At 46.0% G+C, this 71,038-nt stretch overlaps 5 protein-coding genes, 2 non-coding genes and 1 pseudogene across 7 annotated transcripts; 6 read left to right on the top strand and 2 right to left on the bottom strand.

Annotated features, from left to right (window-relative positions):
• The first annotated feature begins 23,060 nt into the window (after positions 1-23,060).
• LOC125528176 (F-box protein At5g07610) lies at positions 23,061-24,619 on the top strand. The gene has a single exon (XM_048692684.2). It carries the CDS (start codon positions 23,169-23,171, stop codon positions 24,363-24,365), a length of 1,197 nt encoding a protein of 398 aa, XP_048548641.1. The 5' UTR covers positions 23,061-23,168; the 3' UTR covers positions 24,366-24,619.
• Positions 24,620-26,399: 1,780 nt separating this feature from the next.
• TRNAD-GUC (transfer RNA aspartic acid (anticodon GUC)) lies at positions 26,400-26,471 on the bottom strand. Its single transcript has one exon. It is a non-coding gene; the product is annotated as a tRNA-Asp (tRNA).
• Positions 26,472-27,349: 878 nt separating this feature from the next.
• Positions 27,350-28,372, top strand: LOC147992509 (uncharacterized). The gene has a single exon (XM_087539043.1). The coding sequence runs from the start codon at positions 27,350-27,352 to the stop codon at positions 28,370-28,372; it is 1,023 nt and encodes a 340-aa protein (XP_087395169.1).
• A 2,096-nt stretch (positions 28,373-30,468) lies between these two features.
• Positions 30,469-31,922, top strand: LOC147992508 (31 kDa ribonucleoprotein, chloroplastic-like). Its single transcript, XM_087540698.1, has 3 exons — positions 30,469-30,513; positions 30,994-31,308; positions 31,758-31,922. Exons 1-3 carry the CDS (start codon positions 30,469-30,471, stop codon positions 31,920-31,922), a joined length of 525 nt encoding a protein of 174 aa, XP_087396824.1.
• A 10,290-nt stretch (positions 31,923-42,212) lies between these two features.
• TRNAD-GUC (transfer RNA aspartic acid (anticodon GUC)) lies at positions 42,213-42,284 on the bottom strand. Its single transcript has one exon. It is a non-coding gene; the product is annotated as a tRNA-Asp (tRNA).
• Positions 42,285-42,392: 108 nt separating this feature from the next.
• On the top strand, positions 42,393-46,197 carry LOC147992506 (FBD-associated F-box protein At1g61320-like). The gene is made up of 5 exons (XM_087530718.1): positions 42,393-42,536; positions 42,623-42,795; positions 43,100-43,939; positions 44,070-44,255; positions 44,370-46,197. Exons 2-5 carry the CDS (start codon positions 42,760-42,762, stop codon positions 44,778-44,780), a joined length of 1,473 nt encoding a protein of 490 aa, XP_087386844.1. The 5' UTR covers positions 42,393-42,536; positions 42,623-42,759; the 3' UTR covers positions 44,781-46,197.
• Positions 46,198-46,952: 755 nt separating this feature from the next.
• LOC147992505 (F-box protein At1g80960-like) lies at positions 46,953-50,083 on the top strand. Its single transcript, XM_087539042.1, has 4 exons — positions 46,953-47,061; positions 47,298-47,401; positions 47,721-47,841; positions 49,274-50,083. The coding sequence occupies exons 1-4, from the start codon at positions 46,953-46,955 to the stop codon at positions 50,035-50,037; spliced, it is 1,098 nt and encodes a 365-aa protein (XP_087395168.1). The 3' UTR covers positions 50,038-50,083.
• A 4,744-nt stretch (positions 50,084-54,827) lies between these two features.
• Positions 54,828-54,966, top strand: LOC125533329 (small nucleolar RNA Z247; annotated as a pseudogene).
• Positions 54,967-71,038: the final 16,072 nt, after the last annotated feature.

The following is a 71,038-nucleotide window of genomic DNA, read 5'->3' as shown; positions in this document are numbered from 1 at the left end:
AGAGATGGCCAGTCGTCGGCTTCTGCCCCCATGCCACTAGTGCTGGGGTGTTCGGTGATAAACCTGTGCGCTCTTTTTCCCATGTTTGGGTCCTTCGAGGGAGGCGCTCAGCACGACGAACTAGGCAATCGGACTATAATGCTTGAACACTCTCACTTAGCCATAGAACTTTATAATTTTAAATTTCAGCGAAGCCCCTAGTTCGGAAGACCGAGTTCGGGGCGCTATCCACGCCTTGGCTGGGGTTATCCAGCTCCTCGCTCGAAGCGACATAAGTCTTTAGGGACCCAAAAAACCTCTCGAACAGCGACCGGTCTCTCGCCTCATCATGACAGTCAGTTTTAGCTTTCTCCACTGAGGTGCTTAACCCAGCTCAACCGGGGCACAATCGCAGTGGTTCTCCTAGTGCTACCTTAGCCGATATAGCGGAACGTAAGGCACCAAAACATAGGAGCCGGGCAAACCCAACTATTGACCCAAATCATGATTCGGAGCCGATGCATATAGTGCTATAAGTTTGGGGTGCCGCACTTGTGAAAGTGTACGGACTTCTCTCGCCATATTAAAGGGTACTGAAGCCCCTGGCGTACTTGTCGTACCATAGTGTACGGGTGCAACATGTCATTAATGAACATATATAAAAGAGAGTAATGCAAAAAAATAGACAAAAAGCTAAGCATTGTTTATAGAGAGGCTATTTATCAAAGCCAAACGATACAAATAGTGCGGTAAGCAAAAGATATTGGACTATTCAGTATGTCCTGACCAGGGGCAGGCCGCGGAATTGTATTTAAAACAGGTATAGCGCTCGTAACAGAGACCACCTGGGATTCCATAATGCGTCATGGCTTGTCTGCCTCCCTGGATCTTGCATCGTTTGTGCGGCAGTCGAATTGCCGAACAGGTCGTCCGAAGTATGGAGTCCTGAAAGTAAGAAAAAATTAAAAAAAATAATCCGGCAGCCCCTAGTACGTTTTAAGCCATATTTTGGGCGTGTCGTTATTGTGCCCCTTCCCCTGTGCCCATGGTATTTCAAGGGCGTAGTTATGTACGCGAGGTACTGGTTTCGCTATGTCGCGAGAGCGGGGGTTGGGGCCGCATTGCTACACTTGCTCAGAGTGTGTCAGGCGGTCCTGTTGTGGGTTACTCCGGGCGCGCTTGGCAGTGTCTGGCTTTTTAATGGCCGGACTGGAGAATTGCCTGAGAAGGCTACTTTGTACCTCCGCTGCGAGAGCCGCCGTATGCTCCTCCGTACGGAGGGAGCGTTCGGTGTTTCCGTTGACCGTAATTACTCCTCGAGGGCCTGGCATCTTGAGTTTGAGATATGCGTAGTGCGGCACCGCATTGAACTTCGCGAATGTGGTTCGTCCGAGCAGGGCGTGATAGCCACTGCGAAACGGGACTATATCGAAGATTAACTCTTCGTTTCGGAAATTGTCCGGGGATCCGAAGACCATGTCAAGTGTTACTGAGCCTGTACAGTTGGCTTCTACACCTGGTATAACGCCTTTAAAGGTCATTCTTGTGGGTTTAATCCTTGAGGGATCTATGCCCATTTTCCGCACTGTGTCCTGATAAAGCAGGTTCAGGCTACTGCCGCCGTCCATGAGGACTCTTGTGAGATGAAATCCGTCGATGATTGGGTCGAGAACCAATGCGGCGAAGCCGCCATGACGGATGCTAGTGGGATGGTCCCTTCGATGAAAAGTGATCGGGCAGGAGGACCATGGGTTGAACTTTGGGGCGACTGGCTCCATCGCGTATACGTCCCGTAGCGCACGCTTCCGCTCCCGCTTGGGAATGTGGGTTGCGTATATCATGTTCACCATCCGCACTTGTGGGGGAAAGCCCTTCTGTCCATTGTTATTCGGCGGCTTGGGCTCCTCGTCGTCGCTGTGCAGCCCCTTGTCTCTGTTTTCGTCCCTTAACTTGCCTGCCTGCTTGAACACCCAACAATCCCTGTTAGTGTGATTGGCTGGCCTTTCGGGGGTGCCATGTATCTGGCACAAGCGATCGAGTATTCGGTCCAAACTGGACGGGCCCTAAGTATTCTTTTTGAATGGCTTTTTCCGCTGACCGGATTTATAGCCTTTGAATCCGGCATTGACTGCCGTGTCTTCATTGCTGTCGCTGTTAACGCGGCATTTTTGCTTATTCCGACGTGTCCTGCCACTTTTGCCCTTGGTATCCGAATTACCAGGGTTCTTTGATAAGTTGTTACTGCGAGCTAGCCAGCTGTCTTCTCCCGTGCACGTGTCGTGAGGGCTGCCATGGATTTCGGTTTTTCCTGTCCCAGGTGCCGGGAAAGCCACTCGTTGCGAATGTTATGCTTGAAGGCTGCTAGGGCCTCTGCGTCCGGACAGTCGACTATCTAGTTTTTCTTTGTTAGGAACCGTGTCCAGAATTGTCTGGCCGATTCCTCTGGCTGCTAATTATGTGGCTTAAGTCGTCAGCATCCGGCGGTCGCACATAAGTGCCCTGGAAGTTGTCGAGGAATGCGGCTTCCAGGTCCTCCCAAGAACCGATTGAGTATGCTGGCAAGCTGTTAAGCCAATGCCGGGCCGGTCCTTTAAGTTTGAGCGGGAGGTATTTGATGGCGTGTAGATCGTCGCCGCGTGCCATGTGGATGTGAAGGAGATAATCCTCAATCCATACCGCCGGGTCTGTTGTGCCATCGTATGATTCGATGTTTACGGGTTTGAAACCCTCTGGGATTTTATGATCCATTACTTCGTTCGTGAAGCATAGCGGGTGTGCGGCGCCTCTGTACTGGGCTATATCGCGACGCAGCTCGGAAGAGCTATGTCTGTTGTGTTCGGCCCGGCCGGATTTGTTGTATCCGGAGTGAAGATCATTGTCACATGCCGTAGGGCGCCTGCGCGATCCGTAGATCGACCTTGTTTGTCTTGCCTTATCCTTCAATATGTCTCGCAGTTCGGGCGCATTTTCCCGTGCCTTAGTTGAGCGGCGTCGGGGCATGGCTTGGGTGGAGGGCCGACAGGCCTCTCTGTCGCGACCGCGAGGTGGCCGGTCTGCCATGTCATGTTCTGGTGATGTAGGTGCTTCCTCCTCTGATCGGGGTAGCGGCCTGCGCTTCGGGTAACTCTTGGAGGAGCGTTCGAGTTCATACTCTTCGGCCGCAAGGTCTTCAGTCCATCTGTCAGCTAGCAATTCTTGGGCAGCTCTAAGCTGTTGCTGCTTTTTCTTGAGGCTGCTTGCCGTAGCTAAAAGCCTGCGTTTAAAACGCTCTTGTTCGGCGGGGTCTGATGGTATGATGAATTCATCGTCATCGAGGCTAGCCTCGTCTTCGGAGGGAGGCGTATAGTTATCATCCTCGACCTCTCGGTCTACCACTCTTTCATGAGGGCTTGTTTCTCCATCTTCCTGTGCCGAATTTTGCTGAGGTGGGTGTTCTTCGACGCTATCCGGGGTAGTATTGTCTCCCGTGCCGGAATCATCATTTTTGCTTTGGCGGGATTTAGAGCGGCGCCGCTAACGTCGGCGCTTTTGCTGTTTCTTGGGGGCGTCATCCCCCACTGTTCCATCGCCATCTCCATCTTTTGGAGTATCCACCATATATATGTCATATGACGAGGTGGCCTTCCAGCGCCCTACAGGTGCTGGTTCTTTTTCGTCTCCTGCATCGTCGTCCATGCCGTCGATGTCTTCGGAATCGAAGTCAAGCGTATCGGTTAAGTCGTCGACAGTGGCTACGAAGTGGGTGGTGGGTGGGTTTTGAATTTCTTCGTCGTCCATATCCCAACCTTGCTGACCGTAGTCCGGCCAGGGCTCTCCTGATAAAGAGAGAGACTTTAGAGAATTCAGGATGTCGCCAAAGGGCGAGTGCTGGAAGATGTCTGCGGCGATGAACTCCATGATCGGCGCCCAATCGGATTCGATCGGCAGGGGCGCGGGGGCTCGGAGCTCGGAGAGGAATCCGGCTCCTCGGAGTCACGGGCCGTGCGGAGTGCGGGGCTGGAGTTCGGCTCAATCGCCTCTGAGATCGCAGCCCCTGAGGCAGCGTCCAACCGCTGATCCTCGATCGGTGCAGTAGGCTCCGGATCAATGGTCGGAACCGATGCGTGTGCGGCCTCCCAGGCGCTGTTCGGTGGCAGAGCTATATCATGCCCATCGAGACAGTGCGGCGCGCTTGGCTGTGGCTCGAATCCGTCGAAGATCAAGTCCCCGCGGATTTCAGCCGTGTAGTTTAGGCTTCCAAACCTGACCTGATGGCCAGGGGCGTAGCTTTCGATCTGCTCAAGGTGGCCAAGCGAATTGGCCCGCAGTGCGAAGCCGCCGAAGATGAAGATCTATCCGGGGAGAAAAGTCTCACCCTGGACTGCATCGTTGTTGATGATCGAAGGAGTCATCGGGCCTAAAAGCGACGACACAGAGGAACTCTCAATGAAAGCACCAATGTCGGTGTCAAAACCGGCGGATCTCGGGTAGGGGGTCCCGAACTGTGCGTCTAGGCCGGATGGTAACAGGAGACAGGGGACACTTTGTTTTACCCAGGTTCGGGCCCTCTCGATGGAGGTAATACCCTACTCCTGCTTGATTAATATTGATGATATGGGTAGTACAAGAGTAGATCTACCACGAGATCAAGGAGGCTAAACCCTAGAAGCTAGCCTATGGTATGATTGTTGTGTATGGAGTTGATTGCCTACGGACTACAACCCTCCGATTTATATAGACACCGGACAGGGTTAGGGTTACACAGAGTCGGTTACAATGGTAGGAGATCTTGAATATCCGCATCGCCAAGCTTGCCTTCCACGCCAAGGAAAGTCCCATCTGGACACGGGATGAAGTCTTCAATCTTGTATCTTCATAGTCCAGGAGTCCGGCTGAAGGTATAGTCCGGCTACCCGAACACCCCCTAATCCAGGACTCCCTCAACGGGGTAAGCCATATTTACACACGCAATACACTTAGGTTGACTTGACAAGCCTAGCATGCACAGACATGGCCTCGGAACACAGAGGACCGAAAGGTCGAGCATGAGTCATATAGAAGATACGATCAACATGAAGATGTTCACCGATGTTGACTAGTACGTCTCACGTGATGATCGGACACGGCCTAGTTAACTCGGATCATGTTATACTTAGATGACTGGAGGGATGTCTATCTGAGTGGGAGTTCATTGAATAATTTGATTAGATGAACTTAATTATCATGAACTTAGTCTAAAATCTTTACAATATGTCTTGTAGATCAAATGGCCCATGTTGTCCTCAACTTCAACGCGTTCCTAGAGAAAACCAAGCTGAAAGACGATGGGAGCAACTATACGGACTGGGTCCGGAACCTGAGGATCATCCTCATAGCTGCCAAGAAAGATTATGTCCTAGAAGCACCGCTAGGTGACGCACCCGTCCCACAGAACCAAGACGTTATGAACGCTTGGCAGACACATGCTGATGATTACTCCCTCGTTCAGTGCGGCATGCTTTACAGCTTAGAGTCGGGGCTCCAAAAGCGTTTTGAGAGACACGGAGCATATGAGATGTTCGAAGAGCTGAAAATGGTTTTTCAAGCTCATGCCCGGGTCGAGAGATATGAAGTCTCCGACAAGTTCTTCAGCTGTAAGATGGAGGAAAATAGTTCTGTCAGTGAGCACATACTTAAAATGTCTGGGTTGCATAACCGCTTGACTCAGCTGGGAGTTAATCTCCCGGATGACGCGGTCATTGACAGAATCCTTCAGTCGCTTCCACCAAGCTACAAGAGATTTGTGATGAACTTCAATATGCAGGGGATGGAAAAGACCATTCCTGAAGTATTTTCAATGCTGAAATCAGCTGAGGTAGAAGTCAAAAAGGAACATCAAGTGTTGATGGTGAATAAAACCACTAAGTTAAAGAAAGGCAAGGGTAAGAAGAACTTCAAGAAGGACGGTAAGGGAGTTGCCGCGCCCGGCAAGCAAGCTGCCGGGAAGAAGCCAAAGAATGAACCCAAGCCCGAGACTGAGTGTTTTTATTGCAAGGGAAGTGGTCACTGGAAGCGGAACTGCCCCAAATACTTAGCAGACAAGAAGGCCGGCATCACGAAAGGTATATGTGATATACATGTAATTGATGTGTACCTTACCAGTACTCGTAGTAGATCCTGGGTATTTGATACCGGTGCGGTTGCTCACATTTGTAACTCAAAGCAGGAGCTGCGGAATAAACGGAGACTGGCGAAGGACGAGGTGACGATGCACGTCGGGAATGGTTCCAAGGTCGATGTGATCGCCGTCGGCACGCTACCTCTACATTTACCTACGGGATTAGTTTTAAACCTCAATAATTGTTATTTAGTGCCAGCTTTGAGCATGAACATTGTATCAGGATCTCGTTTTATACGAGATGGCTACTCATTTAAATCCGAGAATAATGGTTGTTCTATTTATATGAGAGATATGTTTTATGGTCATGCTCCGATGGTGAATGGTTTATTCTTAATGAATCTCGAGTGTAATGCTACACATATTCATAGTGTGAATACCAAAAGATGTAAGGTTGATAATGATAGTCCCACATACTTTTGGCACTGCCGCCTTGGTCACATAGGTGTCAAACGCATGAAGAAGCTCCATGCAGATGGACTTTTAGAGTCTCTTGATTACGAATCATTTGACACGTGCGAACCATACCTCATGGGTAAAATGACCAAGACTCCGTTCTCAGGAATAATGGAGCGAGCAACCAACTTATTGGAAATCATACATACTGATGTGTGTGGTCCAATGAGTGTTGAGGCTCGCGGTGGCTATCGTTATGTTCTCACCCTCACTGATGACTTGAGTAGATATGGGTATGTCTACTTAATAAAACACAAGTCTGAGACCTTTGAAAAGTTCAAGGAATTTCAGAGTGAGGTTGAGAATCAACGTGACAGGAAAATCAAGTTCTTGCGATCAGATCGTGGGGGAGAATACTTGAGTCACGAATTTGGCACACACTTAAGAAAATGTGGAATAGTTTCACAACTAACGCCACCTGGAACACCTCAGCGTAATGGTGTGTCCGAACGTCGTAATCGCACTCTATTAGATATGGTGCGATCTATGATGTCTCTTACCGATTTACCGCTATCATTTTGGGGATATGCTTTAGAGACTGCTGCATTCACTTTAAATAGGGCTCTGTCGAAATCCGTTGAGACGACACCGTATGAATTATGGTTTGGGAAGAAACCTAAGCTCTCGTTTCTAAAAGTTTGGGGATGTGATGCTTATGTCAAGAAACTTCAACCTGAAAAGCTCGAACCCAAATCGGAAAATGCGTCTTCATAGGATACCCTAAAGAAACTGTTGGGTATACCTTCTACCTCAAATCCGAAGGCAAGATCTTTGTTGCCAAGAATGGATCCTTTCTAGAGAAAGAGTTTCTCTCGAAAGAAATAAGTGGGAGGATGGTAGAACTTGATGAAGTATTACCTATTGAACCGGTAAGTGGCGCAGCTCAAGAAAATGTTCCTGAGGTGCCTGCACCGACTAGAGAGGAAGTTGATGATGATGATCATGAAACTTCAGATCAACTTGCTACTGAACTTCATAGGTCCACAAGGACACGTTCTGCACCAGAGTGGTACGGCAACCCTGTCCTGGAAATCATGTTGTTAGACAACGGTGAACCTTCGAACTATGAAGAAGCGATGGCGGGCCTGGATTCCGACAAATGGCTGGAAGCCATGAAATCCGAGATAGGATCCATGTATGAAAACGAAGTATGGAGTTTGACTGACTTGCCCATTGATCGGTGAGCCATAGAACATAAATGGATCTTTAAGAAGAAGACAGACGCGGATGGTAATGTGACCATCTATAAAGCTCGGCTTGTCGCTAAGGGTTATCGACAAGTTCAAGGGGTTGACTACGATGAGACTTTCTCACCCGTAGTGAAGCTGAAGTATGTCCGAATCATGTTAGCAATTGCCGCATTCTATGATTATGAGATATGGCAAATGGATGTCAAAATGGCATTCCTTAATGGTTTCCTTAAGGAAGAATTGTATATGATGCAGCCGAAAGGTTTTGTTGATCCTAAGAATGCTGACAAGGTGTGCAAGCTCCAACGCTCGATTTATGGGTTGGTGCAAGCATCTCGGAGTTGGAAAATTCATTTTGATGAGCTGATCAAAGCGTTTGGGTATATGCAGACTTATGGAGAAGCCTGCATTTACAAGAAAGTGAGTGGGAGCTCTGTAGCATTTCTCATATTGTATGTGGATGACATACTGTTGATGGGAAATGATATAGAATTCTTGGAAAGCATAAAGGCCTACTTGAACAAGTGTTTTTCAATGAAGGACCTTGGAGAAGCTGCTTATATATTAGGTATCAAGATCTATAGAGATAGATCGAGACGCCTCATTGGTCTTTCACAAAGTACGTACCTTGACAAGATATTGAAGAAGTTCAAAATGGATCAGTCAAAGAAGGGGTTCTTGCCTGTATTGCAAGGTACGAGATTGAGCACGGCTCAATGCCCGACCACGGCAGAAGATAGAGAAAAGATGAGTGTCGTCCCCTATGCCTCGGCCATAGGGTCTATCATGTATGCTATGCTGTGTACCAGACCTGATGTAAACCTTGCCGTAAGTTTGGTAGGAAGGTACCAAAGTAATCCCGGCATGGAACACTAGACATCAGTCAAGAATATCCTGAAGTACCTGAAAAGGACTAAGGAAATGTTTCTCGTTTATGGAGGTGATGAAGAGCTCGTCGTAAAGGGTGACGTCGATGCTAGCTTCGACACAGATCTGGATCACTCTAAGTCACAAACCGGATACGTGTATATTTTGAATGGTGGGGCAGTAAGCTGGTGCAGTTGCAAGCAAAGCGTTGTGGCGGGATCTACATGTGAAGCGGAGTACATGGCAGCCTCGGAGGCAGCACAAGAAGCAGTCTGGGTGAAGGAGTTCATTACCGACCTAGGAGTCATGCCCAATGCGTCGGGCCCCATGACTCTCTTCTATGACAACACTGGAGCTATTGCCCTAGCCAAGGAGCCCAGGTTTCACAGGAAGACCAGGCATATCAAGCGTCGCTTCAACTCCATTCGTGATAGTGTTCAAAATGGAGACATAGAGATTTGTAAAGTACATACGGACCTGAATGTAGCAGATCCGTTGACTAAACCTCTCCCTAGAGCAAAACATGATCAACACCAAAACTGCATGGGTGTTCGATTCATCACAATGTAACTAGAATATTGACTCTAGTGCAAGTGGGAGACTGTTGGAAATATGCCCTAGAGGCAATAATAAAATGGTTATTATTATATTTCTTTGTTCATGATAATTGTCTATTGTTCATGCTATAATTGTGTTATCCGGAAATCGTAATACATGTGTGAATACATAGACCACAACACGTCCCTAGTGAGCCTCTAGTTGACTAGCTCGTTGATCAAAAGATAGTCATAGGTTTCCTGACTATCGACATTGGATGTCATTGATAACGGAAATCACATCATTAGGAGAATGATGTGATGGACAAGACCCAATCCTAAGCATAGCTCAAAGATCGTGTAGTTCATTTGCTGTAGCTTTTCTGAATGTCAAGTATCATTTCCTTAGACCATGATATTGTGCAACTCTCGGATACCGTAGGAGTGCCTTGGGTGTGCCAAACGTCACAACGTAACTGGGTGACTATAAAGGTACATTACAGGTATCTCCGGAAGTATCTGTTGGGTTGGCACAAATCGAGACTGGGATTTGTCACTCCGTATGACGGAGAGGTATCTCTGGGCCCACTTGGTAATGCATCATCATAATGAGCTCAATGTGATCAAGTGGTTGTTCACGGGATCATGCATTACGGTACGAGTAAAGTGACTTGCCAGTAACGAGGCTGAACAAGGTATTGGGATACCGACGATCGAGTCTCGGGCAAGTAACGTACCGATTGACAAAGGGAATTGTATACGGATTGATTGAATCCTCGACATCGTGGTTCATCCAATGAGATCATCGTGGAGCATGTCTGAGCCAACATGGGTATCCAGATCCTGCTGTTGGTTATTGACCGGAGAGTCGTCTCGGTCATGTCTGCATGTCTCCCGAACCCGTAGGGTCTACACACTTAAGGTTTGATGACGCTAGGGTTGTTAGGAAGACTTGTATGTGATTACCGAATGTTGTTCGGAGTCCCAGATGAGATCCCGGACGTCACGAGGAGTTCCGGAATGGTCCGGAGGTAAAGATTTATATATGGGAAGTTGTCATATGGTCGCCGGAAAGTTTCGGGGGCATATCGGTATTGTACCGGGGCCACCGGAGGGGTTCCGGGGGTCCACCGGGAGGGTCCACCTCTTCCGTAGGGCCTTATGGGCTGTATGGAGAAGGGAACCAGCCCAAGTGGGCTGGGGCGCCACACCCCCCTAGGGCCCATGCGCCTAGGGTTGGGGGAAACCCTAAGGGGGGCGCCCCCTTGCTTGGGGGGGCAAGCCCCCCTCCCCTTGGCCGCCGCCCCCCCTCTAGATCTCATCTAGAGGGGGCCGGCCCCCTTCCCCTTTCCCCTATAAATAGAGGGGTGAGGGGAGGGCTGCAAGGAACATCCAAGGCGCAGCCCCTCCCCTCCCCAACACCTCTCCTCCTCCATAAGAGCTTGGCGAAGCCCTGCCGGAGTACTGCAGCTTCATCACCACCACGCCGTCGTGCTGCTGTTGGAGCCCTCTTCCTCAACCTCTCCCTCCTCCTTGCTGGATCAAGGCGCCGGAGACGTCCTCGCTCCGTACATGTGTTGAACGCGGAGGTGCCGTCCGTTCGGCACTAGGATCTTCGGTGATTTGGATCACGTCGAGTACGACTCCATCAACCCCGTTCTCTTGAACGCTTTCGCTCGTGATCTACAAGGGTATGTAGATGCACTCCTCTCTCCCTCGTTGCTAGATGACTCCATAGATTGATCTTGGTGATGCGTAGAAAAATTTTAAACTTCTGCTACGTTCCCCAACACCCTTGGCCGCCGCCCCCAAGGCCCCTATATAAAGAGGGGAAAGGGAGGGCAACCGTACCCTTGCTCTTGGCGCCTCCCTCTCCCTCCATAACACCTTTCCTCCCCGCTTGCGCTTGGCGAAGCCCTGCCGGGATCCTGCTGCATCCAACACCACGCCGTCGTGCTGCTGGATCTTCATCAACCTCTCCTTCCCCCTTGCTGGATCAAGAAGAAGGAGACGTCTTCCCAACCGTACGTGTGTTGAACGCGTAGGTGATGTCCGTTCGGCACTTGGTCATCGGTGATTTGGATCACGACGAGTACGACTCCATCAACCCCGTTCTCTTGAACGCTTCCGCGCGCTATCTACAAGGGTATGTAGATGCACTCCTCTCTCCCTCGTTGCTAGATGACTCCATAGATTGATATTGGTGATGCGTAGAAAATTTTAAAATTCTGCTACGTTCCCCAACAGTGGCATCATGAGCTAGGTCTATGCGTAGTTTCTATGCACGAGTAGAACACAAAGCAGTTGTGGGCGCGGATATTGTCAATTTGCTTGCCGTTACTAGTCTTATCTTGATTCGGCGGCATCGTGGGATGAAGCGGCCCGGACCGACCTTACATGTACGCTTACGTGAGACTGGTTCCACCGATTGACATGCACTAGTTGCATAAGGTGGCTGGCGGGTGTCTGTCTCTCCCACTTTAGTCGGATCGGATTCGATGAAAAGGGTCCTTATGAAGGGTAAATAGAAATTGGCATATCACGTTGTGGTTTTGGCGTAGGTAAGAAACGTTCTTGCTAGAAACCTATAGCAGCCACGTAAAAACTTGCAACAACAATTAGAGGACGTCTAACTTGTTTTTGCAGCATGTGCCGTGTGATGTGATATGGCCAAAAGGATGTGATGAATGATATATGTGATGTATGAGATTGATCATGTTATTGTAATAGGAATCACGACTTGCATGTCGATGAGTATGACAACCGGCAGGAGCCATAGGAGTTGTCTTTATTTATTTATGACCTGCGTGTCAACATAAACGTCATGTAATTACTTTACTTTATTGCTAAAGCGTTAGCCATAGTAGTAGAATTAATAGATGACGAGACAACTTCAAGAAGACACGATGATGAAGATCATGATGATGGAGATCATGGTGTCATGCCGGTGACAACGATGATCATGGAGCCCCGAAGATGGAGATCAAAAGGAGCAAATGATATTGGCCATATCATGTCACTATTTGATTGCATGTGATGTTTATCATGTTTTACATCTTATTTGCTTAGAACGACGGTACCTTAAATAAGATGATCCCTCGTAATAATTTTAAGAAAGTGTTCCCCCTAACTGTGCACCGTTACGAAGGTTCGTTGTTTCGAAGCACCATGTGATGATCGGGTGTGATAGATTCTAACGTTCGAATACAACGGGTGTAAGCCAGATTTACACACGCAATACACTTAGGTTGACTTGACGAGCCTAGCATGTACAGACATGGCCTCGGAACACAGAAGACCGAAAGGTCGAGCATGAGTCGTATAGAAGATACGATCAACATGAAGATGTTCACCGATGTTGACTAGTCCGTCTCACGTGATGATCGGACACGACCTAGTTAACTCGGATCATGTTTCACTTAGATGACTGGAGGGATGTCTATCTGAGTGGGAGTTCATTGAATAATTTGATTAGATGAACTTAATTATCATGAACTTAGTCTAAAATCTTTACAATATGTCTTGTAGATCAAATGGCCCACGTTGTCCACAACTTCAACGCGTTCCTAGAGAAAACCTAGCTGAAAGACGATGGCAGCAACCATACGGACTGGGTCCAGAACCTGAGGATCATCCTCATAGCTGCCAAGAAAGATTATGTCCTAGAAGCACCGCTAGGTGACGCACCTGTCCCAGAGAACCAAGACGTTATGAACGCTTGGCAGTCACGTGCTGATGATTACTCCCTCGTTCAGTGCGGCATGCTTTACAGCTTAGAACCGGGGCTCCAAAAGCGTTTTGAGAGACACGGAGCATATGAGATGTTCGAAGAGCTAAAAATGGTTTTTCAAGCTCATGCCCGGGTCGAGAGATATGAAGTCTCCGACAAGTTCTTCAGTTGTAAGATGGAGGAAAATAGTTCTGTCAGTGAGCACATACTCAAAATGTTTGGGTTGCATAACCGCTTGACTCAGCTGGGAGTTAATCTCCCGGATGACGCGGTCATTGACAGAATCCTTCAGTCGCTTCCACCGAGCTACAAGAGATTTGTGATGAACTTCAATATGCAGGGGATGGAAAAGACCATTCCTGAGGTAAATTCAATACTGAAATCAACGGAGGTGGAAATCAAAAAGGAACATCAAGTGTTGATGGTGAATAAAACCACTAAGTTCAAGAAAGGCAAGGGTAAAAAGAACTTCAAGAAGGACGGCAAGGGAGTTGCCGCGCCCGGTAAGCAAGCTGCCGGGAAGAAGCCAAAGAATGGACCCAAGCCCGAGACTTAGTGTTTTTATTGCAAGGGAAGTGGTCACTGGAAGCGGAACTGCCCCAAATACTTAGCAGACAAGAAGGCCGACAACACTAAATGTATATGTGATATACATGTAATTGATGTGTACCTTACCAGTACTCGTAGTAGCTCCTGGGTATTTGATACCGGTGTGGTTGCTCACATTTGTAACTCAAAGCAGGAGCTACGGGATAAACGGAGACTGGCGAAGGACGAGGTGACGATGCGCGTCGGGAATGGTTCCAAGGTCGATGTGATCGTCGTCGGCACGCTGCCTCTACATTTACCTATGGGATTAGTTTTAAATCTCAATAATTGTTATTTAGTGCCAGCTTTGAGCATTAACATTGTATCAGGATCTCGTTTAATTCGAGACGGCTACTCATTTAAATCCGAGAATAATGGTTGTTCTATTTATATGAGAGATATGTTTTATGGTCATGCTCCGTTGGTGAATGGTTTATTCTTAATGAATCTCGAGCGTAATGTTACACATATTCATAGTGTGAATACCAAAAGATGTAAGGTTGATAATGATAGTCCCACATACTTGTGGCACTGCCGCCTTGGTCACATAGGTGTCAAACGCATGAAGAAGCTCCATGCAGATGGACTTTTAGAGTCTCTTGATTACGAATCATTTGACACGTGCGAACCATGCCTCATGGGTAAAATGACCAAGACTCCGTTCTCAGGAACAATGGAGCGAGCAACCAACTTATTGGAAATCATACATACTGATGTGTGTGGTCCAATGAGTGTTGAGGCTCGCGGTGGCTATCGTTATGTTCTCACCCTCATTGATGACTTGAGTAGATATGGGTATGTCTACTTAATGAAACACAAGTCTGAGACCTTTGAAAAGTTCAAGGAATTTCAGAGTGAGGTTGAGAATCAACGTAACAGAAAAATCAACTTCTTGCGATCAGATCATGGGGGAGAATACTTGAGTCACGAATTTGGCACACACTTAAGAAAATGTGGAATAGTTTCACAACTCACGCCACCTGGAACACCTCAGCGTAATGGTGTGTCCAAACGTCGTAGTCGCACTCTATTAGATATGGTGCGATCTATGATGTCTCTTACCGATTTACCACTGTCATTTTGGGGCTATGCTTTAGAGACTGCCGCATTCACTTTAAATAGGGCTCCGTCGAAATCCGTTGAGATGACACCGTATGAATTATGGTTTGGGAAGAAACCTAAGCTGTCGTTTCTAAAAGTTTGGGGATGCGATGCTTATGTCAAGAAACTTCAACCTGAAAAGCTCGAACCCAAATCGGAAAAATGTGTCTTCATAGGATACCCTAAAGAAAATATTGGGTATACCTTCTACCTCAGATCCGAAGGCAAGTTCTTTGTTGCCAAGAATGGGTCCTTTCTAGAGAAAGAGTTTCTCTCAAAAGAAATAAGTGGGAGGAAAGTAGAACTTGATGAAGTATTTCCTCTTGAACCGGTAAGTGGCGCATCTCAAGAAAATGTTCCTGAGGTGCCTGCACCGACTAGAGAGGAAGTTGATGATGATGATCATGAAACTTCAGATCAAGTTGCTACTGAACTTCATAGGTCCACGAGGACACGTTCCGCACCAGAGTGGTACGGCAACCCTGTCTTGGAAATCATGTTGTTAGACAACGGTGAACCTTCGAACTATGAAGAAGCGATGGCGGGCCCGGATTCCGACAAATGGCTGGAAGCCATGAAATCCGAGATAGGATCCATGTATGAAAACAAAGTATGGACTTTGACTGACTTGCCCGATGATCGGCGAGCCATAGAAAATAAATGGATCTTTAAGAAGAAGACAGACGCGGATGGTAATGTGACCATCTATAAAGCTCGGCTTGTCGCTAAGGGTTATCGACAAGTTCAAGGGGTTGACTACGATGATACTTTCTCACCCGTAGCGAAGCTGAAGTCCGTCCGAATCATGTTAGCAATTGCCGCATTCTATGATTATGAGATATGTCAAATGGACGTCAAAACGGCATTCCTTAATGGTTTCCTGAAGGAAGAATTGTATATGATGCAACCGGAAGGTTTTGTCGATCCTAAGAATGCTGACAAGGTGTGCAAGCTCCAACGCTCGATTTATGGGCTGGTGCAAGCATCTCGGAGTTGGAACATTCATTTTGATGAGATGATCAAAGCGTTTGGTTTTACGCAGACTTATGGAGAAGCCTGCATTTACAAGAAAGTGAGTGGGACCTATGTAGCATTTCTTATATTGTATGTGGATGACATACTGTTGATGGGAAATGATATAGAATTCTTGGAAAGCATAAAGGCCTACTTGAACAAGTGTTTTTTTAATGAAGGATCTTGGAGAAGATGCTTATATATTAGGCATCAAGATCTATAGAGATAGATCGAGATGCCTCATTGGTCTTTCACAGAGTACGTACCTTGACAAGATATTGAAGAAGTTCAAAATGGATCAGTCAAAGAAGGGGTTCTTGCCTGTATTGCAAGGTATGGGATTGAGCACGGCTCAATGCCCGACCACGGCAGAAGATAGAGAAAAGATGAGTGTCGTCCCCCATGCCTCGGCCATTGGGTCTATCATGTATGCTATGCTGTGTACCAGACCTGATGTAAACCTTGCCGTAAGTTTGGTAGGATGGTACCAAAATAATCCCGGCATGGAACACTGGACAGCGGTCAAGAATATCCTGAAGTACCTGAAGAGGACTAAGGATATGTTTCTCGTTTATGGAGGTGACGAAGAGCTCGTCGTAAAGGGTTATGTCGATGCTAGCTTCGACACAGATCTGGATCACTCTAAGTCACAAACCGGATACGTGTATATTTTGAATGGTGGGGCAGTAAGCTGGTGCAGTTGCAAGCAAAGCGTTGTGGCGGGATCTACATGTGAAGCGGAGTACATGGCAGCCTCGGAGGCAGCACAAGAAGCAGTCTGGGTGAAGGAGTTCATTACCGACCTAGGAGTCATACCCAATGCGTCGGGCCCGATGACTCTATTCTATGACAACACTGGAGCTATTGCCCTTGCCAAGGAGCCCAGGTTTCACAGGAAGACCAAGCATATCAAGCGTCGCTTCAACTCCATTCGTGAAAGTGTTCAAAATGGAGACATAGAGATTTGTAAAGTACATACGGACCTGAATGTGGCAGATCCGTTGACTAAACCTCTCCCTAGAGCAAAACATGATCAACACCAGAACTGCATGGGTGTTTGATTCATCACAATGTAACTAGAATATTGACTCTAGTGCAAGTGGGAGACTGTTGGAAATATGCCCTAGAGGCAATAATAAAATGGTTATTATTATATTTCTTTGTTCATGATAATTGTCTATTGTTCATGCTAAAATTGTGTTATCCGGAAATCGTAATACATGTGTGAATACATAGACCATAACACGTCCCTAGTGAGCCTCTAGTTGACTAGCTCGTTGATCAAAAGATAGTCATGGTTTCCTGACTATGGACATTGGATGTCATTGATAACGGGATCACATCATTAGGAGAATGATGTGATGGACAAGACCCAATCCTAAGCATAGCTCAAAGATCGTGTAGTTCGTTTGCTGTAGCTTTTCCGAATGTCAAGTATCATTTCCTTAGACCATGAGATTGTGCAACTCCCGGATACCGTAGGAGTGCCTTGGGTGCGCCAAACGTCACAACGTAACTGGGTGACTATAAAGGTACACTACAGGTATCTCCGAAAGTGTCTGTTGGGTTGGCACGAATCGAGACTAGGATTTGTCACTCCGTGTGACGGAGAGGTATCTCTGGGCCCACTCGGTAATGCATCATCATAATGAGCTCAATGTGACCAAGTGGTTGATCACAGGATCATGCATTACGGCGCGAGTAAAGTGACTTGTCGGTAACGAGATTGAATGAGGTATTGGGATACCGACGATCGAGTCTCGGGCAAGTAACGTACCGATTGACAAAGGGAATTGTATACAGATTGATTGAATCCTCGACATCGTGGTTCATCCGATGAGATCATCGTGGAGTATGTGGGAGCCAACATGGGTATCCAGATCCCGCTGTTGGTTATTGACCGGAGAGGCGTCTTGGTCATGTCTGCATGTCTCCCGAACCCGTAGGGTCTACACACTTAAGGTTCGGTGACGCTAGGGTTGTAGAGATATTAGTATGCACTAACCCGAAAGTTGTTCGGAGTCCCGGATGAGATCCCGGACGTCACGAGGAGTTCCGGAATGGTCCGGAGGTAAAGATTTATATATAGGAAGTCCAGTTTCGGCCATCAGGAAGGTTTCGGGGGTCGCCGGTATTGTACCGGGACCACCGGAAGGGTCCCGGGGGTCCACCGGGTGGGGCCACCTATCCCGGAGGGCCCCATGGGCTGAAGTGGGAGGGAACCAGTCCCTGGTGGGCTGGTGCGCCCCCCCTTGGGCCTCCCCTGCGCCTAGGGTTGGGAAACCCTAGGGGTGGGGGCGCCCCCCACTTGGCTTGGGGGGAAGCCGCCCTTTGGCCGCCGCCCCCTTGGAGATTGCATCTCCTAGGGCCGGCGCCCCCCCAAGGCCCCTATATAAAGAGGGGGGAGGGAGGGCAGCCGTACCCTTGCTCTTGGCGCCTCCCTCTCCCTCTGTAACACCTCTCCTCCCCGCTTGCGCTTGGCGAAGCCCTGCCGGGATCCTGCTGCATCCAACACCACGTCGTCGTGCTGCTGGATCTTCATCAACCTCTCCTTCCCCCTTGCTGGATCAAGAAGAAGGAGACGTCTTCCCAACCGTACATGTGTTGAACACGGAGGTGTTGTCCGTTCGGCACTTGGTCATCGGTGATTTGGATCACGACGAGTACGACTCCATCAACCCCGTTCTCTTGAACGCTTCCGCGCACGATCTACAAGGGTATGTAGATGCACTCCTCTCTCCCTCGTTGCTAGATGACTCCATAGATTGATCTTGGTGATGCGTAGAAAATTTTAAAATTCTGCTACGTTCCCCAACAGGAGGCGGCGGCGGCGCTCGATCTCATCGCGCCGCGCATGGCTGCTCGCCGACACCGGCGGGATGGGGACCCGGTCCGCGGAGAGGTGCCAGTTGTTGGGGAGGTGCACGTCGCTCCACGGGACCGGCGTCCTCGTCTCCCAATACCGCCAGCACACGTCCACGGCCAAGGCGATGGTGAAGGGGCTAGGCGCGGGGGCTCGACTGGAGGAGCACGGCGGTGATGCGACCTCCTCCTTCTTGACGGAGCCGCGGCGGCATCCCGAGGAGGAGCCGGCCTCGCGGTCGTGCTTCCCCTTGCAGCCGTAGTTCCAAAGCCCCATGGCTGCGGCCGGCCGGCGAGGTCGAGGACGGGGAGCGGCTAGGGTTTCGAGGGTGTCGGTTTTCGAGAGGGCAGAGAGGGGCCGGAGTGGGAAGTGTGGACGACGACCGGTCCATGGCTTCCCATTTAAGAAGGACGTCGACCGTTCGCTGGGCGGATGACAGGTGGGGCCACCCGCCCGTGCGCATTGATGTTGGCGGGTGGGAGATAGGTGGCCGCCTGCCACGCGGCCCCGACGCGGATGTTCGAAGCGTCCGTTCGCTGTTCGCCACGACCCAAACCGGGCGCATGCTTGCGCTCAAAATGGACCGGCTCGGACACAAAACGGATCAGATGGGTTCGGGCCGTCGCGCTTTTGGCCGCCTCGTTTGTCGCTTTTATCCCAAATAAACAGGCCGGACAAAATAGGGTCGCGCGATGGAGTTGGCCTTAGTCACGAGTTTGAAGATTGGGGAGTTGATGTTAAAACCGTTGTCTGGTTGTGGTCTGGCCCAAATGGGGTTGTACAACTGATGAGATATAGTTTGGTCGTGGCCTGTTGTTGTTCTTTTTTTGGGGAAATCATGTTTCGTTGTTGCAAACTCTTTCGTTGGCAAGCCACGCCTGACGTTCCCTATTTAAGGCGTCAGGCGCTGGTTCAGTTCATTCTGCAAACCGGCACACACCTCTCTTAGCTTTGGGCTGGCCTATTTATGTTTTTTCCTTATATTTATACGTACAGGAAATGTCCCCTGTGTTTTAAATGTTTTCTTTTTTTATTTTCCCGTTTCTATTTTTTTATTAAATGCGTGAACTTTTTTCAACTCAATGATTTATTTTAAAAATTGATAAAATTTTCAGATTTGTTTCCAAAATCAATGATTTTTTAAATTTTGGTGAACTTAAAAAAACAATGAACTATTTTTCAAATTCGATGAACTTTTCTCCATTCGATGAACTTTTTTCTCAAATTTGATTATCTTTTTTCAGATTTGATGATTCTTTTTCAAATTTGATGAACTTTTTCCAACTTTGATGGACTTTTTTTAATTCAACGACCTTTTTCCTAAATCAATGAACTTTTTATAAAATTTCAATAAACTTTTTTTCAAATTCAATGAACTTTTTTTAAGTTTGTGGACCTTTTTGAAGTTTGTGAACTTCTTTTTCAAATCCATGGACATTATTTTATTCATGCATTTCTTCCTTTTTATTTTTTATTTTTTCTGAAAGTCAACGGTTGACTAACTGGTCAACCGGGACTTGTGAACGCGATCGAGCGACGAGGAAACCATGCGAGCGCTGGCCTCCTTCTTGGGCCGGCCACGAGCAAGGCGCATGGGCGCCATGATGCTCTACTGGTGCCTGATGCGTGGTATAGGAGCTCCCGCCACGCACAACCTTGTTTGTTTCTCCCTCTGGGCAAGTGGGCTGGTTCTTTGTGCCTTTTTGTCTAAAATTTTGGGTTTGTGCATAGAAATGAAAGGTAAAAACAAAGCATAGCTTGTGGGCTCATATGGTAGGAACGGCACGAAAAAAATGCTTCCTTGCAAAACTAGATCCACACATACATTGAGTTTTTTAGCGAGCTCATATAAGCTGGGGAGAATAGTAATATCATTAAAAATGGGATTTTTTTAAAAAACATGTTCTTTTTATGACAAGCATTGACAATTGTTGTCAATGCTTGTAAAGTTTCATCGTGAAATAAAATTTGTAGAAGCCATGGCAAAAAAAAATGATGGTCCAAAAATGTCATTTCCAAAAGCATTTTGGAGTAAAGATTTTTGTTGCCACGACTTCAACAAATGTCATTCCACATTGAAATTTTACAAGCACTCAAATACATTGTCAATGTCTGTCACAAAAAAATTGTTTTGATTTCTTTTTTCAGAATTTACTGTTGGCTCATTTGAGCTTGGGACCAAAAGAGTACTTTTGTCCACACTTGATAGTATAAACTTTCTTATACTACCACCACTGGCCGAGTCTAATGATGGTTGGATCCATAAACACATGAATAGCTTTGCAAAAATATGAACGGTTTGCATGCTCGTGTCTTTAAAAGGGGTGTAGCTTTTTTCATTCAGGTTTTAAAAGCTTTTTTCAATTTTATTCATTTTGCAAGTGAAAATAAAAAAAATTGAAGTCTTCAAACACATGTTGAAAAGAATTATGAAACAAAATAAAAAATAGAAAAGTGAACTCCAGTTGCACACTTTGTTATCATGTTCCGTTGTGCGTGGGGTGTGTCATGTGCAATTGCACACTGGTTGTTGTACATGCGGTTGTCCGTGCAATACAATTGCATGCGAAGGGACTAGTGTACACCCGATAGATTTTTTTCTTCGAAATCCAACCAAAATATGATTGTGCGTGCATGTTGGTGTCTACGAAATAAAATAGAAAGATAAATACAAAAGGACAACCAAGTTGCTAGCAGTTGCAAGCCTGTTTAAAATTTTGTAGTTGCAACCCTCCTTAAAGCTTGTAGTTGCGACCCCATTTAAAAACTTGCATTTGTGACCCAATTCAAAAAATTGGAGTTGACCCCTCCTCCTGAAAACTTGCAGCCATGTACCCGTTTGAGAACTTGTAGTTGCGCCTCCCTTGAAAACTTGCAGTCGCGACCTCGTTCAAAAAATTTGTGGTGTGACCTCATTTAAGAATTTACAGTTACAACCTGTTGGATTTTTCTATGTTTAAGTCAATTTTCCAGACCGGTGGTTCATTGTTCTTCTCTGCTTCCTCTGATTGGCAGCCGCTCCTCTTGTAGTGGCTTATCTCCCTTCCCCTCCTTTAGCTACAACGACAAGCCTCACTGGCTCTAGATGGGCTATCCTCAGGCAGTGTCTAGAGGGAATCAAATACTAAAAGCCCTCACCCGCACTTGTTAAGCTTCTGACTCGTCTTCGTCTGAGATGACGGGAGAGCCATGACGTCTCCAACTCGGCCTCGGAGCTCCACCTCTGCCTCCTTCCTTCTCTCAAAGTATTGACTTGCACCATTCTAAAATTCACGCGACTTAGAAATAGCTCGTGCAGATAAAGTAGTTCATAAACTGCATAGTCAATACTTAAGAAATACTCCCTCCATTCCCAAATATTTGTCTTTCTACAGATTTCAATAAATGACTACATACGGAGCAAAATGAGTGAATCTACACTCTAAAATATGTCTACATGCATCCGTATGTTGTGTTCATTTAAAATACCTAGAAAGACAAATATTTGGGAACAGAGGGAGTAATACACTATCTTTTGTTGATGAGAAGAGGGCAGGGCAAGCAAAACGATATCACTATTCGTTTTGAGCTCATTTGTACTACTACTTCGGAGTGTAAGGAGAACTATCTCAAAAACAAATTACCCCCAAAAATAGACTAGAGTCGTAATCTAATAACATATATTTTTTTATAATCAAGGGTTTTAGTACATTAATAGTTATATAATTGATCATGTGACTAGCTGGATGGGGCTGCGTGGGGATGTCAAACTCTGGCTCTTCAATGCTGGAGGAATCCGACGAGCCGCCAAGGGCAGGGGATGGGGAGGGCAGAGAAACTATGATGAACCTTGGATCTGATTGTGAAGCAGAACGGGTTTTATGCAATACGATCTTAAAGTGGCCAAGGTGCCATATTACCTCTTATCCGATCCATTTATTACCCATCCGAGATGTTCTTGGTAGATAGTTGACAAATTTTTATTAATGACAATTTGTACACGATGAGTGCACCACCTTGTAAAAAAACATTTTAAAAATACCTAATCGTTAAAAATCTGACATTTTTTCACGGATTTTGAGTGAATGCCCTCATTCATGTCAGATCCCGCACACGAATCCTAAAGTGTTCGCTCCAAACGCACTTTCTCCAAGCTAATCTCTTTGGCTCGAATACAACCTGGATCGAGCGAGAATGGGGAAGAAACACGCGCAAAGAGAGAGGACCAGCTGGCTAGAGGAATAAACGTTATCTCGATACTTTTCGTTGCCTGAGGGCCACGAAGAGCGGTCTTCGTCAAGTGTTAATTCTTCGGTGCAATAAATTGTTTAATCTAGTTTTGAAAACTGTAACAAAAAATTGATAATTCAAAAAAATTAGTTTCAATAATTTTTTAGCAATTCATTTAATAAAAAATCGGAAGTTTTTTTTGAAAAAATATCTCAAGGACGGGGGTGTTGTTTTGAAGAAATACCTTTTTTTTCATAAGTTGGGCACAGGAGTCCCACCGTACAGAGCCTAAGCCCAAAGGCCTCATTGTTATGAATCCCGTCCCAGGCTCCAGAGCCTAAAGGCCCAGAAGCCCACAGGGGGTGGAGCACAAACAATAAGCGGATTGCGGTGGGGAAGCCCGCTACGAACCACCTACGCCCCCAACTTCCGCACAAGGTTCCAGATCGCCTCCGTCCCCCGTCCGCCGCCGCCGCCGCCGCCACCGCCGCCGTCCGGGATGGCAAAGAGGTCCAGGAAGAAGGAGCAGCCGGAGGCCCCGGCAGCGAGCCTCCCCGAGGACCTCCTCGTCGAGGTCCTGGCGCGGGTGCCCTACAGATCCCTCTGCCGCTTCAGGTGCGTGTCGCGGCCGTGGCGCGCCCTCTGCTCCGACCCCGCGCTCCGCAAGAGGTCGCCGCAGGCCCTGTCCGGCTTCTTCTGCTACACCCGCGACGACGAGAGCGACGAGCTACGCTTCCTCAACATCTCCGGGAGAGGCCGGCCCCTCGTCGACCCCGGCCTCCCCTTCCTCCGCGCCGTCTGGGACGGAGGCGTCCGGGCCGTGGACTGCTGCGGCGGCCTCCTCCTCTGCCAGTGCTGGACGAAATCATCTATGCTCGACGCCCTCTACGACCCCGACGCCGACCCCGACATCGCCTCCGATTCCGAAGCCGAGGCCGACGCTGTCGAAGATGTGGCAAAGTATGTTGTGTGCAATCCGGCTACCGAGGAGTGGACCGTGTTGCCTGCCATCGAGGATCTGCGCCCGAGGAACGTCATCCGTCTGGGTTTCGACCCGGCTGCTCCCTCCCGCTTCGCCGTGTTTGTGCTCTTGCAGGATGTGGATGATCACGACGCCGGAGTGCAGATCTTCTCATCAGAGACCGGAACATGGACGTTTAGGCAGAGCGATTGGGGCGAGGGCAATGTTACTGTGGATTATTACAATGGTTCACCTTCCACCTTCTTCGGCGGCACCCTGCATTTGACTACCCGAGATTCTTCAGTTATCACAGTGGACACAGAGGGGAAGACATGGCACAAGATTCGGATGCCGCTCAGTGTTGAGGACACGTCCGATATTGGCTTCATCGGGCACTCTCAGGAGCGCTTGTATGCTTTGCATATGAATTATTCTGATGATGAGTGTCAGCTCACGGTCTGGGTACTTGAGGATTATGCTACTGGGCAGTGGACACTGAAGCATACAGCTGACATGTCGGAGACGGTAGGCGATGATGAGGTGTGTACTTTTGTCGCTGTTGATTCAGAAGGCAATCTGATTTTCCAAATTAATGGACGGGATGAACAGCTTGTGTCATACGATATGGAAAAGAGGAAATTTCATGTTATCTTCAGTTTTGAGAGTTACTTTACTCTCCGGTGCGATCCTTACATTCCCACTTACAAGGAATGGTTACCCAAAGCAGCTCCATGATTACAGAGTTCACATGCTAAATATGGGTCAGATCTTCTATGCAGCATGGTATTTTGTATTTTGATGTTCTGGTCCATGCCATTGTGGCTTTGAGCAATGTTATTTTAACTATTCTAGTAATACCTAGTCAGTAGTCACTTTGATCTATTTGCTTTCATGTACTAGTTATGCTGTGGTCACTTGTTAGTCTCTCGTGGGTTGAATGTGTGAATATGAGAACAAGTTATCTATGCTTGGGACTATCTGCCTTTTCACCTTTTCCTTCTACTCCCTCTGTTCCTAAATATAAGTCTTTTTAGTGATTTCTATATGGACTACATACGAATGTATATAGACGTATTTTAGAGTGTAAATTCACCCATTTTGCTCCGTATGTAGTCCATATTAGGATCTCTTAAAAGACTTATATTTAGGAACGAAGGGAGTATTTATTTGCTGCAACTATATGCATGTTCCCCACAACCATGGTCATATGTATTTGTAAACTGGGCGCATTGCTCCCCCATTTACCTGTCCAAATGGTTACCTTTTCTGCAGTAATACATACTTAAGCAACGGACTCCACCTTGTGTTAGTCGACACAATTCATTTTCTTTTATTTCTTTTGATCTGTTGAGGCATAGTTAAGATGGTTAAGCAATACCATACAAGTTCATCAGCAATCATCCTGATTCATGCACCCTATTGCATTCTTTATTGTTGCTTTGGTTTACCAGTCCTTGGCCAATCTTATATTAGTGGTTAGACTGCTTATCGTGATTGTCTCCAACTGAATCCATTTCTCAAGAATCTTCCCCTTGTTGTTGTCCAGATTGCAGCTCAGAGTTTTTTCTTGTCCACTACCCAGCATTCTGAATTGTGTACTACAATCTTCTAGTTCTTGAATATGCAAATTAGTTTTTATAATGTAATTCATATTCAATGGTTCTAGACTTCCAGCCTATCTTTTTATATGGAACCTGTAAAGCTAAACAAGAATAGTGATTATCTCCAACTTAGACCACCTATTTGTGACAATTAACAAATTTGCAATTATTTTCCAGCCGATTTTTTATATGGAACTTGTAAAGCTAAATGAGAATAGTGGTTAATTCCAGTTTAGACCACCTATTTGTGACAGTTAACAAATTTGCAATTATTTGTAGAAATTTTACCGCTGTACACTACGTTTTGGGCCTATAATACTTGCTGATATTAGGAGGTCATTCGTTAGTGTGATCTAGTCCTTCCCTGAAAATTTCCAGTGATGACTTCCCCCACAATTTCAGCACGCTGATCCAGTTTGCCTCTTGAAACTTTCAGAATTCTGTGAGCCTGGCCACAAAATCCAAGCTGATATCAACGCCTACCAGAAATTTCTAACACTAGTTACTATAGGAGTATGATTTATCATCTCTTCCATGCGGATTACTCACCCCTCCGTCAACAGTTTTAAATGAATGTTGGTGGTGTAAATTGAGCAGATGAATGTCTCCAAACTGACTATGCCCTGGTCCTTCCTCCCAAGATGCAGGACAGTAAGAACATCATCTTGGTATCTTATAACTGACAGCAAGAACATTATGCTGCTTGAGGTAATATATAAGGCTAGATGAGAAGACCAACACCAAAAGATAAGTTGGATCAACCGTCAGAACATGAAGTACAAGTACTTGAGTTGCAGTTTAAGTAGGAGCCAGCATCATCATGATATATCGAAAAACTGTAAAGCACTGGAACATGGAAAAGGCACAAATAATTCAGTTACAGCAAGTTCACCTAGGCATCGGTACATGATTACAGCAAGAAAGCACAAATGGTCTGTGACATGTTATAACTGAATAGCATGATGCTTATGTTCAGTCAGGGAACATGCAGAGATATAATTTGATAGGATTTTGGGCGCTAATTACCATGGTTTGGGCGAAGATGCTGGTCGGTATTTTCTCGTCAGCTGTATTTGCTATGCATCTGTGTGAGTTCTGACGGATTCCTGAATACTTAGGCGAACGAAAAAATATACAAAGTGCAAAAAATGAGAAGAAAAAAATGAAACGCCGTTGCCGGGGATCGAACCCGGGTCACCCGCGTGACAGGCGGGAATACTTACCACTATACTACAACGACCTTTGATCCTAATTTAATTGGCACAGTTTGAATTATGTCAATCACCAAACTCACTGCCGTGTTGGAGGTCGAAGGAAAGCGAACCATCCGGCGAAAACATATAGCATAATTGGTTAAATGCCAAATATTGGCTAGTGCTTGGTTGACTACGTGTTTACTTATCAACCTCATAAGAAGTTGTCAACTTTTTGACAACTTTTGATATTGCCAATTTTTGACAACTTTTGATATTGCCATGCATGATGCAATCTGTGTGACAGGCGGGAATACTTACCACTATATTACAACGACTTTGTTGCTAATTATATTGGCAAAGTTCATCTGATAACAATATGTTTTGAGAGCTCAAAGTTTATAAATTCACGGCCGAGAAAGTGTTGAAGGTGCCCTAACTAGATCATCGACATCATCTAGTGGCGACAAGGTGTTGTTGACAGTGTGAAGGGAAGAATAAGATGAAAACAGGCTTCCATGCATGTTGGGTCGAGTGTGTTCCTCGGTTCTAAATTATAATTTGGGACGGAGGTAGTACATTTTTGAAAGATATGACACCTAATTTGAAATTGAGATAAGGGGATATGCTAGAAATTCCCTATCTAGGTACACAAGGAACGGCTCCTGGCAGTACGTACAAGTTCATGCAGAGTACCACTACATGTTCTACGTGTGAACTGACGAACACGCTAGGTAGCCAGTTTCCTGCGGCGGCAATACGAGTCCGTATTCGTGTCCTTGACCGTATTCGTGCAGAATACTAGCTTACTCGTGTTAGCAATAATAGTATATATAGCCACGTGATGTATCCATAGCGTGGGAAGAGAAAACAAAAGCACAGCTCGACGATTTGGACGCGCACGTGATCCTCAATATATCGATCGATGGCGAGAGGTCGTCGACGCTCCAGGCACCGTCGCGGCGTCAGTAGCGATCAAACCATCGAGTCCTCGTCGTCTACTTGCGCCTCTCTTGATGCGTGCGTCTGCCGTGGCCAAAACCATCAGTCTCCCGTGCACACAACGGCGCCGGCACCCTGGCCTGACCTGCCGGCAGACGCGCTCCGCGAAATCTCCGGCCGCCTGCCCGACGTCGCCGACCACGTCCGCTTCCACGCCGTCTGCAAGGCATGGCGCGACACAGCGCCCGACGCGACCCCGACGGCGAAGCAGCCCTCCTTTCTACCATGGCTCCTCGCGCCCAACATCAAGGACCTCAAGTTCAGATGCGTTTTCTCCAGGAAAACCTACCGCGCTGCGCCGCCATCCAGCCACCGGGACTTGGTGGCTAGCGTCGACGGCGCCGCCGTCTGGTATTTGGTCGACGATGGCCCGTGCCCTACTCTCCGTGACATCCTCACCGGAGCCGTCGTCAAGCATCTCCCCCCTTTCCCCAAGGAAATCAAAGAATGCATCAGCAAGGGGACCCGTAATTATACACTTGGGCATGGCCTCCACAGCATCGTCTACGGTGACGGCACCGCACTTCTCTACGGCCTGTACGAAACCGACGAGGACGACGACGACCTTATTGCCAACTTCTGGGCAGCCCTCCTGCCTCCCGGAGAAGCCACGTGGACGGTCGTGGAGAGGACGCTTGAATGCCCGGACATTACCAACTTCTACGTCACGTATCACCGTGGAAACATATTGGTCACCGGCGGGCCTGACCTGTGGCACGCCGTGACACCGGACGATTACCAAGGCGTTCGAGATGTGGTGCTGCCGAGCCCCTGGATGCCAGGGGAGCGCCTAGACTACTTAGACATGTACAACTACCTTCTCGAGTCCCATGGCGAGCTTCTCTGGGCGTCGGTTCACGTCCGCAAAGATTACATGGATTATTGGCGGCGCCGCGGTGAGGCCCTTGTCTCTTGCCTGCTTGGCGCTCTCTCGGTGGAGCACTAGAGGGGGAGGCGCCGGAGAAAATGCGATGGGTGAGGAAGGATGGCAAGAGCCTAGCTAACCGCGTCCTATTCATGGGGTGGCCCAACAGCTTTGCCGTGGATGCCTCGCGGCTAGGCGGTGATGCCGTGTCCGCCGGATGCGCATATTTTGTCTACAACATAGAGAACGGCATGCCGGGTCGGTCGTGTTATGTGCTTAGGTACAATCTCCTCAACGGCAAGACCAAATTCGTGGAGCAGTTGCCTGATGGATGGGACGATGATATGTGCATGTGGCTCTTCCCCCAGCCCGCTGTTGCTCCAAACCAGGTATACGCAATCATATTTATCATTATAATATTGGTTAGATAAATGAGATAAATGTAATAACCCTATGTTCCGCTATAAATTTGATTTTGCTGGATCAGGAAATCAGTGAAAGGTGTGAGAGTTCAAAATGGTGGAAGAGGAAAAACCAACAGAGGACTACAACTCCAAAAAGCACTATTCACATGGAGAAGCCTGGGCAACAACAATACAAGTCTTATTTCATGGTGATCGGAAACAACCTGCCTCGCAGGGTGAATAACTCCCAGCTGCGCCGGTTCTTCGGCCAGCACGGTAAGGTGTCCCAAGCTAAGGTGAGATGTAAGAAGAAGACCAATATCTCAAAGGGATTCGGGCATGTGACCATGGAAATGGTCGAGGAACATGCTGATGCTCTTGCTACAATTGACAGACTGGTAAGTGCATACATATTATGGCTTAACTAGATGATACCCCACATATTACTTTGAGACTCAGTTGCAGTATACTTTCATGATATTTGATTATTTTGAATATGAATATTTGTATGAATAATATGAGAACTAAAACTAAAAACATATATGATTTACTATATTTAGTTATTGATGAGGTGGGCCTTTTTCACATGCATGTTTGCATGAGGGACGATCTAGGTCTTTTGCATCCATGTGTAACTTGATGATGATGTGATGGGCCTTTTCCCATGCATGTTTGCATGATGAGGGTAGGTCTTGTGCATGCATATTTACATGATGAGGTGCCATGTGTGCATGTTCAGAGAAATATGTTAGTGGGCTAGCTATTTAGATATAGAAGATTAGGGGTGTTTTCAATTATCAAATTATGCATGATCATCTTTGGTTGGTTTGTAGATGTGTAACAATCAATGGATGCCTTCTTTCTCTTGTTTCAGGTTTTGGGTGGATGCATCCTTGAAGTGAGCATCGTGAAGGTGATGTGGAAGCCAGAACAACATGTGAATTTTGTCGGATCGGGAGAGTATAGTCTTGACCATTATATATATACTGGCTTGGGGCTATTACTTTTTGCTTTTGTAGTGTTGTGGAAGATTATTTAATTATGTGAATTGTACTCCTGAAACAGTATCACAGATGACTCGGTCAAAACTAGAGCCGCATTTTATGCCTTCATCTAAGATATCCCATATCCCCCACCCCATCTTTCCTTAGATCTTTAGGAAGTTGTAAGAGTTATCTCACCAAAGACTCTGCTTTGTAGATGAAAGGAAACATTTTCCATTGCTTTTTGAGCCATCTACGATGATGGTTTATGTATTATTAGCGAAGAATATGTAATAAGTTTTCGGGTAGGTGGTTGAATGGAAGCATTTTTTTAATTTGTTCAGTCTTTTACTATAAAATAATGTATGGAAATTCTTACAACAATGGGTGGATGAATTGCACTACTGCTTTTGGTTTGGCTCAACTTTTACTTTGTGTTCAGGAACATCCTTTGTGTATTTGTAAAAGGTAATTCCTGATTTTTACATTTGGCAGTGTATTGCAAAGTTTGAATGCTTGCTTAAATTAGATTTATATATTACAAAACTGGCTTAATTTTGAATTGTGTGCAATATTTTGTTGCAAAATGAAAACATTGATGCACATTCTTCCCTCTTCTCAAGATATTTTGTCCATGACCTCTCTCTCACTCTCTGCACAAACACCCTCGAGCTCCTTACTAGGACCGTACCAAGCGCTTTCGATGGGATTGGACCTGTGCGAATTTTGTTCAAGGTAATGCTGCTGGTCAAAGAAATTTCACCAAGGCATCAGAACCTAATAAAAAGATATGTGCATGTGGATCTTCCCCCAGCCCGTCGTTGCTCCAAACCAGGTATATGTGATTATATTTGGACCTCTTTTTTTGTGAATTGCAATTACATTTAGACCTAACTCCACAAAAGTTATATCTCGTACCGAACATGACTATTTCACATTCTACTTAGGTATTGTCATTTCACAGTTGTGCGATCAAATCTTCTCTTCCATCTGTGATTCGACCAACAACCTTAGACCTTGGCATCAACTTAGAAGTGAGGGAGAGTTATTTTCTTGGAAATAGACAAACCCTTTTTTGCTAGTTCAGTGACCAGCGCTATACTTTGTAAAAACCACATTTATACTGACAACACGCGTGCATCATGAGCATTATTTATTCAATGTAGCAGTTAGTAGTGTCATATTTTATTTGTTTTAATTTAACAATTGTCATAGGATTAGCCAATGGTTAAACTTTGTATTGCATCACTGTAGTATTGGTTAGATAAATGTACTAACCGTCTGTTCCGCTATAAATTTGATTTTGCTGGATAAGGAAATCAGTGAAAGGTGTGAGAGTTCAAAATGGTGGAAGAGGAAAAACCAACAGACGACTATAACTCCAAAAAGCACTATTCACATGGAGAGACCTCAGCAAAAACAATACAAGTCTTATTTCACGGTGATTGTAAATAACCTACCTCGCAGGGTGAATAACTCTCAACTGCGTCGGTTCTTCGGCCAGCATGGTAAGGTGTCCCAAGCTAAGGTGAGATGTAAGAAGAAGACCAATATCTCGAAGGGATTCGGGTATGTGACCATGGAGATGGTCGAGGAACATGCTAATGCTCTTGCTACACTTGATGGACTGGTGAGTGCATACATATTATGGCTTAACTAGATGATACCTTCCGTGTTGCTGTGGGACTCACTTGTAGTATACTTTCATGATATTTGATTATTGTGAATAATATGAGAACTAAAAGTAAAAAAATATGATTTACTGTATTTAATTATTGACGAGGTGGGCCTTTTCCCATGCATGTTTGCATGACCATGTGGGTCTTCTTGCATTCATGTGTATCTTGATGAGGTGATGGGCCTTGCCCCATGCATGTTTGCGTGATGAGGGTAGGTCTTGTGCATGCATGTTTATATGATGAGCTGGCATGGGGGCATGTTCACATAAATATGTTAGTGGGTTAGCTATTTAGATATAGAAGATTAAGGGTGTTTTCAATAATCAAATTATGCATGACCATCTTTGGTTGGTTTATGGATGTGTAGCAATCAATGGATGCCTTCTTTCTCATGTATCAGGTTTTGGGTGGATGCATCCTTGAAGTGAGCATCGTGAAGGTGATGTGGAAGCCAGAACAGCATGTGAATTTTGTCGGATCGAGAGAGTATAGTCTTGACCATGATATATATTTTGGTTTGACGCTATTACATTTTGCTCTAGTGGTGTTGTGGAAGATTATTTAGTTACATGACGTGTACTCTTGGAACAGTATCACAGATGACTCGGTCAAAACCAGAGCCGCATTTTATGTCTTCATCTAAGATATCCCATATCCCCCACCCTATCCTGTTGTCCAGAATTGTGATGCCTTTCCTTAGATCTTTAGGAAGTTGTATGAGTTATCCACCAAAGACTCTACTTTGTAGATGAAAGGAAACATTTTCTACTGCCTTTTGAGCCATCTACGATGATGGTTTATGTATTATCAGCGGAGAATATATAATAAGTTTTCGGGTAGGTGGTTAAATTGAATTAAAGCATTTTTTAAATTTTGTTCAATCTTTTACTACAAAATAATGTATGGAAATTCTTACAACACTGGATGTATGAATTTCACTACTTGGTTTTGGTTTGGCTCAACTTTTACTTTGTCTTCACTAACATCGTTTTTGTATATTTGTAAAAGGTAATTTCTGATTTATACATTTGGCAGTGTATTGCAAAGTTTGAATACTAGCTTAAATTAAATTTGTAATTGTTTATTTATATTAAAAAACTGCCTTAATTTTGAATTGTGTGCAATCTTTTGGTGCAAAATGAAAAATTGATGCATATTCTTCCCTCTTCTCAAGATATTTCGTCAATGACCTCTCTTTTACTCTCTCTCTGCAAAAACACTCTCAAGCTCCTTGGTAGGACCGTACCAAGCGCTTTCAATGGGATTGGATCCGTGCAAATTTTATTCGAGGTAATACTGCATGGTCAAAAAAATTCACCAAGACAGTCGAACCTAATAAAAAGATAATTCTTTGCACCAAACGATGGACGGCGACCCTCTCCCATCTATCCTGCAGTACCAGAGCAATGACATAGAGGAGGGGACAAGAGATTGGATATGGAGGCAAGGTGCCGGATACTGTAGTAGCATGATGCTTGAAACCTAATTAGTTCAGCTGTTTTATGGAACCTTATACTGCCATAGAGTTGAGGGAGCAGTACACTAATTTCCCACCGTTGTTTTCCTGAGGTTAGTATAGTCATTTACTCATTTCCTATTATTAACGTAACAACAGTTCATGTTCGCCGTTGCCGCTGCCGTCATACCACGCGATTGGTTACCCCTATTCGTCGCCCTCAGAACAACTCCCTGGTCGCCAACTCACCGGCGCCCTAGTCAAGTGTGGTCGTCTCTGACCCTGGTCCTCCAGTCACGACCTTTGCATCAGTACAAACTGCAACCTCTCCCATTTCTTTTGTCTTGGTCCCATGGTGGTTCTTGAGTCGGCTAGTCTACTTTGGAGGCCGAAACAGTGGTTGCGCTGCTATGACGACCCTGATGTAGAAGATGATCATGTCGAATTCCAACACTTGCACGATGCCGACATGGAAAAGAGACGACTAAGGGTTGACACAGACGGCCGCATATCGTTCTATGAGATCAGCTGTCCACTACTAGGGAAAAGCCTATACACAGAATTTTACCAGTAGCGCTGTACAAAATCAAGCGCTGCAGCGCGCGTAAATAAACCGCGCTACTGCTATGACTTTAGCAGTAGCGCGTACTAGCGAAAAGCGCTGCTGCTACGTTTGAACTGGGCGCACATGGCTAGCCCAACCTAACAGTACCGCGTATAATGGCCCAGCACTAACGGAAATAAAATAAAGTGAAAAACAAGTAGAAAAGTAAATGAAAATGAAAAAATAGAAAAAAGAGAAAGAGAAAAAATAAAATGTAAAGAAAAATAAAAGAAAAAAAGGAAAAAAAGGAGAAAGGAATAGCAGTAGCGGGTTTCAGTAAACGCGCTATAGCTAACTTAGCTATAGCGCGTTTCCGGAAACGCGCTACCGTTACGTTTCACTTAAACAGCGGTTCCCCCCATCCCGCCCCCCGGTCACCAATTCTTCCCCAAATCGTCCCTCGCCCTCGCCGCCGTCTCCTCACCGCCGCCGCCCGAGGCCGCCCTCAGCCTCACCGCCGCCGTTCGAGGCCGCCCTCAGCCTCACCGCCGCCGCCCGAGGCCCCCTCAGCCTCACAGCCGCCGCCCAAGGCCGCCCTCCACGTCACCGTCGGCGCCCTCCACCTCACCGCCGTGCCTGAGCCCGAGCCCGCCCTCTCCGCCCCTGCCTCTGTCACCGAGCACCTCCCCGCCATCGTCTCTCCCCTCTCTGTAAGTTCCCCACCCCTCCCCCTCACTCATCTCTCTCTGTATTTTAGAGAAAAAATTAGATGTTAATTAGATGTTTTTCAGTTAGGGCACTAGAGTTTTGCTAGGTTAATTAGGTTAGTAGTGCTGCTAGTAGTATTGGTACAGTAGGTTAATTAGGTGATGTTAAATGAATAACCTAAATGAATGAAATTAGTAGTTAACTAATTTTTTTCCTTTCATCATTATAGAGCACTAAAGTTAACTGGATTTTGTTCTATTAGTAGTTAAATGAATTTTCTTCTACACTGTTTGCACATGTGGTTGCTCGTGTATATTTGGACACTGTTTGTAGGGAATGATGCTTAGTGGCCTATGTTTTGCCGGAATGTTGATTCATTTCTTTTCCGGCAAATTTCAGGTTCTCGATTTGTCCACTTTTTAGCAAAGCTCATGCCGAAATTTTCCATGAATTTCGGCATGACTTGTGCTACAAACTAGGACATATCGAGTGCCCGTGATTTGCCACACCGGGAAGGAGTCAACATTCCTGCAAAACAATAGGCCTTTTTTATGTCATTATTCATTTTATTAGGTCTAGAATTAATTGACTAGATTTAATCATAGGAAACATGGCTAGCAACGATGAAGGACAGGGTTCTGGTGATTGCGACGACGCCTACCGGGCGGCAGACGAATTTTTTAGCCTTACCGATGATCAACCGATGTTATAGCTGGGCCCACCGGTGGCATCGGGGACCGGGACCGACACACAGACCGGTGCTGAGACTGAGACCGGCGCTCAGACTCAGACCGGCATCGAGACCGGCGCTGAGACTGAGACCGGCGCTGCTTCGGGGAGCGGAGCCGGTGTAGAACCGAAAGCAAAGAGGCAACGGGTTCCTAACAAACTCAGGACTACTAGAGTGGTGGTCACGGAGGTGGACGACGGCAATTTTGAGCCAATGGCGCCCGAGGAAGCGCGTCGATGCTACGGCAATCAAATAGGCTGCATCGTACGGACAACCGCCACCATCAACGATGAGAAACTACAGAAGATAGAAAATACGAGGAGCTCCCTCCCAAAGAAGTTTCACCAGATATTCTTGTTCCCGGGCCGGAATGAGAAGGATTATAAAGATCCAGATGAGGACCCGACAATGAAGAAGATAAACAAACACGCCATGACCAAGTTTAGCGACGTGTTGGCCGCCTGGAAAAATCGAGTGAAAGCAAGGATCATCGACAAGAAGGAACCCTACTCCGAGATTGTAAAGGATAATCCGACAATCACGGAAGAGCAGTTTCAAATATTCAAGGAGGCTTGCGAGGCCGAAGATGCCAAAAAAAGTCTAAGTACATGAAGGGGCTTCAAGAGAGGAACATTGGGAGCCACCACCTCGGAAGTCGTGGTTACGGCGGAAAGAGGTCCAAATGGGCCAAGGAGGACGCGAAAGCCGCGAGTCTGGGCATCCCAGACCCCTTGGCGGAGTTCACCGTCCCGCAGGAGCGTGACGTCCTCAGGGCCCGGCATCGTTGGGACCCAGTGAAAAAGGTTTACGAGACAACACCGGTCATTACGGAGTTCATGAGACTGCTGGTAATTTTAGTTTCTGATCAATTCAACTGCACACGTTAGTCATATTTGTAAACGATCATTGTGCCTTTTGCAGAGAGAGCAGCACAGGATTGCGGCCGAAAGCGACTCGCCGTCTGAGGCATTGGCGAGGCCCAAGTGGGACACTCCATTCAACCAGGCGTTGAACATATTGAAATAACAACCGGTGGATACTCAACCGTCGTATGGACGCGTGCACGGTGTCGGAGACGGCGCCACGTGGAAGAAGTACTACCGTGAGACCATGGAGGAGAGAAAGGAAAGACGGAGGTTAAATGAAGAAAACATCGACAAGAGGGTTGAGATTGCGGTTGAGAAGAAATCAACTAAGACAGTCGCAACAGCGGTAGCTGCCGCAAAACAGGTGGCTTTAGATATTTCTACTACCTTGGTTCCGGCCGTTTTCAATTGGACCAGGCAAAATCCAAAAAAAGATGCAGCCGACTTTCCCCTTGCTGACTTCTTGGCGGGGAGCAGCTCGACTAGCGTTGCACCAGCACCTGCAGCTGCACCTGCTCCCGCACCGGACGTGCTAGGCGGTGCTTCATCTTTGGCTGAGCTCGACGCCCTCACGGTATCTGTCACACCGTCCCCCTTCAATATAAATGTATAATCTTCCGTTTTCGTTGCCTTTCGGATGTCTCACGTCGCAGACTTTTCTTTGCAGGCCGACGAAACCCCGTGCACCATATTGTACACCATCGGCGACCAGAAGGTGGACGTGGGGAAGGCGAAGATAATGGAGCCGAAGGAACCATTGTTCCACAGCCAGCCGATCCCCCCGAACGTCTTCAAGGTTTCCGTGGCCAGTGTCAAATCAGGCCACGAGAATTTGCCTCCTCCAGTACTACTGGGGGATGACGACGAGACACCACGGCGGCTTGGTGATTGTTGCAATGCTGGGTGGGTCCTGTTGTGGCCAAAGAGTCTGCTTCGTCTAGAGGTGGCCGGGAGCACACCCACGAGCACGCAGCCTCAGCAAGGTATGAACATCAACACCCCACCTTCCCAATTATCGTCGGGTGTCGGGTTGGGTGATGGTGGACGGGGTAAGGAGGAGGCTCCATTAGTCGCTGATGACGTTGCCATGGATGAGGATGAGGACGACGATGGCGCTGCTGAACAGTATGTCTATACTGGCGCCTCCTCAGGGTTTGAGCGTCATGAGTCGGTGCCTGAATTGCCGTCTCAACATATTATGGACGACCTTCCAGTAGTAAAGAAGTTTAGGAAGAGAGCGAGGAAAGGCAAAAAAAGCTGTTTCTATGATCCAGCCGCCTCAGCAGCCTCGGCTTCAGGACTGTATAGATATCCCCGGTGCGGATAAATGGCATATCCCCGGTCAACCAATCCTACCTGCAACAGCGCTACGGGCCACATTCGGCAATCTAAAGAGACTTCATGACGATGTGCTGCGGGTAGAGAAAGACCTCATCGCCTCGAAAGATCCAGGATACCCACTCTACGTGGTTAACATTCCGCGGCAAATGTCGTACGTCGACAGCTTCCCCACGGATAAGTTCTTCCTCCGATTCGATTACATATTCGACATGTTTCACGTGAATAAGCTGGATTTTACGTTTGTCCGCCTTTATGCCTTGCACATGAACTACATCATCAGGGTTGAGCAGATATCTCATATCTGTGTCGCTGACCCGTACTACATGCACGAGGGCTTCTTGGGAGTCTGCGCAAATCACCGTGAATACGCGAGGGATTACATCGTTAGTTTCATGCTCACCAATAAGGACAAGGGGGCGATTCTCGTGCCTTATCATCCCGTGTAAGTCATCCGCGCTGCTACCCTTCCTTCGATTTCAATCATTCATTTGCACAGTGGAGGCTAATTAATTTGAGGACTTATTTTGCGCAGCGGCGGGCGCGCCGTCCTCATCATCCTCTACCCCCGATTCTCCCATGCTCTTTACTTGGACACGTCGAAGAACATTCACAAAAAGGATTACACCCACATCAAGGATGTTCTCGACAGTGCTATGTATCACTACCAATCACTGGGTGGAGAGGTCAGGGATAAGAAGATGAGGGGCGGCAGGGTCGCCTTTGGCCATAAGACCAACTTCTGCCGCATCCAGCAACCGGACGATTCTCTTAATGATGGATTCTATGTCCTACACCACATGCTGGAGTACAGACGGGATCGCCAAAACCTTCGCATGGCACCTTCTTCCGGCGATGCCCATATTCTGCAATGGGCAAAGGACATAGGAGATATCGAGGATCATCGACTTCGAGCTGAGTTCTATAACATCCAGCGCGAACTTGCCCAAATCATCATGAAGGAGGTCGTCGGAAAAACAGGGATGTTCTACGGAGAAGGACAAATGTCGCGAGAAGACGTCCGAACATGGATAGCCTCTCAGCGTCTCGACCTAAAGCCTTTCACTAGGCTCGGGGACTATCTCCCTGACTTGGATGGATGGAACGACATGTTGGAGTGATTGTCGATATATGACAATGTGTCCGTTTAGTCCATACTTTCTGTATGAAAAAACTTTGAGTTATGCACGATGAAACTTTATTTGTGATGTAATTAAACCGTCCTCCTCCTCGACTAGCGAAAATCACTCTAGTTAGGCCATTTTGGGGTACGATGAACTTTGTTATTTATGCTTATGATATGTTGTTTTTATTTTTGCCAAGTCTGTCTATTTCTGTTGCTCAACTATATATGTTGCATATCATCGACTCATGTGATGATGCAGGTGCATAGATCATAGATGGCGAAGAAGTGCTATGCCAGGAGTATATATACGACAAGTGGCCGGAGTGCCAGGCCCTTCCGGTTTCCAAGCGACAGGCAGTAGTTAGTTTAGAGGTTCACGCTAATGCGAAAGAGGGATACGAACTCATGTTCTCAAAGTAATAGCTCTTCTCGCGTATATCATTGTTTAGATGGATGACGATGTATTTGCATATCATTCGAGACTTGTATCGCTATTTTCGAGATGATGACGAGAGACCACTTTGTGTTGGATGATGATTATGATGATGACATGATTTGATGAGACTAATTGTATGTATATGCTATGATTACATTTGTATGTGTATGATATGCTAAAGATTATTGTATAAAGCCTATTCAAATACAAAACAAATACAAAACAAATATGCAGGAAAAAAACTAATAAATAAACTAGTAGTAGCGAGGGGGGAAATTTAGCAGTAGCGCCGCATTGTCAGTAGCGCGTCCCAGCAAACAGCGCTGCAGATAATATCAGTAGCGCCCTTTCCTAAAGAGCCCTACAGCTATTCATGTATAGCAGTAGCGTGGGACAACTGGCGCTACTGCTATACGTTAGCTGTAGCGCCTTATTAGTAGCGCCGGTGCCCGCGCTACTGAGAGGTCCAAAACCCTTGCTGCTGGTAGGCTTTTCCCTAGTAGTGGTCGGGGATTCCTGAAGGAAAAGAGACGACTAAGGGTTGACACAACAGTGGTCATCACGTTAAACAACAACAACAACAACAACTTTCACATGGTGGTTGTTGTATACCTTATTTAGAAATAAGTTCCAAGTCAAATGTCTTCAATCTGATGAACACTTAGTGAGTTAGTTAAGATACCTGTGATACTTTAATGTTGATTTATCAATTGGAACAAATTTTAAGTGTTAGTAGTTGTTAGAAGAGTACTAATTACCTAGTGAACTTGCATGCCAAAGCTTACATATGTGATCTATTTGCTTCTAATCTCCAAGGTCGCAGCGTATGAAATTCTTAGGTTGGGTTTATGCAAAACACAGCTATGGCAGCACAAATGTTGCCGTATCTGCAAAAGTTTTAATTTGCATGCCTAAGCTTTCAGTGGTGGGTGCTTCAATCTGCCCGCCACTGCCACAACTATCAGTAGTGACGGGCACAGGTGTGTTGCCGGCCACTGCAGAGGCACTTAATGACGAGCGCATGCCTGCCACTGATGCCATTTTAACAGTGGCGGGAGGTCAGTGGCGAGCGCCCCTGCGAGCCTTGCCCGCCACTGCTTGGCGTTCTTGCAGTAGTTGGGTGACGACGCAAGAACATCGCCATCATCCGATCTAGAAAGCCTAAATCTAGGGTTTCCCCCAGAGCACAGAAGGAACGAGAACCGCCCGCACAACACCTCCAACGAGGTAACGGCGCCTAGGGGTGCCGCTGTTGGCGGTTCCGACTGAGGCCGAATTAAGTTTTTGCTAGCATACTCACATTCAACAGGACCACCGGATCCATCTCCACTGTCTTCCGCCACACCCCAAGGGAACTTCCCCGCCGCCGGTAAACAGCCGCACACGGCCGGAACCACCACACCGTCGGTGTGGACCGTCGACCGCAGAAGAAGCCACATCGTTGCGTGGCCGATGCTGGCCTCGTACATGCCAGACTGGGACACTCGCCCGGAGATCCACCGCGATCATGCTCCAGAACCACGACAGAGGAAGGCCCGCCTCCGTCATCATCCCGCACCCTAGAACCACGACGGAGGAAGCCTCCCTCCCCCCGCCATCATCCGTCACGCAGGCTTTGCCCAGCGGTGCTCCGACAACGGCAGGGACAGCGGTGCTCCATCATCCATTCATCTAAACCCGTCCTGAGGGTCCCTGTAATATGAAGTACCATTCAAGTTCACCACTAACCATTATGATTCATGCACCCTGACCCTATTGTGTTTTGCCATTGTTTCTTTGAATCTTTGTTGTCTACATAGCAACTTGCAGATTTTACTTATCCACTACCTAGCTTTCAAAATTGTGCAATGTAATCTTCCGGTTCTTAATATGCAAATTGATTTTTTACTTTATAACTGCTCTTCAGCGGTTCTGGACTTCCGGGCTATGTTTTATATGAAATTTGTAAAACTAAATGAATAAAAACAGAGTCGGACAGTTTGCAACCTTTTTTGAGAAATTAGACCACTTCACAGTTCACACTACATTAGCTTAGCGCTGGCAGGGAGCATTTATCACGGTATCTTTCCGACATTTCAATTCGGACTGGAGGTGCATACGAGAAGGATGTAATGGGAAAGCAGGGATCTTAAAATGAAACATGGTGAATTTATAATGTGGTGTGAAGTGATCAAAATTCTTAAAGGTGGTGCAAATTTTTAACTAGGAGATCATATGTTACTGTGATTCAATTCTTTCCTGAGAGAGAAATATTCAGTGATAACTTGTCACACAATTTCAGCATGCTGATATAGTTTACCTTTTGAAACTTTGAGACTTCTGTGCGTGTGACCACAAAATCAAGCTGGTATTGACGTGTACCATAAATTTCTGAAACTAATTGCTATAGGAGTATGATTTATCTTCTATTCCATGTGGATTGCTACATTAGCTGTTCACTCTTCCCTGATTCCTTGTGTCAACAGTTTGAAAATACAAGTTGGATCAAGTCGAGGACACATGAAATAATTAAGTCCTACAGTAGTAACCAGTCATATGCGAGTGTGCAAAGATGTTGCATTACCATGGTAATATATTGAAATTCTTGAAAAAAAATGGTAATATGCTGAACAATTGTAAGAATTGGAACATGGATTTGATTACAGCACGAAATCACAAAGATTCAGAGCATCTAAGTTCCGGAACATGAATTCAGTTACAGAAAGCACAAATGATACATGTCATAACTGAATAGCATGATGCTTATGCTTGGGCAGGGAACATGAGTGTGAACAAAATTATTGTGCCAAGTGGCTGCATTTGCATGACCTATTGACAAATTGTAAGTGCCAGTACCTAAATGAGTAGCACTGCAACATAATTTTGTCATAATAAGAGGGTGGTGTGCAACTGAATATTTTGAAGGAACTGCGGTTCGTCATCCTCCTCTTCCTCCTATATTTCTCCTGCTGCAAGTGGTCATGACAGGATACAGATAGAGCTGATTTTGGTAGGATTTCGGATGCTAATTACCAAGGCCTGATTGCTGTACTCCATCGACCAGGTGAGTGAAGAACGATCTCCCTAATCCTGATGAAAGAGCCAAACTGTGCCTCGCTGTTAAATTCTATCATCCACCTCTGACAAAGAGGTTCTTTGTAGCAGCCATCTTGTAGAGCTCCGGCTCGAGGTCTTGACGACGCAGTATAGATACAGCGGAATTTTACAGAGAAAAAAATGAAGTAACAAAAGCAAACGGAAAAAAAAACGTGAAGCGCCGTTGCCGGGGATCGAACCCGGGTCAGTTACAGCAAGAAAGCACAAATAATTCAGTTACAGCAAGTTCACCTAGGCATTGGTACATGATCACAACAAGAAAGCACAAATGGTCTTGACATGTTATAACTGAATAACATGATGCTTATGTCTAGTCAGGTACTCCCTCCACTCCAAATTACTCGTCGCAGAAATGGATGTATCTAGATGTAAGAACGACGATTAATTCGGAGTAACATGTAGAGATTTGATAGGCTTTTTGGGCGAAGATGCTGGTCGGTATTTTCTCGTCAGCTGTATTTGCTATGCATCTGTGTGAGTTCTGACGGATTCCTGAATACTTAGGCGAACGAAAAAATATACAAAGTGCAAAAAAATGAGAAGAAAAAAATGAAGCGCCGTTGCCGGGGATCGAACCCGGGTCACCCGCGTGACAGGCGGGAATACTTACCACTATACTACAACGACCTCACTGGAAACGTGATAAACAGGGATTCCTCGATGTGAGCCGTAATAGCTCAGAGATTTGCCCCCAGAATGGGGCTAGCTAAAAAGGGAAACGAAGGCCGCTGTTTCCGGCGAAAATATAGGCACGGCCGAAACCTTCAAAGCGCGTGCTCAGGCGAGGTCAATCCGGATGTCCCCTCGCCGGCGCCTCCAACCGACGCCCTCTCGGTGGCCGTCCACGCACGGCGACCCCTACTCCTGCCGCAGCATCATGTATGTATATCCCAACACGTCGCGCTTCTCCTGTTCATAGGCGAAAACCGTTCTGGTTGTTGAGAATTCACAGCTCCCTCTCGCAGAATCTCACAGCTGCATCAGCAAAGGTGGGACAATACTTACCGTATCCGCTGCATTGGAGATAGTGGACCAGAGGCTTCATCGGCCGGCTGAGGCAGACGGTGCAACCGGCCATATTTCCTGAGGCGCTCGCCGAAATATGAGTCAAAATCTTGTTTTCGAGGAACTCCCACAGGTATAATCTTGTTTTCGAAGACTTATATTTAGAAACGGAGGGAGTAGCAAATAAGTAGTGCCACGCTATTTTGTAACTTTACCAAACAATTGTACATGAATGCCATCCAGCGACAAACTGCTCAAACCGCTATGTTTCCATAAGAAATTCAGTGCTTCATGTATCACGCGCACTGTAAATTTGCCAAAAAAAACACTTGCATATTCTTGTCTTTGTTTATACACTGTCTTCATCCATTGCTGGCTAATCAGCCAACTACTACCTACAATCTAACTGTTGAAACTTGTCAACCCTGGTTCTGCAGGACATCGTACACCGTATACATTCGCTCTTGCCGGTGCAAGAAGCCGCGCGTGCTGCCTGCGCGTCTCGTGGGCTTCTACATTCCTGGAGATGCTATTCTAACCTCACACTCAACTGCGAAACACTTGGGTTGACTCACAAGAAGTTTGAGGAGAGAGAGACCTACATCATTGACAAGGTTGACAAAATTCTTAGAAACCATTATGGGAATGGGGTGAAGGTGAAGACACTTAAACTTCATCTTGCCCCTTGCAACAATATCAAAGCCGCATGCCTCGATGGGTGGCTCCAAGTCACCGTTAAGGCTGGGATCAAAGAACTTGACTTGGCAATGCCTTTACTCATGAAGGAAAAATACAACTTCCCTTGTTCCGTTTTGTCTGACGAGGCAGCTGCAAGTTCGATTCAGTCTCTTGGCCTTTGGGGTTGCTCTTTTCATCCCACGTCCACACTTGGCCTCTTGAGAAGATTGAAATGTTTACAGTTGACTCTTGTGGACATTAGCGAGGAAGGATTAGGCCTATTGCTCTCAAAATCTTCTTCCCTTGAGCAGCTGGTCCTCTTCTTTTGTAGCGGGATAACTTGCCTGCAAATACCTTGTACAATGCAACAACTCAATTTCCTTAGTATTACAGAATGCAAGAGTTTGAAGATGGTAGAGATCGATGCTCCAAATCTCTGCTCCTTTTATTGTGTTGGGACCCTGATAGAAATCTCCATTAGAAATTCTTTTCAGCTTAAGAATGTAAATTTGTCATGCATTCTTCTCTCTGATGCTCGCGCCAAGCTACCATCCATCCTAGGAACTGTCGAGAGCCTTACCCTGCGCTCTCGCACTGAGGTATTTGTTGATTTTAACACCTTCAAGATCATAGATGGACTGTTTAAGTATATAATGGATAGAGATATGCATGCCACACCTCTATGCTGGAAGAAACATATGATTAATCCTTGGATTTATCGTTCCTTAGAATGCCAAAGTTCCAACCCTGGCCTCCAAGCTCCTCTGCCTCAAGCACTTGGATATTGAACTCCTCGGACCAACAATGGCCTTCCCACCTTTTAGAAATATAACGGACTTCCCCAAGAGCTATGATGTCTTCTCTTTGGTTTCATTTCTTGATGCTTCTCCTACCTTGGATTCCTTCATCCTGCGCGTAAGTCACTATCCACGTCTCCTGGAGCTATTTGTGCCAATTACTATGTTAAACTTGTTTATCGGAACAACAACATTAATTTTGATCCTACATGCATGTGTAATGTATATGCAGGTAGAGCAGGGTGCCCTTAGATCCGACTTCGGTTTTGGAGATGACCATGAGTATCTGAGGCAGAGGCTAGAGGGCCGGCATAACTGCCTCAGGCAGGTGACAATCATGGGGTTCTGTCCATCCAAGAGCCTGGTCCAACTCCTAATCTACATCCTTGAGAGTGCACCCTCGCTCGAGCGCCTGACGTTGGACACAACCTACCGCTACGACAGGAGGTCGGGTACCACTAGCAGATGGTCATCCTCAAGAAAGATTGACCAATGCTCGCCGATGTGCAGAACGTATCTCCCCGGAGCTCGTAGAGCCGTGGAAGCTGCGTGTAGGTGCATCGCCGGAAGAGTCCCCCCAAATGTTGAATTTGAGGTCCTAGAGATGTGTAGTCGATGCCATGATACATGCCTCCATATATAGCAAGGATGGAACATACAATGTTCATTCATAGTATTGGTTACCAAGTAAAGCTTTGAACTAATTGCCATGATAAAGGGGAGGAGAGTGGTGGGGAGATGAATGAACCATGGTGGGAAATCTTTCTTGATTTGAAAAAAACTGAGCATGCCATGGAAAATATTATAAAGCAAGAAAACATCTTATGGTGTGCATAACTTAGATTCTTAAGAGAAAAGTAAAAGCTTTAACAAAAATTTACACTGAATTAGTTATACTATATTTCCAAAATTACGCATGGATTATTAGATTTTTTTTAGGAAAAATCATCAAATCACGTTTCATGCCTGCTATTTTTGTTGGCAAATTTGTGTTTGCTAATGAAATCTGCATGCATTCTGATTATCCATTCTTGTTAATGTGTTTTACAAGGAATTCAAAAACAAAAGGATTGTTATCCAATACCAATTGATGATTTTTTTTCCGGTCATACTTTTCCGAACGGGCGAGAACGGGAATTTAAATTTTGAATCCGTAGACCATCAAGTTGTGTTATTGTGCTACAATATCTTTAGTTCTTTACTACTTAATTTCCCCATTCAAAATTATAAGGCTTAATTTGACTACTTGTAGTTGACTTTTGACCGTAAATCCCTCATACAATATTTAGACAATGGTTACATATCATAATTATATGAAGTGTTTTTGAAGATGAATCTAATGATGTCTATTTCCTGTAATTTCAAATAAATACTATTGAACTAAGTATTGGTCAACGTATGAATTTGAACAATGAAACAATGCATTATATTTTGGAACCAAGGGGAACCTTTTAGATAGAAGATGTGTGCCAGTGAGACACCGTTCATCTATATTTCCACCTATTGCATACTCTTCTTTTAGAAAGAAAATATAACATAGAGTTTAATTTAACTAACCAAAAAAGAAACCCTAAAAAACCTAACTGAAATACAACGAGGCTTCCCCCACAAGCTAACTTAACCAGCTTGTGAATAGCCTCCAACCAAAGTGGAGCATAACCTGGATCTTATATGCAAGTCGATGACCCGTGATGGAAGTTAACTGATTGTATTTTTACTTCATTAATGTGCAATTTTGTAAGACTTCAAATAGTAAATAGAGAAAGAAAAACATTTCACATCGTTTGAAACTCTTCTATAGACGACTGACCGCAATTTTTCGTTCACCTACAAATTTTTTATTACCATACATTAGGGTCTTCACAACTATCTTCTTTTTACTTGTATGGATCTTAATATTCATATCATACTATTCTTTTTCCGCGAAAGATCAAACCATTGGTAGCGTTGCCTTTGAAACATTTATTTCGACGCAAACCCATTTTCATCAAGATGACTACTATGAAACAATACTTAGATACGGCTATGAAATACAATCGCTTTTTGAGCCCTTTTGTGCTGACAACAAATGGTAGATCACTGAGGGCGTTGTTTATCATTCTCTATATTAAGAGAAATCCATCAATATACCATGTTTCATTTAATAAAATAGATAATTTTCCGTGCGTTGTAATGTTGTACTAGCATATTTATATCCCGTTGCAACGCACGGGCATATATAGAGCGGTTGGACGAAGGAACGAGTGAAATGGGAAACTTATGTTCTTTATAAGTAGTACTAGAATAATGCCCGTGCGTTGCAACGGGATATAAATATCATTTGGCTGTGTACTTCTTCCGGGTGAAGACCATTGTCCCGTGTGGACTCGGCAACGATGACACTATGCACCGTGTTCCCTTTGGGCGTTGTCATGAAGCTTAGGTGTGCTATAGGTAGCGTGGATGTGTTTAGTTCTCCTAGTGTTCTTTGTCAGTAGCGTAGTCGCGTGTGTTTTGCTATGTCGTTTATCTCAGGATCGGTTTCGTAAAAGGGTTACCTCACCATCTTATATCATTTGGCCGTATACTTCTTCCGATGTTGCTTTATCTATACAGCGGAGCTAAAGCCTGTTTCGAACAAATTGGATGCCAAGTTGGATTAACAAGCGTTGTAAGACCTGATATGATTAGGACAACTCGATCCTGCTTCCACAGGTAAACTCACGTGCACGTCCGTGTTGGAGCTGAAACAAGAAACGCAACAGAGCCGCCGCCGTATCCGGCGAAAACTCAGCTATTCCTCGGTACGTACGGCGAGTTCGATCGCGAATTCGCCATGTCCGGCTCCCCCCGCCGTCAACGCCCGCCAGGTGCTTCTCCGTCCCTAACCACGGCGACCCACGACGGCAGCGCCCGTACGACGCTCCCCGCTCATCCGCCTGCAAGTACGTACTCTGTGTCTCTCTCTCCAACGCATCCCGGATCCATGAACGCCGTCGAGCGCTAAACTGAACAATTTCAGCGAGCCAATTTCATAATTTCCATGCCGATTCCTTCGTAACCTAGCTATGTATAGCTTAGCTGTTTCGGTTCTCGCGCACCAAGTTCTTGATCTTTTCTTGTTCAAGCAGCTGCATTCACCAAAACAGAGAAATACCCACAAGCTCTTCCGGTGTTGCAGATAGTGGACCAGCGGAGGCTTCACCCCTCGAGAAAAAGGGCCAACAACTTTCTCAAGTTGCCCAGAACATGAGTCATGGCCGCGTCCTTCAGGATCTTCCACAGGTAGTATGTCGCTGCTTGCAACCAATCCCAATGCAATGCCTTGTAAACTGTAACCGTGCATGTGTTAAATTGGCCAGCAAAAGTTACATACACAGCCTCGTTCCCACATTTATTAGAGCACATACTTAATTAGCTGTATCCATGCACCGTCTTCATCCATTAGTTGCATGCAGGTCTTTGATGCAAAGTACTCTACTTAGTACATGCACTGATTAGTCAGCAAACAAAATTTATCCGATTCTGGTTCTGTTGTACTGCTTCATGCCAGCTAATAAGATCTAACTGTTGAAACTTGTCACACTTGCAATTGGTTCCGCAGGACATTCTACGCCATATACACTCCCTCTTGCCACTCCAAGACGCTGCCCGTGCTGCCTGCGTGTCCCGCGGATTTGTACAATTCTGGAGATGCTACTCCAAGCTCGTACTCAACCACCATCGCTAGTAGAAAACAGGGCTTTGGTCACGAGGCAATATTCATATTAGTCCCGGTTCAGTCACGAACCGGGACTAATGTGAGCATTGGTCCCGGTTCGTGTGGCTAAGGCTTTAGTCCCGGTTCACCTGAGCCCTTTAGTCCCGGTTTGAGACACGAACCGAGACTAAAGGGTGTGATGCCCTTTAGTCCCGGTTTGTGTCCCAAACCGGGACTAAAGATTAGACCTTTAGTCCCGGTTTGAGACACGAACCGGGACTAAAGGGGTGCGATGCCCTTTAGTCCCGGTTTGTGTCTCAAACCGGGACTAAAGGTCCCATTTTCAAACTCTACCCCCCCCCCCCCCCTCGGTGGATCGCCTTTTTTGTTTTGAAAAAATTAAAAGAAAATGATAAAAACTTCAAAAAATAAAATCCTTCGAGAGGTAGTTATATTACTACATCTACTAGTTAGGAAAATTTAAAAACTTAAATTTGGACATGTTTTGCAAAAAATGTAGGGGAAATGTAAAACGGCTATAACTTTTGCATACGATGTCGGAAAAAAACGTATAATATATCAAAATGTTCGGAACGAAAATCTGCATCCGATGGAGACCGCCTATGGCCTGTTTGCAAATTTTTAGAATCCTCAAATTCTAAAAGGAAAAAAAGTTATGCTCAAATTTCAGTTTTTTTTGAATTTTTGTTAAATCTGATCAAACTATGGTCAAACTACTTATTCAAGAAGTATTAGTGTTACTAAATAATTATTCAAGAATATTAGTGTTACTAAATAATTATTTCAGTTTTTTTGAATTTTGGTCAACTATGGTCAAACTGTGATCAAACTGTGGTCAAACTACTTATTCAAGAAATATTAGTGTTACTAAATAATTATTGATTTTTAGAACAATAGTTTCAAACTCAAACAGTGAAATGTGTGACTTCATGCTCAAACTAAATTCCTGAGGGTTAATAGGATTGACATCTTACTATTGTCAGGAAAACAACAAGTGCAGACTTGGAAACGAGGGAGAATAGAACCCGGAAGTTAAGCGTGCTCAGACTGGAGTTGTGAGAGGATGGGTGACCGTTTGGGAAGTTAGATGATTTGGAATGATGAGGGGTGATTAGAGATTAAAGGTTAAATTGAGCAGTGATGAGAGGTGATTAGAGATTAGAGGTTAAAATAATTCAGATATTTGAAATTCAAAAAAAAAAATCAAAAAAAATATTTCAAAAAAATCATAAAATTTCCTTTAGTACCGGTTGGTGTTACCAACCGGGACTAAAGGTGGACCTCCAGGCAACGGCCACGTGGAGGGCCTTTAGTCCCGGTTCCAGTTAGAACCGGGACTAAAGGGGGAGGCTTTAGTACCGACCCTTTAGTCCCGGTTCCAGAACCGGGACTAAAGGCCCCTTATGAACCGGAACTACAGGCCCTTTTTCTACTAGTGCATACGCTTGGGTTGACCGACATGGAATTTGTGAGAAGAGAAATAAATTTCATGGACAAAGTTGACCAAATTCTTGAAAACCATCACAACAATGGGGTTCTGGTGGAGATACTTGAACTCGAATATCCCCCTTCCAGGAACACCAAGCCCTGCTACCTAGACAGGTGGCTCCAAATCACAGTTAAGCCTGGGATTAAAGAACTTGACTTCTCTATGTGTGTGACCGGCCGCGAGGAGGAAAACTACAGCTTCCCGTGTTCGGTTTTGTCCGATGAAGCAGCTGCAAGTTCAATTCAATCTCTTTCCCTCTCCGCTTGCAGCATTCATCCCACGTCGACACTTGGCCTCTTGAGAAAATTGACAAGTTTACATTTGGATCTTGTCCATACTACCGAGGAAGGATTAGGGAACTTGCTCTCAAAATCTTGCGCCCTAGAGCGGCTTGACCTCTGGTTTTGTAGTGGGATAAATTGCTTGCGAATACCTTCTACGATGCAGAACCTCAAATTCCTCGATATTATAGAATGCCAAAGGTTGAAGGTGGTAGAGATCAATGCTTCAAATCTTTGCTTCCTTCGTTGTGTTGGTGCTGATAACCTGACAGAAATCTCGGCCAGAAATTCTTCTCAGCTGAAGAAAGTAATTTTGTCGCGGGTTCTTCTCTCATATGCTCATGCTTGGCTTCCATCTATCGCAAGAAATGCTGAGAGCCTTACCCTACGCTGTCCTACCAAGGTATTTTTTGGCTTTAACACCATATAATGATAATATAAGATGGGTTGTTTAATTATATAGTGAATATTGAATAGTGATATGTATGCAACACTTTTATGTTAAAATAAACACCTGAATAATCTTTGGATTCGTCATTCCTTAGAATGTCAACTTTTCAAGCATGCCCTCCAATCTCCTCCACCTCAAGAAGTTGGACATCGGACTCAGTCAACCAACAATGGCGGCCTTCTGTACGAGCTACGATGTCTTCTCTTTGCTTTCTTTCATTGATGCTTCTCCTGTCTTGGATTCCTTCTTCCTGAAGGCAAGTCATGGTCCACATATCTTGGAGCTCTCTACCAATTTGTTTGTTACACTTGTTTATCAGAATAACAACACTAATGATGAATGTTGATCATAAATTTATGTATATGCAGGTAGAGAAGAATGCCCTTAAGGATGATCTTGACATGGGAGATGAAAACAACAAGTATTTGGGGCGGAAGCTAGAGCGTCGGCATGTCTGCCTCCGGCGGGTGGATATCATGGGCTTTTGTGCATCCAAGGGCCTAGTCGAGCTCACGATCAACATTCTCGAGAACGCGCCATCACTCGAGCGCCTGACTTTGGACACAATCTATGGCTACAATAGATGTTTGGGTACATTTCACAAATGCACAACCTCAACAAAGACTATCCAATGCTCGCCCTTGAGCAAGGCAGACCTTGCGGGAGCTCGTAGAGGCGTGGAGGTTGCGGGAAGGTATATCGTGGGAAGAGTTCCATCATATGTTCAGCTCGAGGTCCTAGATCCCTGTAATCGATGCAATACCGACGAGTGGTAGATACTCCCCCTGTAAACTAATATAAGAGTGTTTAGATCACTAAAGTAGTAATCTAAATGCTCTTATATTAGTTTACGGAGGGAGTACTACATACCAAGATAGTGTATCACATGTTTATTTTTGTAGTAGTGAACAATGCATTTTTGTTTTCTATTACACAAATGAAACAAATATTGTTCATTCATAGTATTTCCATCCAAATACAACTTTGAACAGTTCAAACTACTTTATCCTGGTTTGGCTTAACTAGATGAATTATTGCGGCACCACGTAAAAACCAGATGCAACGGGGAAGTTAGGTGACTATTAGTAAGTCCATTTTCATGAGTTATCCGAAAGTATGGTCCTGATTCATGACATGATGACTTATTACAACGCAATGTTAGTATAATTTTATGGGAAACAATAAAGATTCAATTTTTATATATAGATATGTGAGGTTTAGAAACGGATGTGAAATTAGTTATTTTGCTCATCTACACTACGCAACCACATGTAACATAGAATTTCATATCAAAACGGAAACGGTGATCGATGTTCAGCCGACCGATTGCTAGCCATCTGGCTTCCTTCTCAAATTTCTTCACCTCGTCCTTTCCCATGACCACATTCCCGAGTTCATCCCCATTAAGTCCAGATGTTTCAACAACTCTTCCAAGCTCTCCACCTTTGTCTTCACTGATGCAGCGTCACTACTTCGCCAGAACGTAGCCAGGAACCTTCCTCGCTCCGTGAAACAAGGCAGGGGCAACGACAAAGAAAAAACTTTAGCCGGAGATTAGAACGCCGCCAGGTAAGGTAAACTCTAGCAGAGAGGGTGGGTTGCATGGTGGTGATCTCCTTCTTAACTGATGAATAGATTGTGTGCTTTGATGGAATGGATTCACAATGAAAAGGTCAACCAATCTCTTCGAATCTATGCAACTCATGGCGTAAATTGCACAAGATGATTTGAGTGTTATATAGTTCGTTCAGGCATGTCCTATCGGGCAGTGGCAGACCTAGCCGACTGGGCCAGGGTGGGCCAGCAGTATTCGATACATATACATTTTTTCTTTCTTTTATTTTTAGCTTTTCTCCTATGGTAGAAATGCTATTTTCAAATCTCAGGGTGGGCCCCACCCTCGCCACCCTCTACCTCCGCCACTGCTGCCGGGGGTGGTAGTGTTATTAGACGAACCGTGTAAGCCAAGTTGGGCTCGTAGGTGATAAAACAGCGAATTGGGCTGGGGCAACTAAGGCCTAAATGGGCTTCTAGCCCAAGAATAGGATTGGGAAAGATGGATGGACGACGGCTGCCGAACAGAACCATAGTCGGAACTGGACACGATATACACTAGTTGGGAGTCGATGATTTCAGGAACCCTAACCAATGGAGTCATCTCTCTCTCTCTCTCTCTCTCTCTCTCTCTCTCTCTCTCTCTCTATTCGCTCTGGCGGCGGATTGGATCAACGATTCGAGGCCGACAGCACGAGCACGCGGCCGCCGCTTGGAATCGCCTCTCGCCGCCACGTAGAGTAATCGCCCTCGCCGCCGCCACCGGTAGCCAGCAAGGTCCATTCCTTCCTAACGAACCCCTTCTCTCCTTCATGCCGCTGCGTATATTCGCCACGTAGAGTTAATCACTTGTTTGGTAAGAACTTAATGGCTTACCAAAGAACTATTATTTTATTTTGGTAAGTTAACAAGACATGGGACAGTTGAGTCGATTTTAGGGAAAACCGGTGGAAGAAAAACGAAAGATGGAAGGGAAAAACAAAATTTAAGGTGGGAAAGGGCGCATATATAGAGCGGTTGGACGAAGGAACGAGTGAAATGGGAAACTGACGTTCTTTTTAAGTAGTACTAGGACAATGCCCGTGCGTTGCAACAGGATATAAATATTCTAGTATGTTAGCTTGTGATTTACATGTCAATAATAATGTGATTGTGTAAATAAATGTTCATCAAATTCCGACCATGAATTACCTTATATTTTGATTATAAGTTTGGTAAGTAATTAAATTAAAGTGGAATTGGTTCAGTAGATAAGTAAATCAAGGTGATTGATCATCATATACATGGAAGTTGGACGAAGGGGTGGTGGGAAAAAGGTGAATGGCAACCTTACTTTCTTTTTAAGTAGTATAGAGATAAATAAATAAATCACAACGATTTACCTATCATGTTACTGTTAAGAACTTATTTAGGAAGCTTTTGTGCATAATCACCATGATTACCTACCATCTTATTGTCATTCACTTGTTTGGTAAGAACTTGATGGATTACCAAAGAAATATTATTTTATTTTGGTAAGTTAATAAGGCGTGGGAGAGTTGAGTCAATTTTCAAAAAAATCGGTGGAAGAAAAACCAAAGATAGAAGAGAAAAGAAAGAGAAAAAAAAGAAGTGAGGTTGGACGAATTAAAGAGTGGAATTGGAACCTTACATTTCGTAAGTAGTAGAGGTAACTCATCTATTTTTAGTGTGTACCATCATAATGTATAATCATAGTATTTCTTTTAGAAGAATATTATAATATTAGCTTTGGACAACATTTCTTCTCTGGTTGGCATGATACGATTATTACTGCTACAATTGCTATGATTGAATGTAAAAAGAACTGAACGCCGTTGCCGGGTGAACGACATCTTGCCCCTAATGAGGGTTTGGTTTTAATGACATTATGGTTAGAAGACTACCTATGTTTTACAATGCTTACCCAGTGCATATAAACATCCAGATGAACACATGTGAGTACACTATAGTACATATATAAAAAGGCATTAGAAACGGTCTCCGAAAATGGTTGTGCCCTAATAAATGAAACCACATGTAATGACTCACATGCATTATTATGTTTCAAAGGCGGCTCAAAAAAGAAATGCAACCGCTTGTAGGAATAGTTGGAGGCGGTTATAAAACCACATCTCTGGCCTCTGGTTCATAAGCATTCAAGGCGGTCTTTTGATTTGTAACTACCTGCATGGGTCAAACATCCATCCTTTATATTTCCACTGCCTCCGATCCTCACACTATTTCTAACCCCCACATCTTAGATCTGGTGCCGCCAAGCCCAAGTACTCATTGTGCTGTGTTGCCTTGGCCACGACGTATCGTGCACCCTTAGAGGAGTAAAAAAATAATACTACGAGTGGCGCGTGATCCCTATATTTACTCGACCTCATGGACGCAGAGTAAAAACCAACTTCTCCTCTCCGCCTTGTTAAACATAATAGTGTACAGGTTATTAGCGTGGCCTTGAGGCACACGGCGATGTAGTTAGGAGGCTATCCTTTTTATGTTTATCTCTCTTATCTTCTAAAACCCTCCTGTAATATCTCTGGTGGTTAGCCTCTACGCTGCCATCTCCTGTACGGAACCCCCTCAATCAATATATATATCACGGGTCTCCATGTATGGAGATTTCAGACGCTTCACAATTTCCACATGGTATACAGAGCAGGCCTCTTCCACGACATCTAGCTCATCTTCTCCATCCGTTCCCTTCCCAGAATCACCACGCCGCAATCATGTCCACCTCCTCCGCAGTCCCCTCCTCTGGCCTCAACTACAACACCTCAGAACCTCTCGGCCGGACGAACTATGTTCTCTGGCGAGCCCAAGCACGATCCCAAATATTGGGCGCCGGCTTGTTTGGCTACATAGATCAGACTATAGAGGAGCCTCCAAAAACAACCATCAGCAAAGATAAAGATGGCAAAGATCAGGTAGTTCCCAACCCTGCTCATAAACCTTGGCTTGTTCAAGATCAGCAAATTGTAGCATATCTTCTCCGAAACCTGTCAAAAGAGGTGCTCGTCCAAGTAGCCTCGCTTGAATCATCACATGCAATTTGGACCGCGCTAGCAAATATGTTTTCTGCGGTCTCTCTGTCTCGTGTCAATAACATCAGATCGGCCCTCACAAACGCCCAGAAGGGGTCACAGTCGGCCTCCACCTTCTTCGGGCAGATGTGTGCCCTCTCCGACGAGCTTGCGGCGGCAGGCAAACCGATCGGGGAGGACGAGCTTATCTCTTTCATCGTCGCTGGGCTTGATATGGAGTATCAGCCCATCATCTCTGCACTCGACGTCTGCACCGAGCCCATCACCGTTGATGCACTCTTCTCGATGGTGGCAAACTTTGATCAACATGCTGAGATGTTCAGCAGCGCTGGTGGCTTCAAATTGTCAGCGAACGCCGCCTCCAGGGGTCGATCGAGTGGCAGCAGAGGCGGCTACCGCAACCAGAAGCAAGGTGGTCGCGGCGGCGGCTACTCTGGTGGTGGCGGCCAAAACCCTGTTGGAAATATGCCCTAGAGGCAATAATAAATTGGTTATTATTATATTTCCTTGTTCATGATAATCGTTTATTATCCATGCTAGAATTGTATTGATAGGAAACTCAGATACATGTGTGGATACATAGACAACACCATGTCCCTAGTAAGCCTCTAGTTGACTAGCTCGTTGATCAATAGATGGTTACGGTTTCCTGACCATGGACATTGGATGTCATTGATAACGGGATCACATCATTAGGAGAATGATGTGATGGACAAGACCCAATCCTAAGCCTAGCACAAGATCATGTAGTTCGTATGCTAAAGCTTTTCTAATGTCAAGTATCATTTCCTTAGACCATGAGATTGTGCAACTCCCGGATACCGTAGGAGTGCTTTGGGTGTGCCAAACGTCACAACGTAACTGGGTGGATATAAAGGTACACTACGGGTATCTCCGAAAGTGTCTGTTGGGTTGGCATGAATCGAGACTGGGATTTGTCACTCCGTGTAAACGGAGAGGTATCTCTGGGCCCACTCGGTAGGACATCATCACAATGTGCACAATGTGATCAAGGAGTTGATCATGGGATGATGTGTTACGGAACGAGTAAAGAGACTTGCCGGTAACAAGATTGAACAAGGTATCGGGATACCGACGATCGAATCTCGGGCAAGTATCGTACCGATAGACAAAGGGAATTGTATACGGGATTGATTAAGTCCTTGACATCGTGGTTCATCCGATGAGATCATCGTGGAACATGTGGGAGCCAACATGGGTATCCAGATCCCGCTGTTGGTTATTGACCGGAGAACGTCTCGGTCATGTCTGCATGTCTCCCGAACCCGTAGGGTCTACACACTTAAGGTTCGATGACGCTAGGGTTATAAAGGAAGTTTGTATGTGGTTACCGAATGTTGTTTGGAGTCCCGGATGAGATCCCGGACGTCACGAGGAGTTCCGGAATGGTCCGGAGGTAAAGATTTATATATAGGAAGTCCTATTTCGGCCATCGGGACAAGTTTCGGGGTCATCGGTATTGTACCGGGACCACCGAAAGGGTCCTGGGGGTCCACCGGGTGGGGCCACCTATCCCGGAGGGCCCCATGGGCTGAAGTGGGAGGGGATCCATCCCAAAGTGGGCTGGGGCGCCACTTCCCCTAGGGCCCATGCGCCTAGGGTGGGGGAAACCCTAAAGGAAGAGTCCTAGGAGGGGAAGGCACCTCCTAGGTGCCTTGGGGGGAGGGATTCCTCCCCTTGGCCGCCTCCCCTTTCCCATCTAGGGCTGCCGCCCCCCCTAGGGGTGGGAACCCTAGAGGGGGCGCACCCTCCTCCCTCTCCCCTATATATAGTGAGGCATAGGGGCTGCCCATAACACGTGATCTGATCTCTGCCTGTTGGTGCAGCCCTCCCTCTCTTTCTCCTCATATCTTGTGGTGCTTGGCGAAGCCCTGCAGGATTGCCACGCTCCTCCATCACCACCACGCCGTTGTGCTGCTGCTGGATGGAGTCTTCCTCAACCTCTCCCTCTCTCCTTGCTGGATCAAGGCATGGGTGACGTCACCGGGCTGTACGTGTGTTGAACGCGGAGGTGCCGTCCGTTCGGCACTAGGATCTCCGGTGATTTGGATCACGACGAGTACGACTCCATCAACCCCATTCTCTTGAACGCTTCCGCTTAGCGATCTACAAGGGTATGTAGATGCACTCTCCTTCCCCTCGTTGCTGGTCTCTCCATAGATAGATCTTGGTGACACGTAGGAAAATTTTGAATTTATGCTACGTTCCCCAACAGTGGCATCATGAGCTAGGTCTATGCGTAGTTTCTATGCACGAGTAGAACACAAAGTAGTTGTGGGCATTGATTTTGTTCAATATGCTTGCCGTTACTAGTCTTATCTTGATTCTGCGGCATCGTGGGATGAAGCGGCCCGGACCAACCTTACACGTATGCTTACGTGAGATTGGTTCCACCGACTGACATGCACTAGTTGCATAAGGTGGCTAGCGGGTGTCTGTCTCTCCCACTTTAGTCGGATCGGATTCGATGAAAAGGGTCCTTATGAAGGGTAAATAGCAATTGGCATATCACGTTGTGGTTTTTGCGTAGGTAAGAAACGTTCTTGCTAGAAACCCATAGCAGCCACGTAAAACATGCAAACAACAATTAGAGGACGTCTAACTTGTTTTTGCAGGGTATGCTATGTGATGTGATATGGCCAAAAGGATGTGATGAATGATATATGTGATGTATGAGATTGATCATGTTCTTGTAATAGGAATCACGACTTGCATGTCGATGAGTATGACAACCGGCAGGAGCCATAGGAGTTGTCTTTATTTATTTATGACCTGCGTGTCAACATAAACGTCATGTAATTACTTTACTTTATTGCTAACCATTAGCTGTAGTAGTAGAAGTAATAGTTGGCGTGACAACTTCATGAAGACACGATGATGGAGATCATGATGATGGAGATCATGGTGTCATGCCGGTGACGATGATGATCATGGAGCCCCGAAGATGGAGATCGAAAGGAGCAAAGTGATGATGGCCATATCATGTCACCTTTTGATTGCATGTGATGTTTATCATGTTTTTGCATCTTGTTTACTTAGAACGACGGTAGTAAATAAGATGATCCCTCATTAAAATTTCAAGAAAGTGTTCCCCCTAACTGTGCACCGTTGCGATAGTTCATAGTTTCGAAGCACCACGTGATGATCGGGTGTATAGATTCTTACGTTCACATACAACGGGTGTAAGACAGATTTACACACGCAAAGCACTTAGGTTGACTTGACGAGCCTAGCATGTGTACAGACATGGCCTCGGAACACAGAAGACCGAAAGGTCGAGCATGAGTCGTATAGAAGATACGATCAACATGAAGATGTTCACCGACGTTGACTAGTCCGTCTCACGTGATGATCGGACACGGCCTAGTTGACTCGGATCATGTAATCACTTAGATGACTGGAGGGATGTCTATCTGAGTGGGAGTTCATAAGATGAACTTAATTATCCTGAACATAGTCAAAAGGGATTTTGCAAATTATGTCGTAGCTCGCGCTTCAGTTCTACTGTTTAGTTATGTTCCTAGAGAAAATTCAGTTGAAATTTGATAGTAGCAATTATGCGGACTAGGTCCGTAAACTGAGGATTGTCCTCATTGCTTCATAGAAGGCTTATGTCCTTAATGCACCGCTCAGTGTGCTGAACCTCGAACGTTGTCTGTGGATGTTGCGAACATCTGACATACACGTTTTGATAACTACGTGATAGTTCAGTTAAACGGTTTAGAGTTGAGGCACCAAAGACGTTTTGAAATGTCGCGAAACATATGAGATGTTTTGAGGGCTGAAATTGGGATTTCAGGCTCGTGCCCACGTCAAGAGGTATAAGACCTCCGATGATTTTCTTAGCCTACAAACTAAGGAGAAAAGCTCAATTGTTGTGCTTGTGCTCAGATTGTCTGAGTACAACAATCGCTTGAATCGAGTGGGAGTTGATCTTCCAGATGAAATAGTGATGGTTCTCCGAAGTCATTACCACCAAGCTGCTAGAGCTTCGTGATGAACTATGATATATCAGGGACATATATGAAGATCCTTGAGATATTCGTGATGTTTGACACCGCGAAAGTAGAAATCAAGAAGGAGCATCAATTGTTGATGGTTGGTGAAACCACTAGTTTCAAGAAGGGCAAGGGAACAAAGGGATACTTCATGAAACGGCAATTCAGCTGCTGCTCTAGTGAAGAAACCCAAGGTTGAACCCAAACCCGAGACTGAGTGCTTCTGTAATAAGGGGAACAACCACTGGAGCAGAATTACCCTAGATACTTGGTAGATGAGAAGGCTGGCAAGGTCGATAGAAGTATATTGGATATACATTGTGTTGGTGTGTACTTTACTAGTACTCCTAGTAGCACCAAGGTATTAGATACCGGTTTGGTTGCTAAGTGTTAGTAACTCGAAACAAAAGGCTACGGAATAAACGGAGACTAGCTAAAGGTGAGCTGACGATATGTGTTGGAAGTGTTTCCAAGATTGATATGATCAAGCATCGCACGCTCTCTCTACCATCGAGATTGGTATTAAAACCTAAATAATTGTTATTTGGTGTTTGCGTTGAGCATAGACATGATTGGATTATGTCTATCGCAATACGATTATTCATTTAAGGAGAATAATGGTTACTCTGTTTATTTGAATAATACCTTCAATGGTCTTACACCTAAAATGAATGGTTCATTGAATCTCGATCGTAGTGATACACATGTTCATGCCAAAAGATAGTAATGATAGTACCACCTACTTGTGGCACTGCCACATAAGTCATATCGGTATAAAACGCATGAAGAAGCTCCATGTTGATGGATCTTTGGACTCACTCATTTTTGAAAGGATTGAGACATGCGAACCATGTTTGTTGGTAGATATGCATGAAGAAACTCTATACAGATGGATCGTTTGGACTCACTTGATTTTGAATCACTTGAGACATGCAAATCATACCACATGGGCAAGATGACTGAAAGCCTCGTTTTCAGTAAAATGGAACTAGAAAGCAACTTGTTGGAAGTAATACATTTTGATGTGTGCAGTCCAATGAGTGCTGAGGCATGTAGTGGATATCGTTATGTTCTTACTTCACAGATGACTTGAGTAGATGTTGAGTATATTTACTTGATGAATCACGAGTCTGAATTATTGAAAGGTTCAAGTAATTTCAGGGTGAAGTTGAAAGATCGTCGTGACAAGAGGATAAAAGATCTATGATATGATCATAGAGATGAATATCTGAATTACGAGTTTGGCACAGAATTAAGACATTTTGTGGAAATTGTTTCACAACTAATACAGCCTGGAGCACCATAGTGTGATGGTGTGTCCGAACATCATAACTCCACCCTATTGGATATGATGCATACCATGATGTCTCTTATCGAATTACCACGATAGTTTATGGGTTAGGCATTAGAGACAACCACATTTACTTTAATAGGGCACCACGTAATTCCGATGAGATGACACCGTATGAACTATGGTTTAGAGAAACCTAAGCTGTCATTTCTTAAAAGTTTGGGGCTGCGACGCTTATGTGAAAAAAAAAGGTTTCAGGCTGATAAGCTCGAACCCAAAGCGGATAAATGCATCTTCATAGGACACCCAAAACAGTTGGGTATACCTCCTATCTCAGATCCGAAAGCAATAAGGGATTGTTTCTAGAATCGGGTCCTTTCTCGAGGAAAAGTTTCTCTCGAAAGAATTGAGTGGGAGGATGGTGGAGACTTGATGAGGTTATTGAACCGCCACTTCAACTAGTGTATAGTAGGGCATAAAGAGTTGTTCCTGTGGCACCTACACCAATTGAAGTGGAAGCTTATGATATTGATCATGAGACTTCGGATCAAGTCACTCCCAAACCTCGTAGGATGACAAGGATGCGTACTACTTCAGAGTGGTACGTAATCCTGTCTTGGAAGTCATGTTGCTAGACAACAATGAACCTACGAGCCATGGAGAAGCGATGGTGGGCCCGGATTCCGATAAATGGCTCGAGGCCATAAAATCCGAGAGAGGATCCATGTATGAAAACAAAGTGTAGACTTTGGCGGAACAGCTCGATGGTCGTAAGGCTGTTGAGTACAGATGGATTTTAAAAGGAAGACGGACAATGATGGTAAGTATCACCATTAAGAAAGCTTGACTTGTCGTTAAGATGTTTTCCGACAAGTTCAAGGAGTTGACTACGGTGAGACTTTCTCACTCGTAGCGATGCTAAGAGTCTGTTGGAATTATATTAGCGATTAATGCGTTATTTATGAAATCTTGCAGATAGGATGTCAAAACATTGTTTCCTCGACGATTTTTCTTGAAGAAAGGTTGTATGTGATACAACCGGAAGGTTTTGTCAATCCTGAAAGATGCTAATAAGTATGCAAAGCTCCAGCTATCCTTCTGAGGACTGGAGTAAGCATCTCGGAGTTGGAATGTATGCTTTGATGAGATGATCAAAGATTTTGGGTGTATACAAAGTTTATGAGAAACTTGTATTTCCAAAGAAGTGAGTGGGAGCACTATAGAATTTCTGATAAATATATGTTGTAGACATATTGTTGATCAGAAATGATGTAGAATTTCTGGAAAGCATATAGGGTTATTTGGAAAGTATTTTTCAATGGAAAGCCTGGATTAAGCTACTTGAACATTGAGCATCAAGATCTATAAGAATAGATCAAAACGCTTAATGGTACTTTCAAATGAGCACATACCTTGACATGATCTTGAAGGTGTTCAAGATGGATCAGTCAAAGAAGGAGTTCCTGCCTGAATTGTAAGGTATGAAGTTAAGACTTAAAGCTCGACCACGGCAGAATAGAGAGAAAGGACGAAGGTCGTCCCCTATGCTTAGACATAGGCTCTACAGTATGCTATGCTGTGTACCGCACCTGAAGTTTGCCTTGCCATGAGTCTGTCAAGGGGTACAAGAGTGATCCAAGAATGGATCACAGGACAGCGGTCAAAGTTATCCTTAGTAACTAGTGTACTAAGGAATTTTCTTGATTATGGAGGTGGTAAAAGAGTTCGTCGTAAAGGGTTACGCCGATGCAAACTTTGACACTAATCCAGATTATTCTGAGTAGTAAACTGGATTCGTATAGTAGAACAGTTGTTTGGAATAGCTCCAAATAGAGCGTGGTAGTTGCATCTAGGAGATGACATAGAGATTTGTAAAGCACACAAGGATCTGAAAGGTTCAGACCCGATGACTATAACCTCTCTCACAAGCATAACATGATCAAACCCAGAACTCATCGAGTGTTAATCACATGGTAAATGTGAACTAGATTATTGACTCTAGTAAACTCTTTGGGTGTTAGTCACATGGGGATGTGACCCTGAGTGTTAATCACATATCGATGTGAACTGGATTATTGACTCTAGTGCAAGTGGGAGACTATTGGAAATATGCCCTAGAGGCAATAATAAATTGGTTATTATTATATTTCCTTGTTCATGATAATCGTTTATTATCCATGCTAGAATTGTATTGATAGGAAACTCAGATACATGTGTGGATACATAGACAACACCATGTCCCTAGTAAGCCTCTAGTTGACTAGCTCGTTGATCAATAGATGGTTACGGTTTCCTGACCGTGGACATTGGATGTCATTGATAACGGGATCACATCATTAGGAGAATGATGTGATGGACAAGACCCAATCCTAAGCCTAGCACAAGATCATGTAGTTCGTATTCTAAAGCTTTTCTAATGTCAAGTATGATTTCCTTAGACCATGAGATTGTGCAACTCCCGGATACCGTAGGAGTGCTTTGGGTGTGCCAAATGTCACAACGTAACTGGGTGGCTATAAAGGTACACTACGGGTATCTCCGAAAGTGTCTGTTGGGTTGGCACGAATCGAGACTGGGATTTGTCACTCCGTGTAAACGGAGAGGTATCTCTGGGCCCACTCGGTAGGACATCATCATAATGTGCACAATGTGATCAAGGAGTTGATCACGGGATGATGTGTTACGGAACGAGTAAAGAGACTTGCCGGTAACGAGATTGAACAAGGTATCGGGATACCGACGATCGATTCTCGGGCAAGTATCGTACCGATAGACAAAGGGAATTGTATACGGGATTGATTAAGTCCTTGACATCGTGGTTCATCCGATGAGATCATCGTGGAACATGTGGGAGCCAACATGGGTATCCAGATCCCGCTGTTGGTTATTGACCGGAGAACGTCTCGGTCATGTCTGCATGTCTCCCGAACCCGTAGGGTCTACACACTTAAGGTTCGATGGCGCTAGGGTTATAAAGGAAGTTTGTATGTGGTTACCGAATGTTGTTCGGAGTCCCGGATGAGATCCCGGACGTCACGAGGAGTTCCGGAATGGTCCGGAGGTAAAGATTTATATAGAGGAAGTCCTATTTCGGCCATCGGGACAAGTTTCTGGGTCATCAGTATTGTATCGGGACCACCGGAAGGGTCCCGGGGGTCCACCGGGTGGGGCCACCTATCCTGGAGGACCCCATGGGCTGAAGTGGGAGGGGATCCAGCCCAAAGTGGGCTGGGGCGCCACTTCCCCTAGGGCCCATGCGCCTAGGGTGGGGGAAACCCTAAAGGAAGAGTCCTAGGAGGGGAAGGCACCTCCTAGGTGCCTTGGGGGGGAGGGATTCCTCCCCTTGGCCGCCTCCCCTTTCCCATCTAGGGCTGCCGCCCCCCTAGGGGTGGGAACCCTAGAGGGGGCGCACCCTCCTCCCTCTCCCCTATATATAGTGAGGCATAGGGGCTGCCCATAACACGTGATCTGATCTCTGCCTGTTGGTGCAGCCCTCCCTCTCTTTCTCCTTATATCTTGTGGTGCTTGGCGAAGCCCTGCAGGATTGCCACGCTCCTCCATCACCACCACGCCGTTGTGCTGCTGCTGGATGGAGTCTTCCTCAACCTCTCCCTCTCTCCTTGCTGGATCAAGGCATGGGTGACGTCACCGGGCTGTACGTGTGTTGAACGCGGAGGTGCCGTCCGTTCGGCACTAGGATCTCCGGTGATTTGGATCACGACGAGTACGACTCCATCAACCCCGTTCTCTTGAACGCTTCCGCTTAGCGATCTACAAGGGTATGTAGATGCACTCTCCTTCCCCTCGTTGCTGGTCTCTCCATAGATAGATCTTGGCGACACGTAGGAAAATTTTGAATTTATGCTACGTTCCCCAACAAACCCTAGCAGCGGCTATCCTGGCACGGGTAGCGGCGGCGGCTACAACCACCACGGCGGCGACGGCTACATCAACAATGGCAACGGCGGCGGCCAAGGCAGCGGCCATCGTGGCTGCGGCAGGGGGGGGGGCTACTACAACAACAATGGCCCCCCATGCTACTACTACAACAACAACCAAGGGGGCCGCTTCGTCGTGTATGAGGAGTACGAAAACAAATGCCAGATCTGCAAGAAAACTAACCATATTGCCAAAGAATGTAAATGGCGCTATGCAGAAGATAACTCCAGGAAAAGGCGTGTTGCAGCTGCGGCCGATGCTTCATACGGAGTTGATTCGAACGGGTATCTTCACTCCGGCTCGAATGAGAACATCACTTCCGAGCTTGAGAAGATGACCATCCATGAGAAGTGTCATGGCCAAGATCACATCCACACCGCTGAAAATGGTCCAGGTATGATGATTAGTCATGTTGGAGAGTCTATTATTAAAACCCCACACCGTGATATTCTTGTAGATGATGTACTTCACATTCCAAATGCATCTAAAAATCTTTTGTCCGTACATCACATTACTCTTGACAATGGTGTTTTCATCGAGTTTCATCCCTTCTTATTTTTGATCAAGGATCAGGTCACGAGGAGGGTTCTTTATCGCGGTAGATGTGTGCAAGGCCTCTACCCATTGATCCCCAAAATTTCCAAGTTCAATAAGCAAGCCTATGGAGTCTTCAAAGTGTCTTCAGAACGATGGCATAATTGTTTAGGCCACCCATCTTTTTCCATTGTTTATCAGATTCTTAGCAAAAATAAGCTCGCTTTTGTTGATGAGCATGATCGTGAAACTATTTGTGACTCTTGCCAAAGAGCAAAAAGTCACCAGTTACCATATCCTATATCTACAAGTGTGTCCACAAAACCTTTGCAACTTGTGTTTTCATACATTTGGGGACCGGCTCCCTCCTCTGTTGGACGCCATACCTATTACGTGAGCTTCATTGATGATTTTAGCAAGTATACTTGGATATACCTCCTTAAAAACGCTCCGATGTTTTCCAAGTTTTCCTCAACTTTCAAGCATTGGTAGAACGACAGTTTGATTGCAAAATACTTGCTATGCAGTCAGACTGGGGTGGTGAGTACGAAAAACTCAACTCCTTCTTCCAACGTATAGGAATCTCTCATCATGTTTCTTGCCCTCACGCTCACCAACAAAACGGTTCAGCAGAACGCAAGCATAGGCACATTGTTGATATTGGCCTTTCTCTTCTTGCTGCCGCATCTATGCCACTAAAGTTTTGGGATGAGGCGTTCCTCACAGCAGTACATCTTATAAATATTCTGCCTAGCCATGTCATCAATCACGAAACACCCACCGAACGTCTCCTTCACACCAAACCCAACTATGCACACCTTCGCGTATTTGGTTGCGCATGTTGGCCAAACCTCCGTCCCTATAACAACAAAAAGCTCATGTTTCGTTCGACACAATGTGTGTTTATAGGGTACAGTGCACAACACAAAGGCGTCAAGTGTCTTGATGTAGCCACAGGGCGTGTGTATATCTCTTGAGATGTCGTCTTCGATGAAACAGATTTTCCCTTTGCCAAACTCCACCCAAATGCCGGCGCATTGCTCCGCAAAGAAATCCTTCTCTTGCCCTCATCCCTATCCGGCGTTGATCATGGGGGAGAAAATAATAGTACTAATCAACTTGCATCTAATCATCATATTATGCATGAGATTACTGTTGCAGAAATCAGTCCAAATGGTGAAAATCCGAGGCAAAACGAGCAAGATTTCATGTGTTTCCTAGCTGGAGACACGGAAGCGCATCGAGGAGGATCTGCCTCGGGATCCCCACGACAGGAGGCAGCATCCTCTCCGGGATCCGGGCGGACAGGACGGGCAGCACCTGGGCGCACCCCGGGCCTCGAGCGTGCGAGCGGTCGCGAAAGCGACGTCGCTGCCCCGCACCAATCGGCAGATGACGTGTGGCAGGAGGACACGCGCGCAGCCGGGCCTCGCTCGCCTGATTGGCCCGCACCGGATTCGTCGGGGCCCGCCACCTCCAACCGGCTGGACTCGCCCGGGCCCGCCACCTCGCCTCGGTCGCGGTCGCCAGCAGCAGTGACAGAATCCCCCTCGGGATTGCTACGACCGCGGTCGCCAGCAGCAGCGACAGAATCCCCCTCGGGATCTGGCGCGCCAGCGCCTGACGCAGATGGTGGATCTCCTGTGGCTCCGTCGCCTGTGGCTTCTCCTGTGGCGCCACGCACAAGGCTATAGAAGGGAGTAACTACTCATTTAAATTACAAAATTTTCTCTAAGATTGGTATGTCTTGTACAACTGGCGAGCCTAACAGTTTAGTAACAGCACTTGATGATCCAAGGTGGAAGGCAGCTATGGAAGATGAAATCATGGCATTGCAGAAAAATAAAACGTGGCACCTGGTGCCCCCACGACCAGGCAGAAATCTGATTGACTGTAAGTGGGTCTACAGAATCAAGAAAAAATCTGATGGTACCATAGATAGATACAAGGCAAGACTTGTAGCAACGGGATTCAAGCAAAGGTATGGCATAGATTATGAGGATACGTTTAGTCCTGTTGTTAAAGCTGCAACAATCTGTCTTGTATTATCAATAGCTGTGTCCAGGGGATGGAGTCTGAGACAGCTAGATGTCCAGAACGCGTTTCTCCATGGTGTTCTGGAAGAGGAAGTGTACATGAAACAACCTCCTGGGTTTGAGGATAAAAGTGCACCTTCATATGTCTGCAAGCTTGATAAAGCCCTGTATGGTTTGAAACAGGCACCCAGAGCATGGTATTCACGGTTAAGTATGAAACTTCAGTCACTTGGCTTTGTTCCATCAAGGTCTGACACATCTCTGTTCATTTATAACAAGCATAGAACATCCATATTTGTTTTGATATATGTTGATGATATCATTGTTACTAGTACTTCTGATGGAGCTGTGACAGCACTGCTTAAGGATTTAGGCTCTGAGTTTGCTCTCAAGGATTTGGGAGATCTGCATTTCTTCTTGGGTATTGATGTCAAGAAACATAGTAATGGTATTCATCTATCTCAAGCCAAGTATGCCACTGAACTGCTAAGTAGGATTGGTATGCAGAATTGTAAATCCTCACCAACACCCTTGTCTAGTTCAGAACCCTTGTCCTTGACAGAAGGAGAACCATTGCACCAAGAGGACATCACTGGTTACAAAAGTCTAGTTGGTGGACTTCAGTACTTGACTCTTACTCGACCTGACATCTCTTTTGCAGTTAATAAGGTGTGTCAGTATCTTCATGCACCCACCACAGCACACTGGACAGCTGCAAAACGAATTCTCAGGTATATAAGCAACACTATACACTTGGGTCTCACACTCAGCAAGTCACCTTCCACACTTGTTAGTGCATTCTCAGATGCAGACTGGGCTGGTTGCTTGGATGATAGAAGGTCAACAGGTGGCTTTGCCATTTTCTATGGATCTAACCTAATATCATGGTGTGCACGAAACCAAGCCACTGTTTCCAGGTCAAGTACAGAAGCAGAATATAAAGCACTAGCAAATGCAACAGCAGAAATCATTTGGGTTCAATCCATGCTCAGAGAACTTGGAGTAATTCAGACTCAGCCGCCGTATTTATGGTATGATAATCTTGGTGCTACATACTTGTTTGCAAATCCAGTTTTCCATGCCAGAACAAAGCATATTGAAATAGATTTTCATTTTGTGAGAGAATGTGTTGCCAATAAACAGCTTGAGATCAGATTTATACCATCCAAAAATCAGCTTGCAGATGGGTTCACTAAAGCTTTCCCAGTCAAAAGCTTTGAAGAGTTTAAACGTAATCTCAACTTGTCATAGTTGTGATTATGGGGGAGTGTTAAACATAATAGTGTACAGGTTATTAGCGTGGCCTTGAGGCACACGGCGAGGTAGTTAGGAGGCTATCCTTTTTATGTTTATCTCTCTTATCTCCTAAAACCCTCCTGTAATATCTCTGGTGGTTAGCCTCGACGCTGCCATCTCCTGTACGGAACCCCCTCAATCAATATATATATATCGCGGGTCTCCATGTATGGAGATTTGAGACGCTTCACAATTTCCACACGCCTCTCCTTCATCCAATCCCGCTGCTCAATCTATGCCGGTGAGTCCCCACCTCATGCACACCCACTCTGGTGCCCGTTCGCCGCCGATAATGGCTGGATCCCACCACCGCCGCTTCCCACCGCCACGAGCGGCACCGAGCCCGTGTCCACATTGGCTCTTCTTCCTCCCGTGGCGCCAACCCTTCTTCCCTGACCTCCCGCCCCTGCCACCGAGACAGTAATGGGCATGCGGTAGCGGAATTGGGGAACGTGGGTGGTTGAGATAACCGATCAACACACCAACAAGAAAATATGGATCAGATCATTCCATTTAGCCGAGCAGGCGGCACATGAGTACGACATCATGTCACGTCCACCTGCACGGCGCCACCATCCGCGCAGCTTTCCTTTCGGGCGGGGGGTGGGGAGGGGGGAGGGAGCTACTGTGTACTGCGGTTGGAGTCCATGGACCAGTGGATGGTCTTCACACGGGAGAGGAGGGAAGACAAGGAGGCCCGAGAGCGCATCGCGACAGAGCGAGCTGATAAGGACTGCATGGCGGAGCTCCGCTGTCACTACCCAGAGCAAGTCCACATGGAGCGCCAGTTGTACGAGTAGTGCACGGCCGGGGCGGCGGAGGTGGAGCGCCAGTTGTACGAGTAGTGCACGGCCGGGGCGGCGGAGGTCATCCATCTCTGCATCGACTCCGACGGCGATGGCGGCAATGATGATCAACACCCCGCAATTATGATCGGTGGGCTCAGAGCTGATTGGAAGAGGCTAGAGGAAGAGACGGTTAGCGAGTAGTAAGTTTCGGTTAAGTTTAGTCTAAATTTCAGTTAAGTTCATTTAAATGTCTATGTAAAATATTCCGAATCAGCACCAACTTCGTATAAGTATGTGGTATGTACTTGTTTGAACCAAATTTGTGTTTGTGCACTATCGGAATCGCCCCCTATGCCGACGGCCAGGGCCGTCGGCATAGGCCTGAGTCCCGTCGGGATAGACCTATGCCGACGGCCCCCGTCGGCATAGGGCCGTCGGCAACATATGCGTCGGCACAGCCAGGGAGGCCGTCGGCATAGAAAAGCCGTCGGCATATATGATACACCGACGGGGCCCATACATCTATGCCGACGGCCCCGACCATCGGCAACTATCACGCCTAACGGCGGCCGCCGTCAAGTTTGGCCAACGACAGGCCGCCACGTGGCACACCTATGCCGACGGCCAGGCCGTCGGCCTAGTCAAAACCTACGCCGACGGCCTGGCCGTCGGCATAGGTGTGCCACATGGCGGCCTCTCATTGGCCATGGACCAGGGCTATGCCGACGGCTAGGCCGTCGGCCTAGTTTCGAACTATGCCGACGGCATAGCCATCGGCATACTCCTTCATACAGAGTTCCCAGCAGCTGCCGCGTGGCACCTATGCCGACGGCATAGCTGTCGTCATAGCTTTTAAACTATGCCGACGGCAATGCCGTCGGCATAGGTGCCACGTGTCAGCTGCTGGGAGCTCACGCCAGCCCTATGTCGACGGCATAGTTTGCTTTTATTTTTTTTCTTTTTTCTGTTTGTTTTCAAATCAGTTCAATTCAAATAACATCACATATATAACAACACATATCAGCAGCACATATCAAAGAACGTAAGCATAAGCATCATCACAACAATAGATCATCATCACACAAGCATAAGCATATCAACGAACGTAAGCATAAGCATAAGCATCATCACACAAGTCATCTAAATGATCATCAGCACACACAAGTCATCTCAAGCATGATCATCACATCTCAAGCATCATCGAGCACCGCGAAGGTCGTCACCACCAAGACCGCCGAAGCCCAGGTCGTCACTGCTAGCGGCAGCGGTACCGCCTCCACCTCCGCCTCCGCCTCCGTGGATCGGAGTGGTCGGGCTCCATGTCTCCGGAGTGCTGCGAAGACCACCGCCAACGATAGATCCACCTGTTCCATGGATGTTGAAAAGACATATTAACGGGATATATGACTGTGTTGAAAGGCATGACATGCTTTGGGTGAATAGATTGGGGATGAACTAACCGGCGAGGGGCTAGCGTTCTGTGCCACAAACTCCTCAAAGCTCAGCAGCACTGATTGTGCTGGAGGGCATTGTGCTGGAGGGAACCGAGGACACCTGCCGGCCGCCATTTCCTGAAAAGCCTGCTGCATCTGGCTATCCCTCTGCACTTGGTGTTCATAAAGCCTCTGATGCCACGCCATGGTCTCCTGGCGTGTGTACTCCAGGTAGGCCTACGGTATGACATGATGGAACTCATAAAACTACTAAATGCGGAAAATAAAGTGAGCAATGAAGATAAAAGGGAAAATACTTATAGATTGTTGCTCCTGAAAGAGGGACTGTGCACTGGTCACTGGCTGGCTCGTGCGCTGGCTCAGGCTCGGGTCGATCCGATGAAGCTGTGTGTAGGAGATACCAGGAGTGATCACAGCATCGAGAACCGCCTCCCGACCGTGCTCCTTGGGCCCCATGCTCACCACCGCCCTGTCGTCCAGAGGCGCCCCAATGGGGTCAGGTGTGTCAGGATGTAACTTTAGATACGCTTCGGAGTAGGCCTTCTTCCTCCCCGCGGTCTTCTTGCCGTAGTACTTGGGCTCGCCAGGCTTGGAGTCCTTGTGGAGATAGTGGTTTCGGTTTCCCTGAGCATGTACTCCCTCCGTCCCTCGGTTAGCCTTATTTTTGGTTCTCATAGCCGCCCAGGCTCCAGCCTCATCACACCAAAGATCCACCAATGCCGTCCAGGACTCATCTTTTCCATAACACCAATTTGGACACACCTACATAATAAAAGCATAATGGCATGTAGGTGTGTCCAAATTGGTGTTATGGAAGCATAAAGCATAAAGCATAATGTACCACAAGGTAATGAAAGCATAATATATGAAAGCATAATGAAAAATCTTTTATACTTACCGCCAAGAACTCAGGCCTCTCCAAGGTAATGCCCATCCTCCGCGCTTCTTCCTTGGTCATCTTCACACCAAGAACGTCATGGTAGTATGTGGAGATGGCCACATAGCGCACCTCATACTAC

This window comes from Triticum urartu, chromosome 1A, assembly GCF_056163025.1.
Source record: "Triticum urartu cultivar PI428250 chromosome 1A, HENAU_Tu73, whole genome shotgun sequence".
NCBI lineage: Eukaryota > Viridiplantae > Streptophyta > Magnoliopsida > Poales > Poaceae > Triticum > Triticum urartu.
The sequence above is the reverse complement of the archived record's forward strand: the minus strand, read 5'-3'. Positions and strand labels throughout refer to the sequence as shown.

Excerpts from the sequence above, each read along its gene's own strand:
- LOC125528176 (XM_048692684.2), top strand. The coding sequence starts at position 23,169 with ATGGCAAAGAGGTCCAGGAAGAAGGAGCAGCCGGAGGCCCCGGCAGCG.
- LOC147992509 (XM_087539043.1), top strand. The coding sequence starts at position 27,350 with ATGGCGAGAGGTCGTCGACGCTCCAGGCACCGTCGCGGCGTCAGTAGC.
- LOC147992508 (XM_087540698.1), top strand. The coding sequence starts at position 30,469 with ATGTGCATGTGGATCTTCCCCCAGCCCGTCGTTGCTCCAAACCAG. Across the intron at positions 30,514-30,993 it reads CCGTCGTTGCTCCAAACCAG|GAAATCAGTGAAAGGTGTGA; the intron begins GTATATGTGATT and ends TTGCTGGATAAG. Across the intron at positions 31,309-31,757 it reads TTGCTACACTTGATGGACTG|GTTTTGGGTGGATGCATCCT; the intron begins GTGAGTGCATAC and ends CTCATGTATCAG.
- LOC147992506 (XM_087530718.1), top strand. The coding sequence starts at position 42,760 with ATGAGTCAAAATCTTGTTTTCGAGGAACTCCCACAG. Across the intron at positions 42,796-43,099 it reads TTTTCGAGGAACTCCCACAG|GACATCGTACACCGTATACA; the intron begins GTATAATCTTGT and ends CTGGTTCTGCAG. Across the intron at positions 43,940-44,069 it reads CCCTGCGCTCTCGCACTGAG|AATGCCAAAGTTCCAACCCT; the intron begins GTATTTGTTGAT and ends ATCGTTCCTTAG.
- LOC147992505 (XM_087539042.1), top strand. The coding sequence starts at position 46,953 with ATGTCCGGCTCCCCCCGCCGTCAACGCCCGCCAGGTGCTTCTCCGTCC. Across the intron at positions 47,062-47,297 it reads CCCCGCTCATCCGCCTGCAA|ATAGTGGACCAGCGGAGGCT; the intron begins GTACGTACTCTG and ends CCGGTGTTGCAG. Across the intron at positions 47,842-49,273 it reads GCTCGTACTCAACCACCATC|TGCATACGCTTGGGTTGACC; the intron begins GCTAGTAGAAAA and ends TTTTTCTACTAG.